The 72,089-nt window shown below is 40.0% G+C and overlaps 3 protein-coding genes and 2 long non-coding RNA genes across 6 annotated transcripts in view; 2 read left to right on the top strand and 3 right to left on the bottom strand.

The window, feature by feature from the left end:
* LOC311096819 (uncharacterized protein) overlaps positions 1 to 10,542 on the bottom strand; it is a 291,191-nt gene extending 280,649 nt beyond the window's left edge. Inside the window, exons 1-2 of one of the 2 annotated variants that reach the window (XM_084136221.1) lie at positions 10,423 to 10,542; positions 8,193 to 8,361 (exon numbers count right to left, since the gene is read on the bottom strand). In XM_084136221.1, coding sequence (XP_083992347.1) covers positions 8,193 to 8,361; positions 10,423 to 10,446 — 193 coding nt within the window. In that variant the 5' untranslated portion in view covers positions 10,447 to 10,542. Of the gene's footprint in view, positions 1 to 8,192; positions 8,362 to 9,255; positions 9,376 to 10,422 lie in introns of those variants that run through there. The other variant, XM_084136220.1, reaches the window with a different exon arrangement.
* Positions 10,543 to 24,719: 14,177 nt separating this feature from the next.
* LOC311097379 lies at positions 24,720 to 36,357 on the bottom strand. The gene is made up of 4 exons (XR_014609249.1): positions 36,219 to 36,357; positions 35,373 to 35,574; positions 25,045 to 25,093; positions 24,720 to 24,950 (listed from the first exon to the last, which is right to left on the bottom strand). It is a non-coding gene; the product is annotated as an uncharacterized lncRNA (long non-coding RNA).
* LOC311097380 lies at positions 29,058 to 33,570 on the top strand. The gene is made up of 4 exons (XR_014609250.1): positions 29,058 to 29,192; positions 30,944 to 31,019; positions 31,160 to 31,252; positions 33,227 to 33,570. It is a non-coding gene; the product is annotated as an uncharacterized lncRNA (long non-coding RNA).
* An 8,478-nt stretch (positions 36,358 to 44,835) lies between the features above and the next one.
* LOC311097432 (uncharacterized protein) lies at positions 44,836 to 61,412 on the bottom strand. The gene is made up of 4 exons (XM_084137091.1): positions 61,269 to 61,412; positions 59,871 to 60,060; positions 59,711 to 59,736; positions 44,836 to 45,667 (listed from the first exon to the last, which is right to left on the bottom strand). The coding sequence occupies exons 1-4, from the start codon at positions 61,377 to 61,379 to the stop codon at positions 45,611 to 45,613; spliced, it is 384 nt and encodes a 127-aa protein (XP_083993217.1). The 5' UTR covers positions 61,380 to 61,412; the 3' UTR covers positions 44,836 to 45,610.
* LOC311097431 (uncharacterized protein) lies at positions 50,419 to 56,482 on the top strand. The gene is made up of 3 exons (XM_084137090.1): positions 50,419 to 50,669; positions 50,923 to 51,093; positions 51,185 to 56,482. Exon 3 carries the CDS (start codon positions 53,434 to 53,436, stop codon positions 56,470 to 56,472), a length of 3,039 nt encoding a protein of 1,012 aa, XP_083993216.1. The 5' UTR covers positions 50,419 to 50,669; positions 50,923 to 51,093; positions 51,185 to 53,433; the 3' UTR covers positions 56,473 to 56,482.
* Positions 61,413 to 72,089: the final 10,677 nt, after the last annotated feature.

The following is a 72,089-nucleotide window of genomic DNA, read 5'->3' as shown; positions in this document are numbered from 1 at the left end:
ATGACACCACAGGAACCTCTTATGACCTCTAACCTGATAATAGAAACATGAAAATAAGTCTTTGCTGCAGAACAATTTTACATTTCATTGGAGTAATTGAACAAACTTAAGGATTAAAGTAAGTCTATGAACTTTGAACACCAACTTTACAGGTGCTGGTCATAAAATTAGAATATCATCAAAAAGTTGATTTATTTCAGTAATTCCGTTAAAAAAGTGAAACTTGTATATTATATAGACTCATTACATGCAAAGTGAGATATCTCAAGCCTTTATTTGTTATAATTTTGATGATTATGGCTTACAGCGTGAAAACCACAAAATCAAAATCTCAGAAAATTAGAATATTACATGAAATCACATAGTAATTACACAGTAATCCCATGGTCATTGAACCAGGTTTTGGTTCTTTTGGCAGTGTGGGCAGGTGCAAATCCTGCTGTTCTTTTCAAAGACGAATTGCTCACGTGAACCTGTTGAAATGCAAACAAAACAAAGATATATGGACATGTTTTCTACAGTTTACTTCAAACACAATGCGCACATAATGGATTGTTCAGGGCATGACTGGTTCTATTGATTGAGCTGATTGGATCTAGCTTACAGTTTTTCTAAATCCATTTGACATTTCTCCAAACTTATGTCACTGCTCTCAAAACAGTTAACACAGTGATCTCAACACTTTGTAATTGTCCTAAACAAATGTGTTTCATTCATTTTATACAATCACATCCATCATTTTCTTAAAACACTGCACAAAATTCTCAAATGTTTTCACAATAGTTCATACAGCCAACCAGAACGTTACTGTATTAGGAAAAGATAACTGCAACTATGCATTGGGTTTACACAAATAACACAATGTATGTACCATTTTTCCCAACACAGTCTTTCATATCTTAAATTATCAGTTGCATTTGTAAGTTTCTTAGCCCCAAATTGATAACTGCTGAGTTATCTGCTGAGATAAGACAAACAACACAGGAAATGCAGAAGTTTGAATTGTTTACACATTTTTCTCAATTACAACAATTATAAAAGGTGAAAAGAAAGCTGCGTAGGGCCCCGCAAATTACTCAAGGCCCCGCCTCCCCCTCATGTCATAGCACGTCAATTAATGACTTGACTTGACTTAGTCCATTTAGCACTTTAAAAGGAGATTGTTGCAATTAAAACCATTTATAATTCATATTCAGGTTTACTGCAGTACAATAAGGCAAGGTTATTACATTAGCCTAATGTAATAAAAACCTAAAAACTTGAGTTCACACTATTTACCAAAGCCAATTAGATTGTAAATGTGTATTCTCATGTGTTTATGGACATGTATAGCCTAATTTGCAGTGAGATATGTTTGTTGTTTCTAATGTTTGTTTGTATGTTTACTTTCATTTAGCTCTTACAGTGTTTTTGGGAATTCTTTACAAACATCAGTCCCTGAGAGTAAACTGCATCTGTACAGCCGGGAATGACACCTACTGCATTATATTGATATTCGCGTCATTAGAGCCCTTGCCAAAGAGTTCTGTGTGAAGCTCACATTCCAATCCCCAGTGCCCGTGTGCCAGCTGATACACACCTTTAAACATTCCATTGATTCTTGTTTGGACAATAGACTGTAAAAATACACGAGCTGCTATGACACGCCTAGGCTCAGGTGAAACACCGTCGCAGTCTCTGTAACTCTGCCAAGGTAAACTAGCCTTGTCTATACACACTCTAACTCCACCCACCCAGAGCTCGATGTGCTGTGGTGTGTGTGTGTGTGTGTGTGTGTGTGTGTGTGTGTGTGTGTGTGTGTGTGTGTGTGTGTGTGTGTGTGTGTGTGTGTGTGTGTGTGTGTGTGTGGTGAGTGTTTAATCTGTTGTTTTCAACCATGGACTGTAAAAAAAAAAAGGTAAATATGATTATCAGAGACAGAGATGCTTGCGATTACATTTAGGAATGGGCAAGCTTCGTTTCCAAAACAGAGATATCCTGTCAGTTTGTAACTCCAGCCAGTATAACTGTAGGCTAATCCAGTGTTCGAATTATCAAAGCTTGAGAAACCAAATCTTGTGGCGTTTTATATGCTGGTCTATTCTTTCCATCCTTTCTGTCAGTGTAATGAAGTATAGGTGTCATGGGATGTGGAGGAGATGAACCCAAAAGCAGACGAGGTGCAGACACTCAAGGTTTATTTAAACACAAAAACAGAAAACAAAACCCACGAGGGGGCAAAACAGGACTGAAGACAGGTAACTTTGACTAAGACTAGATAACAAATAAAGACTAAACTCTGACTTGACAATGACGGGAAACAAACTCACAATACTGATATAACAGGTCTCTGACAAAGTACTCACAGTGTAGAACAAGCAATGTACCACAGGGGATAACAGGCAATGTAAGACAACGTACCGACACAGGACAGAAAACATGAGGGGATTAAATAGGGAGCAAACTAATCAGGAACACAGGTGATGAAGGGTAAAGCAATCAAGACAAAACGAGGATAACAAGGGGGCGGGGCAGAGAACGAGACAACACAAGCACATGGCCCAAACAAATGGCCATGTGCTTGTACACAAAACATGGGTCTGTCATGATCCTGCCTCAAAACAAGAAAGATCTAGGACATGAAGGCAGAATCATGACAGAACCCTCCCCCCAAGGAGCGGCAGACGCTCCCTAGAGGGAACATGAAACACGGGACAAGACCGACTGAGACATAGACACAAACCAACAATACATGACAAAAACTAATAAAGGCAGACATGAATACACAATGACAGGATTGGGGTGACATAATAAAAATAAAAAACAAGGAAGAGGAGGCGGAGACAACAAAGAGTTCATGGGGGAATGTCCAGGGTGGGGGGGTGGGACTGTGGTCTTGGGTGGACAGGACGATGGCTGAGGGCGAGGGGTCCGGGCAGCCTTGGATGGGGACACACGAGGAACAGTCTTGGGGGAAACAGTCCGGGGTGAAGTGGTGACAGAGGGAACAGCTACAGCCGGCAGCGGAGCGAAGACAATGGGTGAGGCAGGTGGTAAGGGAGTGGAGAAAGATGTAGACTGTGATGCTGGGACAGGGCTGGACACAAAATTAGGGACAGGGCTGAACACATCAGCTGGGACAGGACTGGACACATTAGCTGGGACAGGGCTGGACACATCAGCTGGGACAGGGCTGGACACAATAGCTGGGACAGGGCTGGACACAATAGCTGGGACAGGGCTGGACACACCAGCTGGGACAGGGCTGGACACACCAGCTGGGACAGGGCTGGACACACCAGCTGGGACAGGGCTGGACACATCAGCTGGGACAGGCATCTCCAGAATCTTGGCTAGACTGGACAGATACTCGGACAAGGCTCTTGCAACGGTGACAATCGGCATCTCGTGGCTCGCCGAAACCGACCGCAAAACAGCCTTAGCAGCTGAATCGGCCGCTGCTGGCTCTGGAACAGCGCCTGCAGAAGCTGGCTCTGGAACAGCGCCTGCAGAAGCTGGCTCTGGAACAGCGCCTGCAGAAGCTGGCTCTGGAACAGCGCCTGCAGAAGCTGGCTCTGGAACAGCGCCTGCAGAAGCTGGCTCTGGAACAGCGCCTGCAGAAGCTGGCTCTGGAACAGCGCCTGCAGAAGCTGGCTCTGGAACAGCGCCTGCAGAAGCTGGCTCTGGAACAGCGCCTGCAGAAGCTGGCTCTGGAACAGCGCCTGCAGAAGCTGGCTCTGGAACAGCGCCTGCAGAAGCTGGCTCTGGAACAGCGCCTGCAGAAGCTGGCTCTGGAACAGCGCCTGCAGAAGCTGGCTCTGGAACAGCGCCTGCAGAAGCTGGCTCTGGAACAGCGCCTGCAGAAGCTGGCTCTGGAACAGCGCCTGCAGAAGCTGGCTCTGGAACAGCGCCTGCAGAAGCTGGCTCTGGAACAGCGCCTGCAGAAGCTGGCTCTGGAACAGCGCCTGCAGAAGCTGGCTCTGGAACAGCGCCTGCAGAGGCTGGCTCTGGAACAGCGCCTGCAGAGGCTGGCTCTGGAACAGCGCCTGCAGAGGCTGGCTCTGGAACAGCGCCTGCAGAGGCGGGCTCTGGAACAGCGCCTGCAGAGGCGGGCTCTGGAACAGCGCCTGCAGAGGCGGGCTCTGGAACAGCGCCTGCAGAGGCGGGCTCTGGAACAGCGCCTGCAGAGGCGGGCTCTGGAACAGCGCCTGCAGAGGCGGGCTCAGGAACAGCGCCTGCAGAGGCGGGCTCAGGAACAGCGCTTGCCGCGGCGGGCTCAGGAACAGCGCTTGCCGCCGCGGGCTCAGGAACAGCGCTTGCCGCCGCGGGCTCAGGAACAGCGCTTGCCGCCGCGGGCTCAGGAACAGCGCTTGGGACAGCGCTTGCAGTAGCGGGCTCTGGAACAGCGCTAGCAGTGGCGGGCTCTGGAACAGCGCTTGGGACAGCGCTTGCAGTAGCGGGCTCTGGAACAGCGCTTGCAGTAGCGGGCTCTGGAACAGCGCTAGCAGTGGCGGGCTCTGAGACTGCGCCTGGGACAGCCTGAGATGAAGAGCGGGAGGCTCCCTTTCTCCTCTTCTTTCTCCTTGGTCGCGAAGCCGAATCCGTAGCTGGACTAGCGACCAGTTGGAGATGTTCTGCGGAGACAGTAACTGGTGCTGGTAGGGAAGTCTCAGGCAGCGTTGACTCGGTGGAGGAAGACTCAGACGGGGAATCCCAAGAAACCCGTCTCCCTCGTTTACCACGGAGCTCAAAAGGTGGAGAAGAGACCTCTGGAGAAGTGGAACCAGCCGGATCACCATGGGCAACAACGGCCAGGACGCGATCCTCCGGGACCACTGGCAGCGAGGCGGGTGGAGAGAAGATGGAGCCCCGCAACTCCCTTCGCGACAGGCAGTCCACCATATCAGCAAACGGGCGGTCTACCAACCTCTCCCGTTCAGCAAGAGGCGGAGGAGCGTTGAGACCCGCAGTGAAGTAGCGGTTGAGAAGGATGTCAGGGAGGAAAAAACGCTTCTCATGAGCGACCCGAGCGTACTGCTTTATGGACCTCTCTCCCTGAGGCGGAATCGGCAGCTTGCCGATCCTGATGTCTGAACTTGTCTTCTGCCACCATTCAACAAAAAGGTCCGCTTGGGACTCGACAGGCGAGGACCTACTGTCTGCTGGGTTCTCTTTTGGTCGGTACATTCTGTCATGGGATGTGGAGGAGATGAACCCAAAAGCAGACGAGGTGCAGACACTCAAGGTTTATTTAAACACAAAAACAGAAAACAAAACCCACGAGGGGGCAAAACAGGACTGAAGACAGGTAACTTTGACTAAGACTAGATAACAAATAAAGACTAAACACTGACTTGACAATGACGGAAAACAAACTCACAATACTGATATAACAGGTCTCTGACAAAGTACTCACAGTGTAGAACAAGCAATGTACCACAGGGGATAACAGGCAATATAAGACAATGTACCGACACAGGACAGAAAACATGAGGGGATTAAATAGGGAGCAAACTAATCAGGAACACAGGTGATGAAGGGTAAAGCAATCAAGACAAAACGAGGATAACAAGGGGGCGGGGCAGAGAACGAGACAACACAAGCACATGGCCCAAACAAATGGCCATGTGCTTGTACACAAAACATGGGTCTGTCATGATCCTGCCTCAAAACAAGAAAGATCTAGGACATGAAGGCAGAATCATGACAATAGGCCTATTAACAGAACAAAAACGATGATCACAGCATTTCTTTAAAAGAGAGTGGCTGCATTGCTTCATTCTCTGCAGTTTACAATAACCCACAGTGGCCCCTAAACAATAGAGAGAATTTGATACGATTACGATGCCGATGACCATTAAACACGTCATCACAGTCTGTGAAAATTCGCCATCTGAACAGCCTAAGCTAGATCTTACGCGGGACAAACTCTCTTTTTTTTGTGGTCATATTTTTATCAGTTTGTTTTGGTAAATACTGTGTAATCATTGTCATCTTTGTTATCGCTGATAAAAAAAAGCCTTCGCCTAATGAACATTTTCATCAGTAATAATGTCCTTAATGAAATGAACACTGTTACTGAGTGGTTAAGGTCAGAGCCGATCAGCTCTATATGCTCAATACGCAAGCTGCATAGGGCCCCGCAAATTACTCAAGGCCCCGCCTCCCCCTCATGTCATAGCGCGTCAATTAACGTTTACAACATCCATGACAAAATGAAGCGAAACTATCCTTAGTGCAGGGTTCACCAATCTCGGTCCTTGAGGACCGCTGTCCTGCAGAGTTTAGCTCCAACCAGCTCCAGCACACCTGTTTGAAAGTTTCTAGTATGCCTAGAGACACCTTGATTAGCTGGTTCAGGTGTGTTTAATTGGGGTTGGAGCTGAACTCTGCAGGACAGCGGCCCTCCAGGACCGAGATTGGTGAACCCTGATTTAGTGCTTTGTAAGTGATCAGCAATATTTTAAAATGTATACAATGTTTAATAGGCAGCCAGTGCAGTGTTGACAGAACCGGGCTAATATTGTCATACTTCCTGGTTCTGGTAAGAACTCGAGCTGCTTTAATGTATACTATGATGTGTTTGTGAACAGTAGATATTGAGTATTGAGTAAGTGTTGATCTGTTGTTGTTCTGAACAGCTTCAGTTCGTCTGTTAAAGTCACTAATGTTCTGCTGATGGAAATCAGTGTTAATAAATCAGAGATGATTAAATGAGCAGCTGATGGAGTTTATCAGATCTGAGTTTTACATTTAACATTCAGACTCTTGAAACTCTTCAGGAAACAATACGGCTGCGTCTCACATCAGATATTCAGAGGAGATATTGATCTGAAGAAGTTATTACTTCACAACTGTTAAAAAGGTACGTTCTATATACAGTGAACGTGTTGATTTATTTTCATCAAGCATCTTCTACATAAATTATATCTTTCAGTAGCTTTTAAATTAGGAAAACATATAATGAGAATCATGCATTTATGAGTGATCTGTGAATTTATTAATATTGTTGAATCAGGAGCTGATGGAGATTTGCCTGATATGAAACATCATCATCAGCTTCTGCTAACAGAAGAACCCAGAAACACAGTCTCTGGGAAGAACATCAATTATTCCCTGTTTCTAATCAGCATTAATTATCTTACATGGCACTTCATTTATAATACTGTACACACTTATAACTAATCCACATTTTCATACTTGTTTTTCATCATCTCAAAATCATCAAACTCTTTCCTTCTCTCTAAAACCAGTTTATCATAATAAAGCTGAATATATTTAATTAATTCCTCTCTTGTGTTTCAGTGTCAAACATCTAGAAAGGTCATTAACAGGTTAAAAACGGAAACGTTTTTCAGACACACTTTGTCAAATTTAAGCAAGAGCATTCACAGGCAATATAAAGTATTACGTATCTATTTAATCTGAAACTCAAAGAGAAACCAAAATATTTGTCATTTGTAAGTTTTTATTTTCATCTCTGAAATCTTCCATACAGAAATAAATATCATCTTTCAGTTGCTTTTTATAAAGGAAGAAGTATTGTGTGTATTATTTGTTATGGATTTATGACCAATGATGACATATTTCACATATTCTTGAATGAGGAGATTATGGAGATTTGCTTGATATGAAAAGAAAAGATCCAGAAAGAATGTATATTATATTATTATACATAAAATTTTCTTAAAGGCCAACTGATCCTTTAGATTCAGTCAGTCTCTGAAATACAGTATTAATGCCATGTGACTAAAGCCAGAAAAATATACACAACATTTGGCCAAACACTGTACAATTTAATGCAATTTAATTCAATATGAAGTGAATATTATTTGCTTCTTAATTGTATACATTTATAAATATGAAAATTTAACAAAATATGTAAACTGTCCAGATAAAATATACTTAAATATTCAAAATACAACGACTGTCTAGCTTTGTCGTACAAAATTTTGATACAAAAATATATACAGAAATATAGGCTATACAAAATATACATAAATCCTAAACACAACACTACTGTTCTTGTAAACATGATGAAGGGTTTGATGAGAATCTCTCCTCAGTTTTGACATCAGAATCAAACTTTACAGGCTCGTCTGGATCATTAGACTAGAAATCACAAATATATATTAGATTATCATCATATGGATTATAGTCTCAATTTAAAACAGACTAAAATGTGATGAAAGATATAATGATCAAACACTCACAGTGTGGCTTTATTCTCTCCATACTGTCACGTCTAACACGTCTCTGTCCTCTTTCCTCTGGTGATCCACTGGTTTGTGTCTCATTTCTGTCCTCCATTTTTCTCTCAGTCTTCTTGTTTTCTGCTGATCTGTGATTTCTGCTGATTTTCTTTCTCCTCTTCATTTGAATCTGTTCAATCACACAGACAGAGTTTCATTAAAGCGATATAACATCATATCACGAGACATCAGATCAACTCCTGATCAACATCTGCATGAGCTCAGTGTTATTACAGCATCTCAGATTAACTCTACAATATTCACAATAATCAATGATGATGACAAATGACAAATATAGAAATGTGAGTTTATGTGTGAGTCTGCGTCAGGAATCTGTGTATTATCATCATAAGGAAACCAGTCTTGGGCTACATGATATGAGTTATAGTTTATGGAGTGAATAATGTAAATGATTTATATAATGTAAATAATGATCTTCCAATAGAGTGAATGAAAAGTTAGAGTTTAGAACTGATTTTGCCTCCTCTGGTGCTATACTATAGGCTGATGCAGGATCAGTTTCATAAACTCATACAGTCACAGTTTTTCAAGCTAACACTCTTTACTGAACAACACAACATTAAACCAAAAAAGCACTTAAATCAACAAATAAATCTCTCTATATTTCTGCTCTGCTCTTGCTTGTCTTCTAATCTCGCTTTCTAATAAACCTGATATTATATTCTATAAATATTGTGGCTTTGTGGCAAATTACTTGTGATATTCCTCATTTGTAAGTGGATAAAAGCACCCGGCTAAATTAATAAATGTACAGTACAGTATATTTGCAGTATTTTGTGCTGTATTTTTATTTAGTATTTCGTTGTTTAATTTATTCATATCTGTGCTTTGTATTTACTCAGTTGTTCATCTTTAGTGTGTTTGTTTTGTGTATCTACAGTAAACATTGATTTATTTGTTCTGTTTTTCATGAAATTATGTTTCATTAAACAAAGTTCGGGAGGAGCACGTTGGAATCATTGTATATACACTTTTTAAGACCAATGATATTGGACCCACTCACTTTTACCGTCTCTAATTCAACAAATGCGTCTGTTCGCTTTTCAGAGCCGCCGTCAGTCAAATCCATTCCACTTGAGGAATTCCCTAATAGATTAAACTCCATTTCCGCTGAATCGCTACATTATATTTCTCAACGAGCCGCAACTGACGAAAGTAACCGCTCGTTGTACCCATCCAGTCAAATATTGCGTTGCAAACATCAATAACAACTTTAAGTTGTCAATGCTGGCAAATGACCATGGTATTAGCGGGATAATTCACGGATAGCTGTATTTAATGCACGACATGGAGGCAAAGAACCGCCCGACGTGAAGAGGAGCTACTTACTTTAATTAAAAGGCACCAGAATAGCCTACATAAAATGGTATTTACTCCAGTTACATTTTTCTGGGGGAGGACCCACCCACTTTTTTTTTCTTCCGACGCCCATGCATGAGAGGAAGCATGTAAAGACTAGGCTATGTGTTTGATGGATGTCGATGTATGTAGGATGTGTACACTATACAAAACTCAAACACAACCAAACATCTAAAAAAAGGATTCTTTATTTCCGACCGTGTATGAGAAAGATGCGGCATTGATGTCTGGGATTTCCATTTGTGGGCAGGTATAAACTAAATTTATACAGCAAGTAGCCTAACAGCAGGAAAAGATCAAAATGGAACACTTTTTCAAACACGTAGGCTACGGTGTGAATCACAATGTTCCACAAATGTACAAAGAAACAAACCAAAATAAAAGATAGTCACACTTCCATATCTTCCCCTCAGTAAGTTCTCTTTCACAATACTCAATTTGTGTTCATTTTCCCTTTTCAGCTTTATGCAAATAATTGTAACGTTCTCTAAAATAAAACAGAATACCCAAAACTGTTTATGTGAGCACTTATACCCCAAATAAACAACGGTAGTGGCTTTTTATGCTTTCTGGATAAAGAACAAAACAGAAACATGATTAAAGACACATTCTCATAAGCCACTCACACACTTGTAAGACAGAAATAAACACACTTAACACTCTTCAATTAACATTACTATACTCATCTCTTACAACAGATCATCAATAAACTTGGATAAACGTTGACATTACAAACAGTGCACAGCTAGCCAATACCTTCTTTGAGTGAATAAGCATTTAAAATAAAAAAATGAAATAAAATGACACTCACTCTGTAAGGCGCTAGAAAGCTCATGCAGCGGTCATCTCACGTGAACTCACGACTCTTCGTTCTTCCCTCTGCAGAGAACCATGATAATGCTTAATAATAAACCATGATAATGGTTATTATCATGATAATAAGCCATGGCTCTGATAATATTTTATCACAGAGACAGAAGTATTGTTTACATTCTCCTCAATAATAACATGAGCTTTTTGAGATCCCGAAGCGCAGATGTTTCGAAACACTGATCCAAAGCGTGATTCAAAACACCCATGTCACGTGACTATGGCTAAATGAAGCTTCGGAGTGTTTCACAAGTGTCTCGACAGGTGTATGTAGGTGTAGTGTCATGGTCCGCCGAATCAGCGTTTGATTGACAGGGTCGGGAACAGACCACACAATCGCACATCTGTATAAAAGTGAAGTCAACGCATCTTGACCTTGTGGGTTTTTGTGAGAGGAGTTTGATTTTGAGAGAGCGGATTTTTGGTGATATGCAATTTGTTTGGTTATATTTTGGCTTACATTTAAATTTACACATTAACTGATAGGCTAGAGACAGACAGAGTATACATATAGTGACACATTAATAGACACATAGATAGATAAATAAAAATGGAGGCTCCACAGAAGAGATGCCATACATCTGTGGTGTGGGAGCATTTCCATTTAGAAACCCCAGATAAAGTGAGATGTATTGTGATCGGCAGCTAGCCTACTGCAACACATCATCCATGATGCGCCATTTGAGGAGCACTCATCCTGCCATTTTGCAGAGTGCAGAGGATGGTAGCATTCCCCCTGTACCTAGGCCTGCTACTGACACTGCTGGGCCACCTAAGGTATGCATTGTTTGAAATATAATTATTTGTATGTCCTTGCTAAAAAAATATCTTTGCATGCCAGCAACAAGTGCCCCTTGTGAGAGGATTTTTTCAAAGGCTGGAGAAATTATCTGTAAAAAAAGAAGTAGGCTAAGTCCTTCCACAGCAGAGAAATTCATATTTTTGAATAAAAATCTTTAAAAAAGTGAGACATTGTGGCTTGATTTCTTTTATTAATATTAATTTTTCATGACCAAAATAACATTATGCACAGTGAGGAGCCTACAGGTTACAAGCTTCACATATTAGAAAAAAACAATAATAAAAAAAACAACACATTTTTTAATGGCTCCTTGTCAAGGTTGTTTCAGATCAACACCTGCAAGTGACCACTAGGTGTCACCGTTGAGACGAGTGTCTCGACACAATATTATGGCACATTTGCTTTAACTGTTTCACGAAGCCTCGATCTGCCCATCACTACTGATCCATAGTTTTCTTCTGACACCATGTGATTTTTATTGGATGCAAGTTTGAATAATTCACAGAGACACTGGTTTCATGCGACTTGGTGCTATACTGAACTTTCTTATTCTTGCCTTTTACAGGTTCCAACTCAACACATATTTAGACTGAGAGAGCGCCATCCTCAGGTAAGGAATAATACAATTACCATACATCACAACTGTAATTTGTCCTTTACATTCGACCCATTCTAGTTGCATTAAAGGGATAGTTCACTTTGAAATTAAATTTTGGTATGTTTTAGCTTACGTCAAGGGCATCCAAGATGTAGGTGTCTTTGTTTCCGCAGTAGTTTCAATTTTGATATTTTTAGGTCAAACCGTTCTGGTCTGTCAGTCATATAATGCAGGTTCGACGGTCACTGGCTCAAAACACAAGCACAGAGTCCAAATTAAAACAATTCCCCATCGTCCAAATGAAACAATTCCCCATCATAAGTACACATTGATGGCCTAAGACACGAAACGAGCGGTTTTTGTGAGAAAACGAACAGTATTTATATCGTTGTTATCTCTTGAAAACAGCACACGTCCAAATGATCTGACGGCGCGGGCGGGTATAGATGTCGCCTTGGCTACGGTTTCGTTCCAATGAACTGCAGTAGCGAAGGCGACATCTAGTGTATACATCTATACCCGCCCGCGGGTGGGTATAGATATATACACTAGATGTCGCTTGGCTACGGTTTCGTTCCAATGAACTGCAGTAGCCAATAGAGGTGGGCGATACTCCAAATTTTGGTATCGATCCGATACCAAGTAAATACAGGGCCAGTATCGCCGATATCGATACCGATACCAATACTTTTTAATTTTAAAAGCATGCACTTGAACTTGTATGCACTTTCCTGTGCTAGAGCAGTGTGTCATGATTTATGAGGTGAATGCATCATTAATATGCTAAATCTGAAAACGTTTTCATGACTACTAAATATTTTGTGATTTGTGCTCTCAACTCGCCTGTAATTATTAGTCAGTGACTTTTAAAAAACTACCCTAATTATAGTAAAAGTACTATTGTACACTAGCCTACTGTTCAAAAGTTTGGGGTCTGTAAGATTTTTAATTCTCTTCTGCATTTATTTGATCAAAAATACAGTAAAAACTGTAATATTACAATTTAACATGGGCTATCTGTTTTCTATGTCATACTAAACTGTAATTTATTCAATTGATCAAAGCGTAATTTTCGGCATCATTACTCCAGTTATGATGATACTTAATTTTAATATGCTGATTTACAGCTCAGAAAACATTTCTTATTATTATCAATGTTGAAAACAGTTTCATATTTTTTTGTGGAAACCATGATGCAGAATTATTTGATGAACAAAGTTGAAAGAACAGCATTTATATGAAGTAGATTTTTTTAACAGTGAAAAACCCTTGACTGTCACTTTTGATCAATTTAATGCATCGATCCTTGTTGAATAAAAATATTAATTTCATTAAAAAAAATCTTACTGTCCTCAACATTTTGAACCGTTATATACACTTTTGCTTTGTTTATTGCAAAATAACTCCCGATTATTTCTCTGTCATCTAAGCAAGGCTTCGTTTCCCAAACGTGCCTGTGAGCTCAGTGAAGCACCAGCATCGAACGCTCTCTGTGATTGATTGCTTTCGTCTTGTATCCAGATGACTAGGAGAAAAAGTTCTATCCTACACAATTATCCGCTAACATTCGCTTATTTTTCCACTTAGAAGCTTATTTTACGCACTGAATTGCGTGCTAAATTAATAAAAATTACTGGTAAAAAACACACACATTTGGATCGATATTTTTATGTGAGGATCGATCCTTTTCGATACCACGTCAGTATTGAAGTATCGATATTTTAGGATCGATCTGCCCACCTCTAGTAGCCAAGGCGACATCTAGTGTATATATCTATACCCGCCCGCGCCGTCAGATCATTTGGACGTGTGCTGTTTTCAAGAGATAACAACGATATAAATACTGTTCGTTTTCTCACACAAACCGCTCGTTTCGTGTCTTAGGCCATCAATGTGTACTTATGATGGGGAATTGTTTCATTTGGACGATGGGGAATTGTTTTAATTTGGACTCTGTGCTTGTGTTTTGAGCCAGTGACCATCGACCTGCATTATATGACTGACAGACCAGAACGGTTTGACCTAAAAATATCAAAATTGAAACTACTGCGGAAACAAAGACACCTACATCTTGGATGCCCTTGAGGTAAGCTAAAACATATCAAAAATTAATTTCAAAGTGAACTATCCCTTTAATAACTCTGGGATTAGAAACTGAAGTGTCTTAATTTGTCCCAACCTGATGGCTTTTTCTTCTCTGTTATACAGAATAATAAAGAACAGCTGTTATAGTAAACTTTGTGTAGGACAAAATCAACATGGCTCATGTTTCATACAGTACAGTATAGTTTTATAGTGTACAGTGTACAGCTCAATAGTATGACAAAAAAATAAATAATAATAAGTTGGTCAAGTACTAGGCTTAGGCGTAATTTATGTCTATTTATTTTTATGAAATGATTTGACCAACTGGGCTCTCTCCTTTTCAAGAAACACATAATTCAGGAAGGGAGATTCTGCAGTTCTGCTCGGTTTCACCTAACAAAGTTGAGCAAAGTGAAATCCCATTTGGAGAGCCATTTCATATATGCGCAGTTCTCCGTGAAGGTGATGTTTGCAAACATACTTTTGGGAAATGCAAATTGAGTTACGTATGTAATATAATAAGCAACAAGCATGAAAAGCAAATTATAATGTTATGATTAAATCAATTTGAGCAATGAATCCAGAAAACTGCTTTTTTTTTATTTTTTTTTTAGATTTTTAATTCAGATTTTGGGTATTCATAATTTACACTGATGATCATCATAGTAATACTACAGTTTATATTCACATTCACACATCACATTTATTATTCACAGAAATGGATTAAATTGCAAATGCAAACTGGCATTTCCACTGCCATTCAATTCAATGGCCAGCAGTCATATCACCCTGTAGCCCAAGACTGGTCGCCCACTGAAGCTAAGCAGGGTTGAGCTGGTCAGTTCCTGGATGGGAGACTCCTGGGAAACCCATGTTTGTGCTGGAGGAGGTGTGAGTGAGGCCAGTAGGAGGCGCTTTTCACCCTGTGCTCTGTGTGTGACCCTGTGCTCTGTGAGTGAGGCCAGTAGGAGGCACTGTTCACCCTGTGCTCTGTGTGTGAGGCCAGTAGGGGGCGCTGTTCACCCTGTGCTCTGTGTGTGAGGCCAGTAGGGGGCGCTGTTCACCCTGTGCTCTGTGAGTGAGGCCAGTAGGGGGCGCTGTTCACCCTGTGCTCTGTGTGTGAGGCCAGTAGGGGGCGCTGTTCACCCTGTGCTCTGTGTGTGAGGCCAGTAGGGGGCGCTGTTCACCCTGTGCTCTGTGAGTGAGGCCAGTAGGGGGCGCTGTTCACCCTGTGCTCTGTGAGTGAGGCCAGCAGGGGGTGCTGTTCACCCTGTGCTCTGTGAGTGAGGCCAGTAGGGGGCGCTGTTCACGCTGTGCTCTGTGTGTGAGGCCAGTAGGGGGCGCTGTTCACCCTGTGCTCTGTGAGTGAGGCCAGTAGGGGGCGCTGTTCACCCTGTGCTCTGTGTGTGAGGCCAGTAGGGGGCGCTGTTCACCCTGTGCTCTGTGAGTGAGGCCAGCAGGGGGCGCTGTTCACCCTGTGCTCTGTGTGTGAGGCCAGTAGGGGGCGCTGTTCACCCTGTGCCTGTGCTCTGTGAGTGAGGCCAGTAGGGGGCGCTGTTCACCCTGTGCTCTGTGAGTGAGGCCAGCAGGGGGCGCTGTTCACCCTGTGCTCTGTGTGTGAGGCCAGTAGGGGGCGCTGTTCACCCTGTGCCTGTGCTCTGTGAGTGAGGCCAGTAGGGGGCGCTGTTCACCCTGTGCTCTGTGTGTGAGGCCAGTAGGGGTTGCTGTTCACCCTGTGCTCTGTGTGTGAGGCCAGTAGGGGGCGCTGTTCACCCTGTGCTCTGTGAGTGAGGCCAGTAGGAGGCGCTGTTGACCCTGTGCTCTGTGAGTGAGGCCAGTAGGAGGCGCTGTTCACCCTGTGCTCTGTGTGTGAGGCCAGTAGGGGGCGCTGTTCACCCTGTGCTCTGTGAGTGAGGCCAGTAGGAGGCGCTGTTCACCCTGTGCTCTGTGTGTGAGGCCAGTAGGGGGCGCTGTTCACCCTGTGCTCTGTGAGTGAGGCCAGCAGGGGTTGCTGTTCACCCTGTGCTCTGTGTGTGAGGCCAGTAGGGGGCGCTGTTCACCCTGTGCTCTGTGAGTGAGGCCAGTAGGAGGCGCTGTTGACCCTGTGCTCTGTGAGTGAGGCCAGTAGGGGGCGCTGTTCACCCTGTGCTCTGTGAGTGAGGCCAGTAGGGGGCGCTGTTCTCCCTGTGCTCTGTGTGTGAGGCCAGTAGGGGGCGCTGTTCACCCTGTGCTCTGTGAGTGAGGCCAGTAGGGGGCGCTGTTCTCCCTGTGCTCTGTGAGTGAGGCCAGTAGGGGGCGCTGTTCACCCTGTGCTCTGTGTGGGTCTTAACCATAGACAGTATATAAACTGGACACAGCGACCCCATAGGATTCAATGGAGAGAAGTGAAGCAAATTAGAAGCCCTCACTTCCTGATGGCTGAGCGACTGCACAGACTCAAACAGAGCTTGACGACGTAGATGTGACGTGAGCAGCCTGCCTGACAGTTGTTAGTTTTCTAGTAGCTGTGCCAAGCGAAATCTGAACCATTCCCTTCCGAATCTCGCAGAGACGGAGAGCGTGAGTAGGAGCTGTCCATGAGTTAGGAGCAGGAGCAACGTCATGATTCTCTATGGGCTTCTCCCTTGACTTTATCAGACTTTATGCCTCCACGTCCCCCCGATTGACTGCGAGCTTCTCCTCCTGTCTATACGGTAATTTCCAGAGAGTCGCGTGGTTATGACGCAATCGTTAGCCTACTTTTACAAAAACTGATTCTACGGGGCCATAACGTAAGATACAAGGTAACGGAGCCTTTTATACATTGTCGTGTTTCTTTAGAAATAAATAATGGACAAATGGAGTCTTTAAACGCCTCAGATGTAAAGTTATTCGCTGTCAAAGTGACACCAAAATGAATGGGAGTCAATGGGATGCTAACAGCAGGTGATGGCTTGTTAGCCAATGGCGGCCGCCGGGGGTGGTACGGAAATCTAGCGCTCGATTACCCCCCTGGTCTTAACACCCCAGTGTAGTGATGAGGACATTTATCACACACTCTTCCTCCTCTTACACACACTCTTCCTCCTCTTACACACTCTTCCTCCTCTTACACACACTTTTCCTCTTCTTACACACTCTTCCTCCTCTTACACACTCTTCCTCCTCTTACACACACTTTTCCTCTTCTTACACACACTCTTCCAACTCTTACTCACACTCTTCCTCCTTTTACTCACACTCTTCCTCCTCTTACTCACACTCTTCCTCCTCTTACACACACTCTTCCTCATCATCCTCTTCCTCCTCTTACACACACTCTTCCTCATCATCCTCTTCCTCCTCTTACACACACTCCTCCTCCTCTTACTCACACTCTTCCTCCTCTTACTCACTCTTCCTCCTCTTACACTCACTCTTCCTCATCATCCTCTTCCTCCTCTTACACACACTCTTCCTCATCATCCTCTTCTTCTTACACACACTCTTCCTCTTCTTACACACACTCTTCCTCCTCTTACACACACTATTCCTCCTCTTACACATACTATTCCTCATCATCCTCTTCCTCCTCTTACACACACTCTTCCTCTTACACACCTTCTGCCTCCTTTTACACACACTCTCCCTCTTTTCCCTCTCAGATTGTTGGTATCATCATTCAATGTAAACTCTTCTGAACTCGCTCATATTCTGTACAGTTGGTTTGATCACATCATTATAAACAAGTGTGAATAATTTTGAGCCGTTGTGTGTAAATGATGACGCTTGTTGTAGTTGTGTTTAACTCTAGTTGTGTTGTAGTTGTGTTTAACTCTAGTTGTGTTGCAGTTGTGTTGGTTGTGTTGCAGTTGTGTTTAACTCTAGTTGTGTTGCAGTTGTGTTTAACTCTAGTTGTGTTGCAGATGTGTTTAACTCTAGTTGTGTTGCAGTTGTGTTGGTTGTGTTGCAGTTGTGTTTAACTCTAGTTGTGTTGCAGTTGTGTTTAACTCTAGTTGTGTTTAACTCTAGTTGTGTTGTAGTAGTGTTTAACTCTAGTTGTGTTGCAGTTGTGTTTAACTCTAGTTGTGTTGCAGATGTGTTTAACTCTAGTTGTGTTGCAGTTGTGTTGCAGTTGTGTTTAACTCTAGTTGTGTTGCAGTTGTGTTTAACTCTAGTTGTGTTGCAGTTGTGTTTAACTCTAGTTGTGTTGCAGTTGTGTTGGTTGTGTTGCAGTTGTGTTTAACTCTAGTTGTGTTGTAGTTGTGTTTAACTCTAGTTGTGTTGCAGTTGTGTTTAACTCTAGTTGTGTTGCAGTTGTGTTTAACTCTAGTTGTGTTGCAGTTGTGTTTAACTCTAGTTGTGTTGCAGTTGTGTTTAACTCTAGTTGTGTTGCAGTTGTGTTTAACTCTAGTTGTGTTGCAGTTGTGTTGGTTGTGTTGCAGTTGTTTAACTCTAGTTGTGTTGCAGTTGTGTTTAACTCTAGCTGTGTTGCAGTTGTGTTTAACTCTAGTTGTGTTGCAGTTGTGTTTAACTCTAGTTGTGTTGCAGTTGTGTTTAAGTCTAGTTGTGTTGCAGTTGTGTTTAACTCTAGTTGTGTTGCAGTTGTGTTGGTTGTGTTGCAGTTGTGTTGGTTGTGTTGCAGTTGTGTTTAACTCTAGTTGTGTTGCAGTTGTGTTTAACCCTAGTTGTGTTGCAGCTTGTGTTTAACTCTAGGGGCCCTATTTAACGATCTGAAACGCAAGTATCAAGCGCAAAACGCAAGTAACTTTGTGGGCGGGTCTTGGGCGCTGTTGCTATTACACCGGCGGGATAAATGACTCTTGCGCCCGACGCAAATCTAAAATGTGTTGGTCTGAAGTCGCTTCATTATTCATAGGTGTGGTTTGGGCGTAACGTGAAAAAAAACAATCAGAGCGTCATCTCACATTCCCTTTAAGAGCAGGTGCGCTTGTTCCATGGTGGATTGCTATTATAACAGCGGATTTGCCAGGAGCGGTTCACAGCCGAGGAGACCGACGTTCTCGTCAGGGCCGTAAAACACAGAGAAGTGACATTGGGGATGGAGAAACACACACAGATTAGCTTCGGTTAAACAGGCGTATGATAATTTGGGTAAATGTGTAAGCTAGATTTATGCCTATTTTTTCACATCTTCATGGACACAACAATGATTTCCCTCATGTTAATATTTTTCCTTGTAATAATGTATGGTTTTCTAAAAATGAGAACTGCTGCGTCTGTGTAGATGAGATAAGCAAAGTGTATGCGCATTGTGCACACGCTATATTATGGCCAAGCATGCGCCCTTAAAATAGCATATGAATAACGCCCCACTGACTTTAGACTAGGTTTTTCCTGGTCTGTGGTGGAATTGTTTTCTAAACCTGCAAAATACATCTGAGCCGGAACATGCCTCCTCTTTTCGCTGAACTGTCCCCGGGAGTGCAAATGCATTTGCTAGTTTACTGACATGCGTCTGTGGAGGGAAAAGTCCGCTGTGCGCGGGTGCAAAATAGGAATGACACATTGTACACATGGTGTACAAAGTCAATTGCGCTGGGTGCAAGATAGGGCCCTTTTTTGTGTTGCAGTTGTGTTTAACTCTAGATGTGTTGTAGTTGTGTTTAACTCTAGTTGTGTTACAGCTTGTGTTTACTGTTTTGTAGCTCAAGTGCATTGCAGTGCAAAATGTGAGTGAATGTGTGTAGAGTTTTGCAAAAAGCGAGCTGGAGCATATATACAGAAACCACACAGGAAAATCTTTAAGGAGGTGTTTTTGTTTCATCTCTTGTTGTCAGCTGTGTTTGCAGTGTGATAGTGAGGTCACATCCTGTGGTTTAAACACTTCAGTGCTGAATATGTTCATGTTATGTTATGTTTAAAACTCTAAGTCTACATTTAAAAATGCAACTTTTTCTACATACACTAACTCTATGAAAACACGGCAAAACACTAGCACTAGTTTTCTATCCAACATGAACATATGGTCATAACGCAATGACTGGTTAGTATTTTAACAGTCATTGCTCTATGAATATATGTTTATGTGGGATAGAAAACGTCTCAGGTTACCATTGTAACCCTGGTTCCCTGAGAGGGAACTCGAGCTGCGTCGAGATGCTGTGGGAACGTCCCTGCGTGATTGCGTCGTGAAGCACGTATATAATCAGTCCAATGGAGAAACGAGGCGTCGTAGGCGGATGACGTCACCGACCAGGAAACTACAAAGCACCCCTGAAAACAGACCGCGCTAGCTTCTGATAGGCCGAAGCAAGTCGTTGCATGCAGGGAGTATGGCAGGGCGACGCAGTGTCTCGTTCCCTAGTATCTTGGTCTGACGCCTCACAGTGCCGCGAAGGAAACGTTACTAAAGGGTGTCTCCCCAAGGATACACCACTTAAAGGGATGTGGTAAGCAGCTACGGCCGCCATGTACACCTTTAGTGTGGAGGGGGATAGACCTGCAGAGAAACGCTCCTGCAGAAACTCCAGCACTGCAACGACAGGGCAGATAACTGGGTCCAGCTGGTGCTCTCCGCACCAGGAAGTGAACAATATCCTACTTCAAGGTGTAGAGTTTCCTCGTGGAGGGAGCTCTGGAGTGGAGGATGATCTCAACAACCTCAGTCGAGAGACCTGAACTTATGAGCTGGGCCCCCTCAGAGGCCAAGCCCAAAGTTTCCACAATTCTGGGCGGGGGTGAAGGATCAATCCGCTCGCAGCGCACTGCTCGTTCTGTGTGATGGGGCAGTGCTGTGTGCCTCGCATTTTCGAACCTGAAAAATGCGTTAGGTGTGATCGGGGCCTAATATAGCAAAGCACCTGAAAGACCGACACCCGGATCTATATAAATAATTTCAAGAGGTTGGTAATTCTTCTCATTTTAACATTTCTGAAACATTAACCAAGATGGCCTAGTATTGTTGTTGATATGAGTGTGTGTTGTCTCGTTTTTTCACCGTAACTTTTTTAACCGTAAAGTTAATATAATCTGACTGAGGAATCTTAGACAAGTAAATATTTTAACTGTGGTTAATATTTTAAATGTAAATTAACTTGTGCTTATTTAACTTTATTAAAAAAAAATATTTAATTCTGCAATTTGCCTTCATTAGCGATTATCATCAATTTGATTACACAGATACTAATTAAACTAAACTGAGCTAGACAATGACATCTCTGAATTCAAAAATGAAATGCCTATAACTGAAAAGTGAATGTTTAATCTTATTATTATACATTACTGAAACTCTATCATCCAATTTGATACTGTTAAGAGCTTTGACACAATCTGTGTTAAAAGCACTATAAATAAAGGTGACTTGACTTCATGTCGATCCAGTGAGCACTGTGGCGCGTGTGATGCACGCACGTTTGCGTTTAAATCTGTTCATCAAATAACATTAATGTATTAACCAGCATTTATGCTTTTGAACAAGTGCACTACCTCAGGACATTTTTGTTCATGTAAAATATACCTCATTGTCATGTTCTAGACTTGTTATATTTAGCTTTAAATAAAAAAATACTCCCTTAATATTGTTATTTTTTTCTCAGTGATATCGAAAATGTTATTGAATATCGATATTTTTCAATGTATCGTATCGAAGTTAGAAATTCTAGTATCGTGACAACACTAGACGGATGGCTACATGGAAGGACGCGTCCTTCAAATCTATCGTGACAAACCAGTCCTCGGACTGAATCTGTGCACAATCTGTTTTAATGTAAGCCTCCATCCTTCTTTGGAACAATGAATTACCCCTAGAAATCTGGGTGGAAGAACCGAACTGAATTCTGTAACCCTTTCTATAGTGAGCAGGTCCCAATGAGATATATTTGGCAGTAGCTTCCGCGCTGCCAGAAAATCTACTAATGGGAGCAGTCTCTCGAGACTGGCCTCTGGTAATGGTCGAACAGCCACCTCGGTGCCCTGTAACGGCGAACCGGCAGGGAACAAACGAACTTGCTTCCCACAGGGCACCGGGGAGAAACGGGCACCGCATTTTGATGAGGTGGAAACTGTTTCTCCCCGGTGGAGACTTCCCTCAGAAGTCTGATGGCCTCAGCGTCAGGACTTCTTGTTAGTCGAAGCCTTCTTAGAGATAACTACTGTCCTCAGATCAGTCTTTTAAAGCAGCTTCTCAATGCATTTTACACAATAAAAAATAAATAAAAATAAAACAATACACAGATAGAAATGCAAAGCGTATAAAAAAACAAAAGAATACACTGGAATACAAAATAATTAAAACCATTAGAAAAAAGCTAACCTAAAAAGTGAGTTTTTAGATTGATTTAAAAATACTTCGATTTTCCGCATGTTTATTATGATAAGGAAGTGTGTTCCAGTAAGACAGAGCCAATCTCAGATCTGACACACTCATAAAAACAAACTCAGCAGTCAGAGAGACAAGATCTAAACCAGATTAAATCAGTCTCAGAAACACCAAAGACAGTTTCCAGTTGGTTGAGTAAGAGGTTTCAAATTGACTGTGTCAAAAGATCAAGAAGGATAAAGATGGAGAGAGAACCAGAATCTGAAGCTATTAGCAGATCAACTGTGGAGTTAATGAAAACCAGACTGAAGCGGCTCGAAAAGATTATTAACAGTAAGAAGATTGTGTAGCTGCAAAGCCACAACTCGTTCTAGTGTTTTTGCCAGAAAGGGGAGGTTTGATATGGGGCGATAATTATTTAAATTGTCCAAATCAACATCATGCTTTTTTTGAAAGGGTCAAACTCGCACTCTGTCGATGACGCAATGGGGAACTTCTCCACATGAACCGGTGTCTGAAAAGCTATCCCATCACAACAATTTATATTGACCGGCGACAGTCTATGACATCATCATTAGTGCGACCCGGAAGAATATAAGGGGAGTCTGGAGAACACGTCAACAGCTTTTCATCTCCAGGGACTGTTTTGTTTGCTTCAACCTGAAACTTCAGAAGGTAATCATGGCTTGTGAAAAACTCTTCAAGGAAGTGTGTGGATCTGTGTCTAAGATATTTGACACCTGATGACACACACAGCTTGTGCGTTTACTGTTTGGGCTCAGAGCACGTACAATCAGATCTCGGGGAGCTGATGTGCCACTGTGGGTTTTTCCCTTGAAAAACTCCGCTCTCGTCTGCTCTCTTCTCGAGGGAACAGGGACAAGCATCTGTACCAGTCGATTCCCACTCGCGCTGAGCAGAGACTGGAGCTGTGGGTTTCAGAGGGTTGTTAATCTTACGAGTTGGAGCTGCTGGATGAGCATGTGTTGTCACTAACATCCTCTGATCTGACAGAGAGTGCTCTGCTGGATATAAACACAACCAGCCCAAGAGAACAGGAGATGCTGATGAGGGTGAAGAGGATTTATAACCCGAACTCCCACAGCCTCCCTGCCCTGCGGATGATGAGTTGTGAGTGTTATGTAACGCGCTCAGCGAGGCTTCAGCTGCTGTAGGAGTGTGTGAGGGAAGAGACCACTCATGGCAGACTTGACAATCGGTTTATTTTCAGCCTTAACGCTCCAGCTCCCGTGAGTCTTCCATTTGTAACCAGACACTAAAGCGATTACCCATAAAATGTGCTTGAACCAATCAGACTGCTTGGGTCCTAAACTGGGACTCGCCTCTTCACCACAACGGCATGATTTCTCGTAAATCAGCCTGGTCTATTTTCAGAGCGCATGCGTGCTGAGCCGAACACACATCTGCAACAACAACAGGCTTTTACAGACTCATCTGAGCTCAAAGAGCTAGACTACAGAACGGGTTCTTCCTCAGATGTGTGTCTCAATCCTGTACAATACATGAGCTCATACTCAATGAAAAGCTGCCATTCTGCGCATTAAAAATAAATATTTGTGCACATTTGTGCGAGTTGATTCTGGTCTGCTTATAAATCAATGACAATTTTACGATTATGATTACAGCTACATGCTAAAAAAGAGTTATTTTTTTTGTGGCCACGATCATTTCTGCATAAACAGATTAATTAATTGTAATATTAATTCAGATACACAAAGTTACACAAAGTTAATTTGATTAACTGATTCAAATATTTATAATTAATTATAACAAGTTATCTTTCACGTGTCTCCTTTTTTTATAATTTATAAATTTGCTTTTGCTACATTGTTCAGTTGAAAAACATTGATCTAACTTTTTTATTTATTTATTATTTTTTTATTTTTTTTTATTGCAAATTAACCATACAGAAGCTTGGTAAAAAATCAAAGTGAAAAACAAAAGCAAAGCAAAAACAAAAACAAAGAAAGAGAAAACAGCTGAATATAGATGTCGATATAGTGGTGTATGCAGGTACATTGGTAAGTAATGGGATATTTTAGTGAAATAGATATAGATGGAGGCAATTTAAGACAATCATAGTAATAGTAATAGAGTTGTAGTGGAAGTAGTAAACACTACTAATAATAACAATAATAATAGTGGTAGTAGTAACAATAATAATATTTTTTAAATTTATCGGATTAGCATTAGTAATTTATAATAATAATAATAATAATAATAATAATAATATTAGTAATAATACATTTAGATCAGTCAATAAAATTATTGTAGATGTACACTATTATATATATATATATATATATATATATATATATATATATATATATATATGGTTGATATAAGACAGATATCCATAGATAATTGTAGAATGATGTATTCAGTAATACTCAGAGATCATTTATTATAAGTTTGTGAACATGTTAACATTGATCTCGCTGATTTTTATCAAGGATCAAGTGCAACAAAAATATTAACACACAAAACAAACAGTTTAGGTAATTTTTGTATTTATTATTTTTTTACAAGAAGCTTGGAACATGTTTACAAATCTGTACAACTCAGGAGAGAATAAAGTAAATCCGAACATGTAATATTTACATATAAAATCAGTTCATTCACATTCATTTTATATACAGTAAAGTGCATGTCTTATGAACTTATTATTCGTTGAAAAAGGAACATGGAGAATTTAGCAGGTTAGATGAATCACACTGCTGCTTTCTGAAAGGAGAAACAGAAATATAACACAAAGATCAATATAACGTCAGATTTCTGCTTCAGTTTCTCTCTATTTCTCTGTATTTGTGTGTCTCACCATTTCTGTGTCTCTAAAACATCACAATGAATCGGTGAAACATGAGAAACTGTGAATGAAGAACACAAACATAAGATTATAGCAATTCCTGCTCAAACAGCGACAATTAATAAATCAGTGTCACTGATGGAAAGATCTGCCAAAAGCTTACAGTTGTGGATATACATCTACTTACAAGTTGTAGAATCTCAAAATGTGGGTATTTTTAACCAAATTAATAAGAATAGCTAAGCATAAGAGACTTGAACAAAATTTCACGTAGCCTGATATGTTTTCATATACGGTGAAAAAGTTAAAGTGGACCGGAACGGTCGGGAACTGTGTTCCGGCATCATTCTCAGATAAATAATTATGATAAAAAATAGATTAATTAATATCAATGATAGCGCGATGGTAGGTTATTGTTAAAAAAAATGTCGCGTGCAGCGTTAAATTGCAGCCAGCCTGGTGTTCTTGAAGGAGTCCTTCCACATTAAATCAAAACGTAATATCACAAACGCATTCACAAACACGCTTACCGTCGTTATGTTCTCAGTCACGGTTATCCTGTCTGATTTGAGTGCATCTACGCCGGTTCACGCATGCAGACTTCCCAGCAAACACGCGACGTCAGATAGACGTTCAGATCATGTCTGTATAACGTCTGTCAGTTCAGAACCACTTTTGTACGTCCTGTGGACGTGCAAAACAGGTTCAAAATTTGAACGTCTGACTAGGACCCCCTATGGACGTCTGTGGACGTGCAAAACAGGTTCAAAATCTGAACGTCTGAATAGGGACTTTTTTTGACGTCTGTGGACGTGCAAAACAGGTTCAAAATCTGAACGTCTGACTAGGACCCCCTATGGACGTCTGTGGACGTGCAAAACTGGTTCAAAATCTGAATGTCTGACTAGGGACTCTTTTTGACGTCCTGTGGACGTGCAAAACAGGTTCAAAATCTGAACGTCTGACTAGGACCCCCTATGGACGTCTGTGGACGTGCAAAACAGGTTCAAAATCTGAACGTCTGAATAGGGACTTTTTTTGACGTCTGTGGACGTGCAAAACAGGTTCAAAATCTGAACGTCTGACTAGGACCCCCTATGGACGTCTGTGGACGTGCAAAACTGGTTCAAAATCTGAATGTCTGACTAGGGACTCTTTTTGACGTCCTGTGGACGTGCAAAACAGGTTCAAAATCTGAACGTCTGACTAGGACCCCCTATGGACGTCTGTGGACGTGCAAAACTGGTTCAAAATCTGAATGTCTGACTAGGGACTCTTTTTGACGTCTGTGGACGTGCAAAACACACTGAAAAAAATTTGCTGTAGTTTTGCAGCTGTTTGCCAGTAACTTACTGTAGATTTAAATCGATGTTATTTACTGGCAACAGTTTGCTCAAAGTTAAATGAACATTAAACATTAACAAGTCTTTGTCTTTACAGAATAAAACTATAAAATAACAACCTAATGCAAAGCATTCTGGGAACCAGAAATCTTCATCAACCTTTTTCTGTTTTTTTCCTTCAGATTTTGGTTCCCAGAATGCTTTGCATGAGGCTGTTATTTTAGTTTTATTCTGTAAAGATAAAGACTTGTTAATGTTTAATGTTCATTTAACTTTGAACAAACTGTTGCCAGTAAATAACATCAATTTAAATCTACAGTAAGTTACTGGCAAGTAGCTGCCAATAATACTGTAATTTCTACAGATTTTTTTAACAGTGCAGGTTCAAAATCTGAACGTCTAACTAGGACCCTCTATGGACGTCTGTGGACGTGCAAAACTGGTTAAATATCTGAACGTCTGAATAGGGACTTTTTTTGACGTCTGTGGACGTGCAAAACAGGTTCAAAATCTGAACGTCTGACTAGGACCCCCTATGGACGTCTGTGGACGTGCAAAACTGGTTCAAAATCTGAATGTCTGACTAGGGACTCTTTTTGACGTCTGTGGACGTGCAAAACAGGTTCAAAATCTGAACGTCTAACTAGGACCCTCTATGGACGTCTGTGGACGTGCAAAACTGGTTAAATATCTGAACGTCTGAATAGGGACTTTTTTTGACGTCTGTGGACGTGCAAAACAGGTTAAAAATCTGAACGTCTGACTAGGGACTCTTTTGGACGTCTGTGGACGTGCAAAACTGGTTCAAAATCTGAACGTCTGACTAGGACCCCCTATGGACGTCTGTGGACATGCAAAACAGGTTCGAAATTTAAACGTCTGACTAGGGACTCTTTTGGACGTCTGTGGACGTGCAAAACAGGTTCAATATCTGAACGTCTGACTAGGGACCCCCTATGGACGTCTGTGGACGTGCAAAACAGGTTCGAAATTTAAACGTCTGACTAGGGACACTTTTGGACGTCTGTGGACGTGCAAAACTGGTTCAAAATCTGAACGTCTGACTAGGGACTCTTTTTTACGTCTATGGACGTGCAAAACTGGTTCAAAATCTGAACGTCTGACTAGGGACTCTTTTGGACGTCTGTGGACGTGCAAAACTGGTTCAAAATCTGAACGTCTGACTGGTCTCTTTTGGACGTCTGTGGACGTGCAAAACTGGTTCAAAATTTAAACGTCTGACTAGGGACTCTTTTGGACGTCTGTGGACGTGCAAAACTGGTTCAATATCTGAACGTCTGACTAGGGACTTTTTGGACGTCTGTGGACGTGCAAAACTGGTTCAATATCTGAACGTCTGACTGGGGACTCTTTTTGACGTCTGTGGATGTGCAAAACTGGTTCAAAATCTGAACGTCTGACTAGGGAACCCTTTGGACATCTGTGGAAGTGCAAATTTGGTTTAATATCGAACATCTGAATAGGGACCCTTACTGTGGATGTGTGTGGATGTGCAAGAAAGCCAGGACTCCTTTTGGACAGAAGACTATTTCAGTATCTGAACCAATCTGAAATGTGTCATTGTGAAATGGAAGAAGTTTTTTGACAAATAGTCATACGAAATACTGGTAAATAAAAAAATAAAAATAATCACATTATTATGAAAATGGCAAATGATATTGCATAATAAGTTGATATTATGCAATCATTCTAAAATGAATCAATTATTTACAATTTATTTAATATATGGATTAAGTAAAAGAAACTGTGAAATTTCTGAAAAAATTGTATTTTGGATGTGAATGTGTGCTCAAACTTGCACATTCAGTGCATGCACATTTCCAGCATTAAAAGCAATTCAGTAGAATTACAACCCACTATCAAGTGGTGCAGACCACACTTCATGATTCTCTGGATCTTCCACATAGGGTTGAGCCCACAAAGGGCCTAAAATGTTACAGATTTATATTAAAAATGTTGGAGTGGGATCATATGTGTATTTTTGTTTTTGTAAAGACTCCTAATTCAATGCTGATTTAGCACATATATCTCATCACAAAATGTCCTGATGTCATTGGAGGACACAGAATCCTGTACTGATGAACAAATATAGCAAATACGTATGTGTGAGATTAGGGTTAGGGTTAGGGTTACCCTAACCCTAGCACAAAATATTTCAATATACAGCAAAGAAGGAAAATCAGAAGAAAATCATAATCATAATAAAGAAAGAAGTTATGAGAATGTGGCAGGAACAATAGAATAGAGGAAACAAGGGAGGGGAACTATGTTTATAAACCCTTAGGTTGGGGTACGAAGGGGGAAATCATTGCAAGGTTACAGTTAGGGCACACTAGACTAAACAAAACTCTGCATCTAATAGGGAAGCATGATATTGGTTTAATTGCAATGTACCTGATCAGCAGAGTATTGTTATGATGTGTAATAAATATGATAGCAGTAGTGAAGAGGAAAATTTAGGGCATGGGAGAGATTTTAAAAGAAATATTAAATAAATCATCAGGCCATAAAATAATGTAATATTTATTTTTAGTTTCTAAGAGCTACCAAGCTGGATAAAATCATTTGTTTTATTTATTTATTTCGTATAATGACATAGCATGTAAGCCAGAGATCATTTATAACCTGAGGGTGGCGGTAATGCACTAAAACAGTTTGCGACCGCCATTAAAAAATCAAAGAAGAAGAATCGCACGTCACACTGCAAAGTCACCAGGAAAAGTATCCTGCCGATGAAAGAGGCTGCTGACACGTGGAGAGAGACACTGCCTTAATTGGACTAAAACCCTAAAACAGGTAAGTAAACATTTAAAAAAAAATAATTTAATATGTTATTCAGTTGAGAGATGATATCAGATGAATTGGAAGTCACACATGTCCCCTAATACCTTGAAAAACTTGCGCGGGCACATTAACCGAAAAGTCGACAAATGCGCCCGCGCGTTTTGCTGTTTTTTTTCTTTTTTTCACATAGCAGCAAAATAGACTTAAAATACTCCGTCATTTATGGTCATACAGACTTGAAATATGGAAAAAATAAACTGTAAAATGTCTTTTTTATGTGTCCATTTACAATCGAAACAAAACATTATGCTTTTGTGTGCTTTCTGCCTCTCCTTCTCCATGAACTTTTTTTCTGGAGCAGGTCTCTAAACGTAAGCAAAACTCAGCAAATACACACTGGCAAGAGTAATCTTTATAATAATTTAAGTGTTTACTTTTTAATGATCTAATTCAAAACGAAAGAGAATATTCTGTTTATGTAATCTATATAAAAAGAGAGACGTTAGTCGTTCTCATGGCAACTCATTATCTGTTAATCACCCGCTGAAAGCGCGCGCTATTCAAACGCAAATATCTTTGTTCTAATATGAATCGCGTTTGTATGCGTGAATGAACGGCTCAGATGCTCGTTTACTACAATTACAACATGCTATTTTTACATGAACATAACCCTATTATAGTTTAGCTTTTCCTTAACTATATTGCAATACTGAGATGAGTAAAAATCTGCTGAAATATGTTCATTATGTTGTTTAAATAAAATGCAATGTTTTAAACGTATGCTATTACACTGCAAATTAAAATGTATACGCCCTATATTAATGTATCATAAAATATATATTTTGAGACGAAATATGATTTCTTTTAGACAATACTAATGAATCCTTAACTTTGAAATACGTATGATAAAATGTATGCTTTTTACAAAGGAAAAATTACACTTAGAATAGTTAAAATTGTAATTGTTGTTGACTTTCATATTATTGTGTTTCATTAATCACAAATTTGGGGAGAGGATAAATATTCCAAACCTGTCTGAAAATACAATATGATGATTAACTGCACAATTACTAGAAATGTTTACCTTGGATATTATAAAATTTGCTTGCATAAAAATTTGTTTAACTTTAAACCAATTCTGTAGAATGGCCCATATAGCCTATTTGAACAGGATTTGTTTCCAGGTATGACTGTGGGCTTTTGACTTTCATTTATATTAGTATTATTGTTAACTATATGCTAAATAAATTAAAAGCAATATACTGTGTCTGTGTGTGTGTATATGTATACATTTCTTGTCAGCCGTCTTCTTAGGTGTGTCTTCTTAGCTACAATGAAGTTTTAAGAGTTTTTATCCAGTCATCAATGGCTTATTGATCATTATAGGTGTTATCAATAATTAAGTTGTTGTTGCTAGTTTGAGTCGAGAAATACACATTTCGGCATTATCATCACTAATCTGTGTGTGCATTTTCCTTGAGAACCAAGCAAGTTGACTCATGAAACCATTTGTTTATTATATCGTGATTGCATATCTCAATCACAATATTGACCTCAATAATTACAATATGACATTTTCCCCAAATCGTGCAGCCCTTGCCAGAAGTATATAGCCTAGATATCTTTACACTGTCCGCTCAGTACAACAGAGGCAGGAGCTCTGCACTGGGGTTGCTCGAGTTATATGGGCACACAACTTGCTACAAGAGCTATATCCACTATTACGAAAAATAAAGTAATATTTGACAAATTTTGTCTTTCAGATTATGAAAATGTTCAAAGGCCAATCTCAAGATACTCTGGGAGGTCTTTCTCAGAGCAAATGGTCACTTCTAAGAGGTTTGTTTAATCGATTCCAGAAAACAACAGTGTCCCATGCCCCCATTTCTTTAATCCACTCTTGGCACTCTCACCCATGCTACAGTTCCTGTAGATTACCACACACATGTAATTTCTAAATGGTGAATTTGTTTCTTCAGGCTCTTTACCAACCGGCTGATGGCAAAATTCAATATGAAGGGGAAGGTGAAGAAGCAGAAACTGCCTCTGGAGACGACTAAAACTTTTGAAAGGTAAAGGTACACAGCAGTATTATTATAATAAAATTATACCCAATTGTACTTTTTAAACTGGTAACCTACTGAAGAAACTTTAAAAAAAATTGCAAATTGAAAAGCACATGCTACATGCATAAAGTTTAAAAACACAATGAACTAATTTCTTTTTTTTTTTACTTTTTTTTTTTTACATTGTTCTATTTTAATAAATTAAAAGCACTCAGATAGACAAAAGTGAGGGTAAGCATTAAGACAAATCATCAAGACAAAGTTAATCATTCAAGGGCTGTGAGTATTTTCTCTTTGCCTTTTGTTTGATTCACATTAATGGTGCAATCATCAGAAGGTTTATTAGACTGAATGCAGATCAAATAATACCAATCTCCCCTTTTCTCCAAACTATTTACACCAATTTAAGATATGAACTGTGTTTAAGTGAATACTCTCCAATCCGGTCATTTTGACATATTTTGTTGTGTATTTGATGGTTAAATGCGCACACAAAGCCTAAAGTATAATTTGCTTGCCTAGTTGCGGTCGTTTTCGGTGCGCACACACATAAGCCACCTTGAAGATGGAAACATCCCTTGCTCGGATTATTGTTCATTATTACATGGCTTGGTTGAACTCTAATGTAGAAAGCGGTGTGTTATTTCTTGATAACAGAACTCTGCTAAGTATAACACACCGTTGCCATGAAAAACAGGTTTGCTATGGACGCAGGATTCTAACCGTAGAGACGGAACGGAGTATTTTCTTTAGCAGAAGCAATACAATCCTTTTTAAATGAATAAACTCCTTTTTAAATCAATTTTTTATGTCAAATTATTAATTTATTTGGTGGGTAGCCATGTAATAAGCGGGATAATGTAGAGCGAGTCGGTTGTTATAGCGAATACAACCCCTTCAGGCAGATTCAAGACCCCTCCGCATCAGCCTGTCGGGGTTATATTCGCTATAACATCCGCCTTGCTTTACATTATCCATTACTTAAATAGCTCTTTTTTATTATCAAACAAGTAACCGCAGTGCAACAGTAGAGACTGCATTTTACAACAACTCTCTTCTGCATTGCAAATATAAAAAATGCATCATAGACAGATGATTTAATATTATCTCGTATAGAAACGGCTGGCAAAGATAGAATTTGCAAGATAACATCTATTTATCATTAATAAATAGTAAGTGCATTTTCTCAATTTCTCCAGTACTGACAGCAGAACTGATAACGTTGGAGCTGGATACTTCACTGGCTTACCTCTTTCTAAACTCATCTACAAGTAATCTAGTATTTGCTAAAATGGAAGTTATAGTATCCAAAAGCATTACATTTGGGCTGTGCTTGAGAAATTTTATTATATGCAGTCTCTCTCAATTCATGATTGCTATCTTAAATATCTTGTCACCCAAGGCCACTGTCTATTGCAGTCTTACACCTTCCTAACATACAGCGACGCGAGTTTACAGAACCCATTTTCAGTCATTTGTTTGCTGCCATATACCACACCAGTCACCATTGGTCACTGTAGTATTGCCACTTCAAGGATTAGTTCACCTCAAAATGAAAATTTCCTGATAATTTACTCACCCCAATGCCATCCAAGATATTCATGTCTTTCTTTCTTCAGAGGAAAAGAAATTAAGTTTTTGAGGAAAACATTCCAGGATTTTTCTCCACACAATGGACTTCAACGGTAACCAAATTGTTGAAGTCCAAATCAATGCAGTTTCACGCTGGACGTAGGCAGAAGTACCGCCCCGTTGTTTACAAAGTGAACTTGCGAAGACTAATACAAACCATTTTAAATAAACTGACAAAAATCCATAAATATGTCATTCAACATACAATAAATTTGAACAATCCTCCTCCTCCACGCTTGTAAACAATGAGCCGGTATAAAAATATTGTATGTTAACTTGCAATGTTAACAATGTAACTGGTTTTCTTTACATACTTATGGATTTTTTGTTTTTGTTCAACTCTTGCAGCTGCAGTCATAAAATTGGATAAAGAAGCTACAGAGGCTACAATCAAGCATCATGCAGCAGAACATCTTAAACGTGCCGTGGAGGGCATACAGGGGTGGAAATAATGAGGAATTTTACATGAGTACTGTAAGGCGCGTGTGTTTATTTCTAGTTTAGGGGACTTTGTCTCTCTCCCCCTTTCCAACCACCCACCCCCAATCTTGGTCTGGAGTAATTTGTTTTTTGTTCACTTGGCAGTTCAGTGTAACCATTAGAGTTGTTTTATTTATCAGCCTGTTCATAATTTGCTGAAAACCTCATTAAAGATGGAAAAAAAATGTCATTTCAAACTATTTTTGCTTTTTCTTTTAATCAATAATCAGATGTCACTTATTTCCAATTGCAAAAATATAAGGCTACTAAAACGAATTTGCATGTTTTAGACAGGTGCATCAAAGGGATATGTATTAATTTATTATTTACAATTTTAAAGCAGTAGTTCTGCACACTGCTTTTACTATGACTAGATTGAGTTTTATTGAATACCATGTTGTCATCCAACCTTGGAACAAAAGCCTGTTTGATGACCAAAACATGGTTTAATAAAGCTAATAGTAAAGCTAATTTCGTTTGTGCATCTTAAAAACTTTTATGAATGTTCTTTAGACGTCTGTAAGTGACGTTGAAATGACGTTGTGAAAACTTTCATTTACAACATTGTAAAGATGTCACTTGGACATCAAAAATTAACATTTAAAAGAGATGTCTAATGAACGTTCACTATGTACGTCAATAGTGAACGCTAAAAAGACGTCAAAAACTTTCATTCTGGCTCTTCAGCAGACGTCTTCTGAACGTTCACTTTTTATCTCAGTTGGACGTCAACAGTGAACGTCAAAAAGACGTTCAAGCCGACTCTTCATTGGACGTCTTTTGAACGTTCACTTTTTATGTCAGTTGGACGTCAACATTGAACGTCAAAAAGACGTCTAAAAAAGACGTCATAAAAACTTTCATTCTGGCTCCTCAGCGGACGTCTTCTGAACGTTCACTTTTTATGTCAGTTGGACGTCAACAGTGAACGTCAAAAAGACGTCTAAAAAAGACGTCATAAAAACTTTAATTCTGGCTTCTCAGTGGACGTCTTCTGAACGTTCACTTTTTATGTCAGTTGGACGTCAACAGTGAACGTCAAAAAGACGTCTAAAAAAGACGTCATAAAAACTTTCATTCTGGCTACTCAGTGGACGTCTTCTGAACGTTCGACAAAGACGTTGTAATGATGTCGTTTGGACGTGTCTGTGCTCAGTGGGTTAAGTCCTCCCTCTCCTCCGCTGAACGCCAGCGATTACTAGTGCGTGAAATGCATTCACGGTGGTTGAGCGCGGAAAAGTTAGTTTTAGGTTTGATATTCACCGGACGTTTGTTTTCCCTTGCCATTGTTCTAGGGTCGGCAGTCTTACAAAGATATCAATAGCAGGATTAGTTTTAACATTATGTAACCATTGTATATCGACATGAAATATTCATTCAAAATCGCCTATACGTGCGTTATAGCTGCATATTTAAACCTGCAGTGCTTTGACGCGTTTCTTTCCACAGCGCATGATGTCTAAAGCCTGGAACACACCAAGCCGACGCCGACGAACTAGCGCTGATGAAAGTCGACTGTGTTGTCGCCTCGCGGCGTCGGGGTTAAAAGCTGCACTTGAACACACTATAAGGGAACGTCTGCCAGTTTTACACCAACTGGGGAAAACATCCTATAATTTGTAGCCTATTATTTAAAATCACTTTTAACTTTTAAAAAAGCAGACTTTTTCAAATTCCAAAGCTTGTAGAAGGTTCCTATTGGCAATATTGACTAAGCTACAGCTTTCAAGCCTTGAGTAAATTAAATTGTCTAAGGAAAACATAAATATCAGTTGAGCCTCAGACTGTGGGTGGGGCTGTGGGGGGTAATGTGGGCTGGTGGGGGTGGGGGTGGGGGTATGGGGGTATGGGGGTCAATTCAACTACAAAGTTTCTTGTTGCTTTATATAGCCTACTGTATAGTGAATGAAAAGTTATAGTTTAGAATTGATGTGACACATTCAGACACCAGAGAAGATGAAAACTGTTGATGATGAAATATGACAGTTTGATATTAAACATCATAAATACTCACAGTTTGGTTTTCCGCTATTAATGCTGTTTCGTCTGACTAGACTCGGCGTGTTTTTCTGTTTTGGTTCATTAGATTGTAACATTTTGTCCTTTTGGTTCCCCATTCTTCTCTCTCTCTCTTGTCCACATGTTTCATTATCCTGTAGTTTGTGAAGCTCAATACATGTCCTCCCATTTCTCATATATTCTGACTTTGGTAATTTCTGTTCAAGAGAATACAGTAGTTCAGTTCAGAGTGAAGTTTGACATCAGTTAATAATTGTTGAGCAATACAGGTTTACATTTCAGTTTCACTATAATAGAGACATTAATGTCTGGATATCTTTGTCTATGGAAAAATCGGTAACACTTTATTTTACAGTGTCCTTGTTACATATATGACGTACTTACCATAGTAATAACAGTAAATTATGCGTAATTACATGCAACTAACCCTCAACCAAACCCTAATCCTACCCTAACCCTATTGTAGATCTACATGTAGCCTAGTTGCTTAATATTACTCAGCGCTTAAAAAGATCTAAAACTACAGATTGGTGTCTATTGGTGAATTTAAAGGCATCATAAAGACAGTGGTAATGAAGGCTTGTAATTGTTTTTGTTGAGAGGATACTATGTTCTAATATAGTATTATTATTATTATTATTATTATTATTAATAATGTTGTCTTCCTGTATGGCTGCTACCTTGGCCAGGTCTCTCTTGTAAAATATTACTATATTACTTCCTGGTAAAATAAAGGTAAATAAAACAATAAATATATAATTACACTGTAACAATGACACCTTAAAATATAGAGTAACCGAAAAATCTCTTTGAAACAATTAAATATAAGTGTTTTAATCACCTTGTGATGAGCAGAAGAGAGTAAGCATCCAGTGCAGATCTGAGAGATCAGATGTTCAGAAAGTTCAGCTTTTATAGTGTGAAGGTTAAACTCTTCCTCTGGCTTCTGATATAGGCTGATTCGGTTTTAGAATTATACACACACAGTTTCTGAAACCACAAACACCTCAATACTTCCTGTTACCCTTCACAGACTCTCACAGTGAAATGAACTTCTCGCCACATCTCTCCTGAGATCATCATCACAACTTTTGAATTCCTGTAAATGCTGAAGACACTCTTTACTGAACAACACAACATTAAAACAACAAGGCACTCACAACAACAACAAATAAATCTCTATATTTCTCCTCTGCTCTTGCTGGTCTCCTAATCTAGCTTTCTAATAAACCTGATATTATATTCTATTAATATTGTGGCTTTGTGGCAAATTACTTGTGATATTCCTCATTTGTAAGTGGATAAAAGCACCTGCTAAATTAATAAATGTAAGTCTTACAGTACAGTGTATTTGCAGTATTTTGTCTGTGCTGTGTTCTTATTAAGTATTTTGTTGTATTTGTTGTTGTATTGTTGTATTATTCATATAAATACAGTGTGTTTTTAGTTGTGTGTATCATGACTAACTGATCTACTGTAAATATTAATTTATTTCTCCTGTTTTAATGGATATAGCAACAGAATGTCGAGTCCCATTTGCTTATAGAGTCAATAATGTGACACGAACTCTCAAGTTATTTTATTCCATGATTTCATAGTTCAGGGCCCGGTTTCCCAATAACGCTCACTCTTAGCGCGCTAAGAAAGCTCGAAAGATATATCTTACCAAAGTTGTTTATGTTCCTAAGTGTGTTCCCCGAACCATTCCTTAGGAAGCTGCTTAAGATATACCTTCTTACGTGCGACGTTACCCGGCGCTGTCCGTGGCGATGCTGCTGAATTGTTTGATATCGATGGCTCGAGAATCAATTATTCTCTCGTGCAGGGGCTGTTTATCTGAGAAAGCGGTGATCTTTATAAAAGAAGCACTTCAGAAATAGTTGAAATTGCAATTTATTATGATTATTGGATATTATAAAAAATAATCCAAACTATAATAGCCTATAATAGCCTAGCCTACATATTTTAAAATTGTAACATATATTGCTGCCATAATAACCATTTCAAAAATTTACGTGCCTTCTCTTTCCCATTTTTGTTCGCTGAGGTGGAGCTGCGATGAAATATTGTTCTTGTAAATACTTTCCAGCATTACAGTAATAAAAGTTTACATCTTGCGTACGGTGCTCGGCAGTGATCAAAAAGGATTTAAACCGTGAATTTTGAATCTCTTGTAAACTCAGAGATGTGGATTCAGACGGCAATTAAATTACCACACGACCTGTTTGTCAAAAAACAGTAGGAACTAATTTAGCCAGGGGTTTTTACGCGGATTGGGTGAGAAAAACACTGATATTATGGATTCGGACGGCACTAAAATCACCGACTTACCCTGTAAATGTTTAAAATACCGGACGAGCCCATGAGAAACAATATTAGCGTCCGAATAGGACTTAACTGACAGTAGCCTATGCTTTCACTGGCCTTTAAAAGAGCGTTTTAATTCAATTAATAATATTGTATAATAATATAATTAAAAATCTAACAACAACAGTGATAAGGTAAAGCTAAGATTTGTCCAGACCAACCTTACGAAAGTGTGACTTACAGAAGATATACTTAGCGAACAAACGTTTCGGGAATCGTGCCATAAGGTTAAGAGAGAGGTTAAGGAATAGGTTAAGAACTACTTAGAGATAAGAACGCTTTGGGAAACCAGGCCCTGATCATTATCATGTCATACATTCAGTTATCAACTGCAAATAGAATAAAAAATAATGCTTATAAATGTTGAAATTTGAGGTATTCAGATCTGATCAAATGAAACAAATGTCCATTGTTTTGAAATTGTCCATTTTTTAAATGATCAGGGCCCGGTTTCCCAAAGCGTTCTTATCTCTAAGTAGTTCTTAACCTATTCCTTAACCTCTCTCTTAACCTTATGGCACGATTCCCGAAACGTTCGTTCGCTAAGTATATCTTCTGTAAGTCATACTTTCGTAAGGTTGGTCTGGACCACTCTTAGCTTTACCTTATCACTGTTGCAGGTCTATACGAATATAATTATATATATAAATATATATATATATATTATATAAAAAGTTTTAATACACCCAGACAGTGTTCAATTAGGCTAATTTCAGTGTTTTCATGCAAAGAATAAAATTGTCATTACACTGATTGTTGTTAGATTTTTAATTATATTATTATACAATATTATTAATTTAATTAAAACGCTCTTTTAAAGGCCAGTGAAAGCATAGGCTACTGTCAGTTAAGTCCTATTCGGACGCTAATATTGTTTCTCATGGGCTCGTCCGGTATTTTAAACATTTACAGGGTAAGTCGGTGATTTTATTGCCGTCCGAATCCATAATATCAGTGTTTTTTCTCACCCAACCCGCGTAAAAACCCCTGGCTAAATTAGTACCTTCTGTTTTTTGACAAACAGGTCGTGTGGTAATTTAATTGCCGTCTGAATCCACATCTCTGAGTTTACAAGAGATTCAAAATTCACGGTTTAAATCCTTTTTGATCACTGCCGAGCACCGTACGCAAGATGTACACTTTTATTACTGAAATGCTGGAAAGTATTTACAAGAACAATATTTCATCGCAGCTCCACCTCAGCGAACAAAAATGGGAAAGAGAAGGCACGTAAATTTTTGAAATGGTTATTATGGCAGCAATATATGATACAATTTTAAAATATGTAGGCTAGGCTATTATAGGTTATTATAGTTTGGATTATTTTTTATAATATCCAATAATCATAATAAATTGCAATTTCAACTATTTCTGAAGTGCTTCATTTATAAAGATCACCACTTTCTCACATAAACAGCCCCTGCACGAGAGAATAATTGATTCTCGAGTCGTTGATATCAGCAGATTCAGCAGCATCACCCCGGACAGCGCCGGGTAACGTCGCACGTAAGAAGGTATATCTTAAGCAGCTTCCTAAGGAATGGTTCGGGGAACACACTTAGGAACATAAACAACTTTGGTAAGATATATCTTTCGAGCTTTCTTAGCGCTCTAAGAGTGAGTGTTATCGGGAAACCGGGCCCAGTTTAGATTCAATCTAAATTTTATCTATAGCTCATCAAGTCTTTTATGGCTTATTTGAAAACGGCAGCTGAGTTTAACAATCCTAGGATGTTCTGAAACGAGGAGGCAAAATTCTCAGTTTTTTTTAAATAGATAAAATGTAAATTGTCCCAGTTATACCTACATTTAAGTCACAGTTTTCTGGTTTGATAAACATTGACTTTACATTACATAAACATAACTAAAAATAAAAATACAATTTAGTATTTTTACATTAACTGTTAAATGCAATTAATGTTCTATTTATTAAAATCAAGTATAAATCTAATCAGGTTAGTGTTTGTAAGCTTTTTTACATTTATTCCAAAATAATAACTAAACGCAGCAACAATTTAAAACTTTTTTTTTTTTTTTGTGAATTGATATAGCCTACAGCAGTTATTTTTAATAGTCAACTTATTTATCTTCAGATAATCAGTCATAAAGCTGAGTAATCTCTGATCACAGACACAAAGATGAACCTTTAATTTCCCCGAGCTGATTGTGAAATGCCCACAGTCATCCTGTTCTCAGGCCAGTTCAAGCTTGACGTGACATACAGAAGTGATATAAGTGGCTGAGATGTTTATTTATTTTTAATTAGTCTTCCCATTAAATGCATAATTTTCTTAATTCACGAACGCACATGAAAACAAAAGTGGGATTTATCACATTGAGGTTAGACTAAAACTAGTGCTTAAAACATTTTTGTAAACTGAAATAAAATTTCAACATAAATAATAATACATTTTATTTATAATGCACTTTTCTCACACCCAAAGCGTAAAAAGTAATAGAAAAAAAACAAAAAACACAAACACATAATATAATAGGTAGCTAATTGTAAGTGCTGAAAATGTTTTTGTCTTTTATTTTGTATTTTGCGTGTACATTTCCAGGTGGTTTGGTCACACGGGTATAAGTGGACCTGGTAGTGTTTCATGCTTTGTTAGCCTCTCAGCCTTATGTGTGTGTGTGTGTGTCCATTGATCCACTTCACAATGCGCATCCACGACAACATGCGGTGTGCAGAAACAGCCGTTTCCACATTGCATCTATAGTCCCAAAGCTGTGGCACTTTCTGTCTAATGGCTAATTACACCAGGGGCCTGTACCATGAAGCCGGTTTAGGATAGCCAGGTGTGTTTCAGTTTAGTTTGCGCAACCCTGGGTTATAAGCACCATGAAAGTGGTTTGGCTTTTAGCAGTGTTCATCGCCATAGTAACTAACGTCCGCGACTAACCTGGTCCGGGTCAGGTGATGTTCCAGGTGAGAGATCTCAAACCGAACTTGGACCAATCAGCTGTGAGCACAGTGTCACATGTCTGATGCGATTAAGTCACTCCACTTGTTTCTACTGCAAATTACAGTAAAGGTCAGTACATAGCAAATGATTTTTAAAGGCTTTTGTGATGCTTATTTAGAATAATTTTGTATGATTTAGATATTATGTAATTATTATACCCTTAATTGATCACACATGTACAGTTTTAGTTTATCAATTATTATTACGCACAGTTTAATTGAATAAATATATAAAGGTAATATAAATACACTTTAGAATCAATAGATAAAGCTATAAAATGACTACATGTGAGCTTAATTGTTCAATTCTCTCTATACCTTTATCAACTGTATAAATTAACTTCACAACTTTTACTTGCACTGATATATCAAGACCTTTTCTTTTATTTGTCCTCTTTCATAGACAGCTATTTTCTTTTTTCTGTGTAAATTTGTTTAAATTCATAATATTTTTCTATCTCGTAATATTCAGCAGAAGAGAGAAGTGAATCGCGCTGCTTCTCTCGCTAGAATCATGGTACCAACAAAGCCTGGTTGGATTGGTTTGGTTTTGTCAACTCAAACTAATTCTGTAACCCTGAGTGTGTTCAACTTCCATCATGGTACAGGCCCCAGGTGTAAATGCCCGATGGGGATTATCCGCCGAGATGGATTTAAAATGACTAAAATGACTACATTTTCAAGTCAATCTGTGTTCATTTTGACCACGAAACATGCGCTGTCACTTAATTCAGCGTTTGCAGCACAGCAGAAATAGACTCGTGTGGAAACGATCTCTGCACTGCTGTATACGCAACATGGGCATGGAAAAAAATACACAGCGCATATGGAGTATGTGGACTCAAAATGTTTAGACTGGACCGCATGTATTTTTAAAGGGAACTGTGAACATTGTTCGCCTCAGAGCTAGAAAATGTGCGAAACTAGTGAAAGGTCAAAAGGGTATTTTGAATATATTTTTTTCTGTAAGTTTATGCTAATAAAGGACGAGGATACGTCCAAAGTTTGACCTTAGCTATTAGAATGACAGCCCATAGTCATAGGGCGGGTGAATTTCGGCTGAAGACTTTTACGTGTTTATGTTATTTTTGCCTTTGGACTTACTGTATGTTGTATCAGTTTGGTTATTTAAGAAATTCATAATAAATAATAATAAAGCAAGATACCCTATTGAAATATGTGTGATGTGTGGTTTATTTAAACTGCAATTTAAAGTATAAATTAAAATGATTGTGACCGATGTGAAGGGGGAGTGCGTCACGTTTAGTCGATAAAACTCTTCTGCATAGGATACACCCGTGTATCCTCCTCATGACTCCTCTGGAAGCCTCCTCGATCTTCGACTCCTCGCGGTGCAATTAGAGAATTGCAGTAATGGAGATAGCGTGGGTGCGGCCGCCCCAGGGCCCCGTGCCAATTAGGGGCCCCTCAAACGCCGCCGATCTTGTGTCACTGGACAGGAACGGGGCCCTCGCCAGGTGACACATTGCACGGGGCCCTGGCAAAGTAACATATTGCAGATTATTAGCTGAAAAAAGCTAATTACTGCATTAGCTAATGTTCAGATAATCCTTGTTATGAAACGTAACAGTCAGGCATGAGGTGCGAATGTATAATGTAGAGAATAGTTACGAATAGTTACGAAAATAGAGAGAAAATATAAATCTGGTGCATTAAAAAGAAAAGAACGAGAAGAACTAGATAGTAGGAAAAGTGTGGTAGCATCGTGTGCTCCTCTCACATCGTACTTATCATCATCATCATCATCCACAACTCAACACTCTTAGATTTATTTGTTCTGGAGGATCGTTAAGCAGACAACAAAATGGTAAGAAAAAAAATAATCTTTAAACATCTATATTTTAGTTATGAATAAGTCACTCAGTCAGAATGTTATAAATCAGTTGTTTTTCTCAAAGTTTTCATCCCAGTTAAGTTTTCATGTAGCACTGTACCTACCTATGGAGTTGTAAACAAACTTTGTGTTCAATATATATAATAGTGCCATGTCAATCAAATAATGTGGCACTGATTGAGCGCACTTGGCCTGTTCATGAAACATTTTTACTTGACTGGCAAACTGTTTTCTTTGTTCGTCAATACAAACTTGTCAAAAAATGAAAAAAACTTTTCTTTGTGTTTTATTTAGCATATAAGCTTACTTGGCTCAACAAGTGACCCATTATTACATATGCATTCATCAGATATTTTACTTTTTTTTACGGTTTTAATTTTAAAATGACTTGGTAGCAGAGGGCCCCGTGATGTCCTTCAAGATGGCTGAGCTCCATCGGTTTCCGGGTCATAGGATGGAGGACGGAGGAGCGAGGAGACGAAGGCTGCGTCCCAGTCCACTTTTAGACACGCTCTTGCGAACTTCCCTAAGCACTTCCCCTCGGGGGAATCCCTGCCGCCATTTTGAAGTGCGTTCCACTTCGTGAAGTGGACGAGGGAAGTTTATATGGACAGACCCTCGTTCCCTCGATTTTGACCGAGGGAGCAAGTCTACTTCAAATGTACACTTCAGGCACCTATATGTCCCACAATGCAGTACGATTGTGACGTCACCACATATCTCGTCTAATCACCACCACAGCAAACAAATCTATGATATATTCATTCTAATTTTTTTTATTTAAAACAACCCAAACACACCTATAAACATTTGGATGCTGCATTAAATTCTTAAAAGGTAAAAAATAAATAAATAATAAATCAACTCCACAGCTGATTCCAAGTGATCAAGGGCTTAGGACGTTCAGTTCAGTCCGCCACAGTTTCCGCCAGTAGTGGGCACTCGTGCAACGTAAGCAATGACCAGGGGGGCAGGGTTTCATATTATTTTAAAGTTTCCCCGGGCGCCGCCATTGATTAGCAGACCATCACCTGCTGTTAGCATCCCATTGACTCCCATTCATTTTGGCATCACTTTGACAGCGAATAACTTTACATCTGAGGCGTTTAAAGACTCCATTTGTCCATTATTTATTTCTAAAGAAACACGAAAATGTATAAAAGGCTCCGTTACCTTGTAGCTTATGTTATGGCCCCATAGATGCAGTTTTTGTAAAAATAGGCTAACGATTGTGTCATAACCACACGACTCTCTGTCGCACAGTAGAGAGATTACCGTATGGACAGAAGGAGAAGCTCGAGGGCGATCGGGGGGACGTGGAGGCAAAATGACAAAATAATTAATCAGAATGCTTAGCAAAAGATTCTCCTGCTCCAGCTCATGGACAGCTCCTACTCACGCTCTCCGTCTCTGTGAGATTCGGAAGGGAATGATTCAGATTTCTCTCGGCACAGCTACTAGAAGACAGACGGGTTGCTCACGTCACATCTACATCATCAAGCTCAGTGTGAGTCTGCGCAGTCGCTCAGCCATCAGGAAGTGAGAGCTTCTAACTGACTTCACTTTTCTCCGTTGAATCCAATGGGGTCGCTGTGTCCAGTTTATATACTGTCTATGGCAATGACGTACATCCGAGTGAACGAGACAGAGGGAAGTTAGCGAGTGAAGGGCAGGACAATTCTGGACTGGAACGCAGCAGAGGAGGGATATTGAGAAGCACCCAAAGTTTCTTCGCACTGCAGATGTCACGTGGTTTTGTGTCGTGTTCATAGGCTTGTCTTGAACCGGCGCTGCACAGACCGATCGGCTTATGATATCAAGGTCCGCGAGTGCGATTCAAAAGCATTCAAAGCATCTGCTCTCTAATCACTCTCGCCGTACTTTGATGTCATAAACCGATCGGTCTGTGCAGCGCCGGGCTCCTGTCCAGAATTATCATGCCCTTCACTCGCTAACTTCCCTCTGTCTCGTTCACTCGGATAACGTCTCCTTCAATTGAAATTTGAAATGATTTTTTCGCTGAACACATCATCTCTTGCTTATTGTAAACATGTTTCTTTTACTTTGTGTATGAAGTGCTGGGACTGAGAAAGGTTCAAATCTTCTGTCTTGTTACTCTTATTTTATTTAAAAATGTCTCTTCTATGAAAGAAGGAAATCCCTAGAAATCTTATGGAAATAAAGATCATAAAACTGGCCAGGTAATTTCCTGAGTCATGACAGATACACACAGTAGCCTATTGTTCAGTCAAAAAAGTACAATAAGCTACAATAAAAAGTAAAACAAAGTTTAGAATAGGTTTATTCAGTTGTACAGATTTGTTACAGTAAAGTTATTTTCATTCCAAAACATTTTATTAAGTAGCTATTCTGTATATAAAGCAAAAACACATGATTACGTCAGTGATTACTGTAAAACACAGATTCAGATTAGATTCATTCACTGTATTCATGAAATCCAAATGTGTACTATATAAATACTGCCGTGATGAATCCGATTTTCAACCAGATGGAACTGAATTAAATAATTTTAATGTTCTGAATCTGATTTCTGACCTGTGATGCCTGAATCATAATCATAATCATACACTGTTGGTTCATTGGCCAGAGGAGAATTGAGAGACTGGTTTCTCACGAGGTTTATTTCTCCATTCTGTCACTGACGGAGATTCGGTTCCTGTCGCCTTTGGCTTTTGTCTTGTTTAGTTGGAGACATTTAATTTAATATTCAACAATATTATTGATCTCCTGCATTAACAGCATTATATGAGAACTGAACTGAGCTGGACGATGACATCACAGTTTACTCCAGAGCGGATATATATATATATATTTACTTAATAAGTAATTAAATAAACCATCACTGAACTTACTTCAGCTGGACTATGACACTATTTTCTTCTAGATCTGCTGTACAGCAGAAACAAACTTTGTTGCATTATTTTCCTATTATCACTGAAAAGCAAGAAAGAGGAAATCCTCCCCTGTCTGGGCTCAACAAAAGCATCAGTGTCCTCATTTACACCAGCTGGCACTGGCATGTTTATGTTCCCCTGCATCCTCTGTGGCTGGAGAGGCTTTGTCCAAGAAGAGGAATCGTCTAAACCGCAATACACTTGAAAGAATTACCCAGTCGCATTAGTACAACACTGCACTAAAACTAGTAACAGTTTTAGTACAACACTGCACTAAAACTAGTAACAGTTCATTGCACAATAACCCCCAGAAACAATTCTTAACTTTTTCCACCCCCGACTATTCTGTTGCAGTTTACTTTATTACACTCCCTCTAACATAAGCACTGCACTCAACAGTGTTACTGTTGTTGTTCATACTGTCACTATCCAAACAATTTATGAATAATTAATTAACTGTGTGTGTGACAGTTGTCTCTGCACAAGTAAATTCAGACAGAGAAAGATACATATTTTATTTTATACCCAGGCAATGGACAAATGTCTGCTCAGGTCATTGGTTCAAAATAATTAATTTGTCTGCTATTTCTTGGCACAGTAGCTAGGTGTCACTAGTGAGCATGCTGAATGAAGCTTCGAGTAATGAACCTTTGTCTGAAGCAATGGGCTGCGAGGTCTCAGTGGTTCAGGAAGCCTCATTTTGCCATCACTAAGTGACTAACAGCACTCTGAGAAATCACAGTCTAACACAGTTGTTCCCAAACCTGTCCTGGAGTACCCCCAACACTGCACGTTTTCTTTGTCTCCCTAATCAAACACACCTGATTAAACTCATCAGCTCATTAACCCATGTGATAATGAGCTGATGAGTTGAATCAGGTGTGTTTGATTAGGGAGCATAGGCGCCGATACCATGGGTGCTCCGGGGCTCGAGCATCCACGGAAAATACCGAGCACCCACGTGTGCCAGACTGCCAGTAGGCTAACGCTCTGGCTATATTCATTTAAAATTAATCATTGCAGTTGGTGATATGTGAAGCGCCTGTCACACTGTGATTGGTTATGTCGCTGTCAGTCGAGTAGTATCGCCCATAGATATCTATGGTATCGCCTGCTCCATATCCTACCCACCAATCATAGCGTTTCTCGGATGAAAACGCCTCTTTAGTGACCCTGCTCTGTACGCGAGCTTCTGTTCCTTCTGAAGAATTAACCGCAATGGTGAGTCAACAAATGTAATTTTTACTGTGTGGACTTGTGTGACAGAGTCCTGCGCAGGTTCGGGTAGCCTACCTGCAAATTTTGCTCAAACGGGTGCGGTGCGGGTCGGGTCGGGTCGGGTCGGACACGGGGGAAACACGGGTCTAAACACAGGTTTAAAATAATCACGTGCAAACGTAAAAATATATGCACATTTTTAGGAACACATCTACAAAAATATGCCCGTATTTCAAAATCCACATCAGTTTATTTGTGCCCACGCCCTCCCAGGAGACTCTAGTCTATACCTAGCCTAGAAATCTAGACGCACCCTAGCGGCAGCAAAATGTATTTTGCAGCCAGGGTAGTCTAGCAACTCTCCATTGACTTTCGAGCTGCAAAAACCTAAATTGGGTCAGGCCAATCACGTTGTGTATAGAGTAGGCGGGGCGGGCTTAACATAATGACGACAGAGTTGCGACGGTTCCCTGCTACTTGAAAACAAAGAATGGCGGCTGCTGGAGAACTGTCTTTCGAATCGGCTTTGGCCGCGACTCTGGAGGACTTGGAGTTAGGTTTTTCTTTGAGAAAAGAGCATAGAACGGCACTTAAGTCAAAAAAAGGAAGCAACATAGACGCACTGCGCAAAAACACTACGTGAAAAGACTCGAGGCCAAGAGAGAAGTAAATGTAAAGTGGAATAAAGTTGTTATTTTTGTTTGTTTTTTTGCGCACAAAAAGTATTCTCGTCGCTTTATAAACTTAAGATTGAGCCACTGGAGTCACTTGGACTATATTAACGATCTCTTTAATACATTTTCTGGGCCAGCAAGTTATAATGTCCATAAGCCTATGGAGGAGTGATCCAGCACTCAGATTTAATCAAAAATATCTTAATTTGTGTTCCGAAGATGAACGAAGGTCTTACGGGGTTGGAACAACATGAGGGTGAGTAATTACTGACAGAATCTTCATTTTTGGGTGAACTAACCCTTTCATTCTCACCTGAAAAACTCTTAAAACTACATTTCGTGACACAATTACAGCAGTATTTTTAAATTACGCGGGGTTTCTCCTCTGCTATTGACGCTTGCTGGTTGGTGTGAGATGCATTCTGGGATACCTGGCTGTCTCAAGTCCGCACAAGTCACCTCTCGATGCATCCTCGGTAAAAGCGGCGGATCAAGAACACATCTGGGGATTTGAACTGGACTTGGCTAGATGTGAACTTTGAATTGGAACAGTACTTGGGCAGCGACTGATGACGTTTCACAAGTCCACAAGAACACAAGTACTGACAAGAATGCATATTGAGAAACGGTGAAAGAGTCAGAGAGCTGAAGGAATTCTGGGACATTTATGGTCTGGATCTCTTCTTTGGTCCAATCACCAACAGCCTCTTGTTACAAGCAGGACCAATCATACAGGAGGAAAAGGAGACAGCAGAAACAACAACAGAAACAACACAGCTCAATATCTGCCGTAACTTAAACTAAAAGCAGAAACAAAATTCAAAAAGATGAAGAACTGTTTTGAAAGGGAAACAAGTTCACGTTCACAAGATTGCGTGACATGATGGCTCAAAATGGAAACATTTTTAGGTGCGTCAACGGAAAAGAGATTAAGGCTGGTAACACCAGATAAGATAAAGAAACACAGAACAGATCTGTGTGTGATTGACCAGAAACACAGAACAGTGCTTTCGGGGAATGTGAAAAATAGCAATAAAAATAATCACAGTTATTGGAGAATACTGAAAATTGTGTGTAAGTGAGTGAGTGAAGAGGTTTGCTTGTGTCATGTAAACATTTTACTGCGATGAAGTCCTGGTTATAACTTTATAATGAAAATGTTCCCTATTTCAGCTGTGGCTTCACTAAGTTCAAGAATTACAGGAAATACTGGAGACTCCACAACTGTATAAAACTGTGAATATTGTGGCTCTGTGACAAATTGCTGGTCATATTCCTCATTTGTAAGTGGATGAAAGCATCTGCTAAATTATTGTAAATGTAAATCTTTTAGATTTATATTTTATGTGCTATATGTTTTATATAGTGTTTCATTGTTTTACTGTTATTAATATCCATGTTTACTATTTACTCAGTTGTTAAAGTTAGTTTTGTGTATTATGTCTAGCTCAAGTAATAACTGATCTACAGGAAATATTGATCTAGTTCTTCTGGGGCCGGTTTCACAAAGCTATTTTAGACCGGTCTATAGTGTTAGACAAGTCTAAAATTTTCTCATAGACTAGTCTAATGCAAGTTAGACTGTTTCACAAAAATAAAGACTGACTTAATTTAGACCAAAAAAAATAGACACCTTACCCCCAGGCTAACTTAGGTCTAAGACTCTGTTACCTTGGCAACCAGCAGTAACAATCAGTTACAAACTGCCAAAAGAAAAGGGAAAATGGCTCATAATTTAAACATTTCTTCCAGTTATTACATTCCGTTACATAGTCAACGCGAGCAACGATCGACGCGCTCCCTTTCATAGTCTGAGCAGTGGACGCAAGCGTCACGGGCGATGCGTGAAATGCAATACACCGCTCACGCAACTGGGGGTAGCTGCTAGTAGAGTCATAGCTCTGAACGCCCGTCTATTTCGCTTCAAACGCTCGCTTTATTATAATACGCGCGTCCTATTCGCCTTGGACGCGCGAATGGATTCAAAATGTTCAAGCGTCGAACTAGACGCGAATTTGACGCTCTATTCGCGTTTGGTGTGAATGCTGCATAATAACAGGCTGCGATGTCAAGATTGCAATGCTGAAGTGTGTGTGTGTGTGTGTCAGAGAGAGAGAGGCACGGGCGCGATCGAACAATGGAAACATAAAAACATACGCCGTCATTTATACTCCTCCAACAAACACATATTTTCCGCTGCGGTAAACAGCACTGAGCGGTTGAATGCGCTTACTCGATCTGCCATGTTTTTTGTTTTGAAAAGTGTCTTATTTTACCCAGAATGCATTGCAGTGTAGTCCTACTTAAGATAGTCAGAGTCTTAAGTGCTTTGTGCAACGGTCTGATTTAGATGTCTATCTGAAGTCTGACTATCTATATCTAAGCCATAGTCAAAGTCTATCTTTGTGAAACCGGCCCCTGTTTTAAGACACAATCAGATGCCAGATCAACAGAGGATGTCGAGTCATTTGCTCACAGTCAGTAATGTGACAAAAACTGTCGTCATTTTATTCCATCTGATTTAAAGCTGCTTCATAGATCATTTCAAGGACGTTGCATTCAGTTATCAATTCACAAATAAAAAAATATTTTGCATTTTTAATCTAATTTTGTTTATAGACTTCTGCATTCTGATCAAACAACCAGAGTCAGAAGGTGTTATATAAGTTGTAAAGATAATATTTAGATCAAGTTCGAAGACAGAAAGAGTTCTGAAATATTGTGTTTAGATCAAGAATGTCAAACCATATAGTGTTTAATTACTGTTTTTATTATTTAAGAATGATTTTTTCACTAACGTATCTTCTGATCAGGATTACAAATCTGCCTGTTTGTTATTGAAATTGAACTTTTGAAAGTGAAATTGTATTTTATTTCGAGCAATGTAGTGACATAACAAAGGCAATAAAGAAGCATTTGATTCGATCTATACAACAATAATTTGTTCGTTACATTTATATAGCGCTTTATCTGAGACCTCAAAGCGCTTTACATAGAAGGGGGAATCTCCTCAACCACCACCAATGTGCAGCTCCACTTGGATGATGCGACGGCAGCCATATTGCGCCAGAACGCCCACCACACACCAGCTTACTGGTGGAGAGGAGACAGTGATGAAGCCAATCAGTATGGGGATGATTAGGAGGCCATGATGGACAGAGGCCAAGGGGCAAATTTGGCCAGGATGCCGGGGTTACACCCCTACTCTTTTTCGAAGGACATCCTGGGATTTTTAATGACCACAGAGAGTCAGCCTCGGTTTAACGTCTCATCCGAAGGACGGGGTAAATTCAAGGTAAATTCACCTCACTTTAACAACATAAATCAATCAATTGCTTGAAACGGAGTGGGAAGAAGTCAGACTTATTTTGATGAAGAGAGACTGCAGATAAACACACATCTGCTCATATTCATCGTTCAAAGAAGATCAAGAATTGTTTTAAATGGCACTCATAATAGTACCATCAAAATCATTTTAATAAAAGTTATAAAATATGTTCTCACTTTTGGACAAAAAATGTCTCTCTGTGTGAAACTGTGTTTTTCAGATTATCTCTTTGAATCACATGATGCTTTACAGACAAACAGTCTTTCAGTTTCTGTAGAACAATAGCCATGCAGGAAACTGGAAACAAAACAGGAAACTGGAAACATTTAAACAGGAAACAGGAAACTGTGTGTGACAGGACACACAGGAAAAGTGTGTGGCCAAATAAATGGTATGTCAACAGTTCCTTGACCTCTCTGAACTATAAACCAGTGATTATGGAGACACAGATTTGCTCTCATATTCTTCATATTTCTCTTTAGGTTTCTGTGGTGAACGCTTCTCCAGAGCGTAAAGTGTGTGTGTGTGTGTGTGTGTGTGTGTGTGTCAGTCAATGGCTCAGTATATTTCAGTTCCTCAAATAGCATCGTTCCAACATGCCTGAACACACACTTGGCTGGTTCTCAGACCAGCAGCCCATGGAGAACAGATGGCGCAAATGCATTCGCTATTTAATGCATACTTCATACTCTATAATTTAGTATTTATTAAAGTGCTCTTCTCCCAGTTGAACTAATATTTTTATACATTTTCAAACTGTTTAAATTAATATTCTATGTTGCTGTGAAATAATTTGATTGACTTATTCCCAGTAACTTAATCAATTACTTAAAACTTTTCACAAACTGATACCCAGTCAGAAAGCAAGCTGATGGTAGAAGCATAACAACCTCAGTCAATGTTCATCCAAACATTTCTCTTTTTTCTGTGAAATGTAATTCGATGTAAATGCAATTCTAATGTAAGTTTTGACATTTGTACATAATTGGATGATTTGTTAACTGTAACAGTATACTTATTCTGATCTGTTGATCTGTAAATGCATGCATCGGATGCTGTTTTCCATTTTTCTATCCATGCAGATGTGAAAATGTGTGTATGATCTGATTTTGAGCACAGATAAAATGATTTTGAGGCAATTGTTTGACTTTGCCAGAAGAGTCAGAGGTTCTCTGAATGTAGTTTGAAGATTTGGTTTTGTGTTTACGGTTTTGAGAAAGTGGGTGATGGTTTTGAGATGCTTCATCAATTCAGAAAACTGTAAAATAATAAATATACAATACATCATAGTGCCCTAACTTTATTTCATACAATTGATATTCTAAACCATATTGACCAAAATCTACTGTGTGTGCGCGTGAGAACATCATTTACAGAAATAATTAGATTATTTATTGTCAATGTACAAACATCCAAAAATCACAATAAAAAAACACAATTTAATTTTTTTTTATAATAATACAGAACAGAAATGAAAGGGAAAAAATGTGTAGTTCTCTTACGAGAGGTTCTCTCGTACTGCGTAATATCTTACGCTATGGGGAAATGTCTTTTCTGCGAGATACTGAAGCCAGAAATTATCCTTAATTCTGGAATAATGTAAAATATCGTGGATATCGACCAAGAAGCTGCATCTATGGGGGATGATACCTGCTCTCCCTCTGTTCAAGAGAGGGAGGTCAGGAGCGGACGGTCCCGGGGCTAGTTTTCTTTACGTTACAAGAAAGCTACCCCGCCCCTGTACCCCATTCACGCGTCACTCACCGGTGAAAGGAGAAAAGAGAGTGTTTTAGTCCCGCCGAGGCCGGACTAACCTCCATTTCTCACACATTTCTCAGTCCCCTCTGAAGTCCAGGCCACTGGAAATAACAATATTGCAGCGAACGAGCCTGTTATAATACATGCACGCACGCATTCGTTCGTTCGTTCGTTTATTTATTTATATAGCACCTTACAGACTACCACCGTAGTTCCAAAGTGCTGTACATTGCGATAAAACCAACAGGACAGGAAAACAAGACATACAACATCCATGTACAAAAGTGCTAAAAAGCCAAAGATTACAGATAAGGTTTTAAACGGTCCTTAAAACATTAAGATTCAAGGAGGATCTAACATCCAGTGGTAGATTATTCCACAATCTAGGACCAGCAACAGCGAAAGCACGATCACCTTTCATTTTAAGACGCACACGGGGAATCGTTAAGAGAAACTTGTTTGCTGATCTTAGTCTTACACCTGCGCTATAGGGCTTGATGAGCTCAGCCAAGTATTCTGGCACCATTCCATGTAGTGATTTAAAAACATATATCAGGATCTTATACTGTATCCTAAATTGTATTGGTAGCCAACCTAACACAGATAGAAGAGGAGTAACATGGTCTGTTTTCCCAGCATTCATCAACAGCCTTGCAGCAGCATTTTGTACTAGCTGCAAGCGGGCAATGTGCGTTTGACAGGTACCAACATAAAGTGCACTACAATAATCTAGACGTGAAAAAATATACGAAAAAATACACGCCTGCAAACAAACGCCGAAGCAAAATATGATGACGCTTGTAATGTATTGTGTTGCCACTAGAGCGTGCTGTTACGTTGTCTGCGCCAGTGCTTTTTGTATACATATCAGCATTAGCTGCTCTTCCGTTCTGTTCAGTAAAATCAGCTATCGTGCAGTTTCACTCGCTGTCTTTATTGTCTCCAGTATCTTACATGGTGTCAGAAGTGTAACATGGCTTCCGCACAATTTGAGCACCCAAAGATTGACTGGGAGGCTGCAGATTTATACCAGGAATTCGACCGTTTTCGGAGCCATGTCACGTTTGTTTTTGATGGACCACTATCCGAACTAACTGCAAAGCAGCAAGCCGGCTGGCTGGGTACGTGGATAGGCGGTCAAGGCAGAGAAATTTACAAAACGCTCAACTGGGCTGAAGGTGAGAAAGAGGATCCCAAAAAGGTGTTAGACAAATTTGAGAAATATATCAGACCAAGGAAGAATAAGAGGATAGCTCGCCATCGTTTTAAACAGAGGAAACAAGACGTAAGTGAGAGTTTCGACCATTTCGTTAAAGATTTACGCCTACTGTTAATGGATTGCGCATATGCAGACCCTGACGACATGTTGATTGACGCAATTATCGCGGGTGTGTGTGAAAAACGAGTGCAAGAGAGACTATTAGACAAAGGAGAGGAATTGACACTAGCCAAGGCTATTGAAATCCCTCAGCAATATGAGATGTCTCAGAAACAATTGAAAATAGTCAGAGATGATGTCACATGCTCTCAAGTGTCCACTGTTGCAGAACGTGTTCAACCTAAACCTTCTGGCCAAAGCAGAAAAACACGCTATCCAGATCGCAAGTTCACTCAGTCAAAACCATCAGCTCTCTGTGCTAGCTGCGGTAAACATCCCGATCACAAATGGAACGAGGGCAAATGCCCAGCCAAGGGCTCAACGTGCTCTTACTGCCACAAGCCCAACCACTGGATGGCAGTGTGCCGTAAACGTGCTGTTCACACACTGAATGTTGAAGCGCTGGAGGAGTCTGATGATGAAATACTGAACATTAGCCTAACAGACGTTGTCCATCCAGCAGCTGCATTAACTGTGGACAAATGGTCCGTGCATTTGATGATACTTTCACAGAGAGTCCAGTTCAAGATAGATACTGGTGCCAAGTGTAACACTTTGACTCTTGACAGCTACCAGCAACTTGTGCACACGGGTGAATTAAAGCGTTCTAACAAGCTGTTGCGCTCCTACTCTAATCATAAGCTCAAACCAGTCGCTGCTGTAGATTTATCAGTGCACTATAAACAGTGTGTCACTGATGCAGAGTTTGAAATTGTGGATATTGCACAGGAAAGTGTGCTCAGTGGGGCCACGGCTGAAGCTTTGGGTTTGATAGCAAGGCTGAACTCTGTACAAAATGTTGCTGAAGCTGAGGCGGACTCGCCATTGGAGGGCATTCTCGAACAAGACATTGTTCCTCAAGGCCTTCGTGACTTTCCTGAGCTAATACGGACCACAGGGACTCTGCCAGGGAAGTACACAATCAAAATGGAGCCCAATGCTAAAGGTGTTGTCCACCCTGTGCGCAGACAGCCAGCTGCACTCAAGGGACAGATTGTCAAAAAACTGCATGAAATGGAGGAAAATGGCTATATAAAAAAGGTCGAGCAGCCCACTGAGTGGGTCAGTTCAATGGTGGCGGTCTCTCGGGGAGACAAGTTAAGAATTTGCATAGACCCCAGCGATTTAAATAAGGTAATTAAAAGAGAACATTACCCCATGCGCACCGTTGAAGAAGTTGTGTCATCTATGCCTGGAGCACGTATATTCTCAGTCCTCGATGCCAAGTCGGGTTTCCTCCAGATCGAGTTAGATGAGGAATCATCATTCCTAACAACCTTCAACACACCCATTGGTAGGTTTAGGTGGTTGAGGCTACCGTTTGGAATTAAATGTGCTCCTGAGATCTATCAGAGGATCATGGATGGCATGCTAGAGGGCATTATGGGAGCAGTAGCCATTATGGACGACATCTTGATTGCGGCCCCTACTGTGAAGATGCACGATGAAATCCTATGCAAAGTCATCGAGAGAGCAACAAGCTACAACCTGAAGCTTAATTTCAATAAGTGTCGCATTCGCCAGAGCCAAGTCCCATATATTGGCCATTTACTCACTGCAGAAGGTCTGAAGCCTGACCCAGCCAAGGTCCAAGCAGTTAGGGGCATGCCAGAACCTGTTGACAAGGAAGGGGTTCGCCGATTTTTGGGGTTTGTGACTTATTTGTCAAAATTCATACCAAATCTCAGCGAAGAAGATGCACCGCTGCGTCAGCTCCTGAAAAGTAATGTGGAGTTTGCGTGGCAACCTGCTCAGAAAAGAGCTTTTGCAAGGCTCAAAGAACTGTGTTCACACCCCCCCGTACTGAAGTACTTTGACCCATCAGAGCCAGTTGAAATTTTCTGTGATGCAAGCAGCAGTGGATTAGGTGCTGTGCTTTTGCAGGACAATCACCCTGTTGCGTTCTCTTCCAGGTCTCTGACCGACGCCGAGACCCGCTATGCACAAATAGAAAAGGAAATGCTTTCTATCGTCCATGCATGCACAAAATTTCATCACTACATCTTTGGAAAGTCAGTCACTGTGTATAATGACCACAAACCATTGGAGGACATTTTTAAGAAATCACTGCTTGCCACCCCCATGCGCATACAGAGGATGCGCCTGCGCATCCAATGGTATGATTTGACTGTCAGGTACAGGAAAGGAAAAGATATGGAGCTGCCCGACACACTTTCCAGGGCGCAACTGTCACACAGTACTCCAGAATTGGAACATTTGGAGTGTGTATCCATGCTGAACTATGTGGCTATAAGTGAAGAGAAGTATGCTGAGCTACAGGAATGCACAAAAAAAGAGCTGAGCACTTTACAACACATCATCCAGCAAGGTTGGCCAGAGCACAGGAGAGACGCCCCAACTACTGTTCAGCCATATTGGGACTCAAAAAGCCAACTGACCGTATGTGATGGAGTGGTGTACAAAGGGCTGCGTATAGTAATACCACCCACCATGAGACCCACCATTAAAACTCATACACCAGTCTCATTTAGGGATTGTGAAAAGCAAGCAGAGAGCGCGGGAAGTGCTCTACTGGCCGGGCATGAGCGCAGAGATAGAGGAGGTGGTGAAGAATTGCAGCAAATGTGCAGAGTTCCAAAACAAACTACCAAGATTGCCTCTAAAGCCAACTGAAACCCCAGAACTGCCATTTGAGCTAGTGGCCTCAGACATCTTTGAATTTGATGGCAAACATTTCATTCTTCTCGTGGATTATTTTTCAAAATACATTGAAGTGGACGAGCTTAAAGATCAGAGAAGTCGTACTGCCATTGAAATGTTGAAATCACAGTTCAGTCGTCATGGGATTCCTACTGTCCTACGAACAGACAATGGGCCCCAGTATGTGTCAGAGGAATTCAGAGATTTTTGTGAGAGCTATGGCATATCACATCTCACATCATCACCTCACACACCTCACTCAAATGGAGAGGCCGAGCGTGCAGTACAAACGGTGAAAAGGCTTTGGAACAAAGCACCAGACAGACATTTGGCATTGTTGGACTACAGAACAACCCCCCTAGAGACAGTAGAGTTGTCCCCAGCGCAGCTGCTCATGGGCAGAAGACCCAGAAACAAACTCCCTGCAGCTCAACAACTGCTTATCCCAAAGGCCTACAACTCTTTGAAAATCAGACACCTGCTCAATAGGTCCAAAGCTTCCCAGAAGTACTACTATGACAAAGGCAGGACGATGCACACTCGCCCTGCGCTGGTGCCAGGCGAAGAAGTCAGAATGCAGCCCTACCCCGGCCATGCCAAATGGTCTCCAGCTGTTGTCATCCAGCGTTACAGCAGCACACCCAGGTCTTACATCGTCAACTCTGGTGGTGTGGAGTTCCGCCGGAACTGTCAGCACCTTCGCAAAAGCACTGCAAGAGCGAATCAGTCCCGTCACCTCATGCAAAATGAGCCTTGGGAGGAGTTGCCTGATGCTCTTCCAGAACAAGAGGAACTGATTCCTCCCCTAGTGGGGACTTCAGCATCACCTGCTAAGGAACCCCTGAATGTGGATAAACCTCAGCCCTGTCTGCCCTACATCACTAAGCATGGCAGAGTGGTTAAGCCCCCTGAAAGACTGAATTTGTAGCCCATTAGTCCATGAGTGAAATAATCCAGTAGGCCTAACTGTTTTGTTGATAGCATTCAATTGTTGGTAATTAACAAGTTGCTCCTGAATAGTTAAAGAAGTATGTCAAGTGTGGTACCTTTGTTTAATGTCATTTATTTTACAATTTAAATTGGCTTAGAAACTTTCAGTTATTTAGTCTGCTATCTATCCATGGTGTCTCCCCAACTAAGCTGAAGAAGGGGAGATGTAATGTATTGTGTTGCCACTAGAGCGTGCTGTTACGTTGTCTGCGCCAGTGCTTTTTGTATACATATCAGCATTAGCTGCTCTTCCGTTCTGTTCAGTAAAATCAGCTATCGTGCAGTTTCACTCGCTGTCTTTATTGTCTCCAGTATCTTACAACGCTCTCTCTCCCTTTGCTCGTGCCGCACAAACTGCGCCGTTCGCAAGGGATGTCAGAACGGACGGTCACTGGGCTAGTTTTCTTTACGTTACAAGAAAGCTACCTCGCCCTCGCGCCCCATTCGCTTGCGTCGCCGGCGAAAGGAGGAAAGAGAGTTTTTAGTACCGCCGAGGCCAAACACCGTTTCTAAAAAAACAAAAAGAAACGAGGCCTCAAAGTTTTCCTAGCCCGCCTAGGAAGGCGACAGTGTTCAAGTCCCGCTGCGGCCAGACTTCCACCAAAACTTCTCGCTCGTTCAGTTCCAGGAAAGGTGACTGTTCCAGTGTATTTTGCAGTAAACAAGCCGGAACCACAGCCCGCTTGCCTGCACACAAACGCCGCTTCTACGGCGACCCAGATAAATCACATAAAGGGTGTATTTCCTGGTATTCCGGCCACAGCCGATGGTGTTATGAATGTAGTAAAAATGCCCACAGCCCAGTGCTCATTCCTACACACAAGCACAGCCCGCCACGCAGGGCTCGCGCTCATAAAATTGACCCATGTCGATTGTGCATTAAATGTAGTAAATGTGCCCACGACCCAGTGCCCACAAACACTACATTCTGCATCTCACGGTTTCTGTAAAAGCAAAACCAGCACACATTCAATCTGCCCAGGCAGACGGTGTTTTCAGTGTAGTAAATGTGCCCGATGTCCCTCGCCCACATTCACTCACAGACATGACAAGCCCCACGAAGCTCGCCCCGCTCGCTCTCTCTCAGCAAGCCGCCATAAGAGAGTTGAGCGCGGACAGACTGCCCGCTGTGATATGTTACAGCACACCGAAGCTCTCCGGCCGCCACTATGTCACGGCCAGAGCCCAGATCTCATTTAACCCCTAGCTATTCATGCACATGCGTGGGCAGCGCTTCCCGGGGTATCAGAGTGGGTGCTGAACATTATAAAAAGAGGCTATTCGCTACAGTTCGCTCGAGGCCCCGCTGTTGTGTGGCGGCGCGTATCGAAAGTACGGTAGAAAAGGAAGTAGCACATCTACTTTGAACCGAAATTGCGAAACTGTTGAGCAAAGGGGCCATAGAGCTTTTATCTCAAGCTCAGAGCAAAGGGGGGCTGTACAGCAGACATTTTCTGGTACCGGAAAAAGACAGGGGTCTCAGACCCATACTAGATCTAAGACAGCTGAACAAAGCGCTTGTGAAACGCCAGTTCAGAATGCTCACAACCAGAAAAATCCTCACGCAGATTCGCAGAGGAGACTGGTTTATGTCGATAGATCTGAAGGACGCTATTTCCAAATACAAATAGTGTCACGTCACAGGTGACATTTGAGATTCGCCTTCGAGGGCCAGGCTTATCAATACACAGTCCTGCCGTTCGGCTTGTCCCTGGCACCCCGTACATTCACGATGTGCATGGACGCAGCGCTCGCACCCCTGTAACTTCAGTATCTCGCGGAAAAGAGATTTCCCAATAGCGTAAGTAAGATATTACGCAGTACTCGTTCCCTCTCTAGAGAGAACAGAGGTTTTGTTAGTAACCGAGTATGTTTTCTTATGTCTCATTAGAACTACAGAAACGCGACCCGATCTGGCAAACTTGCATAGTGTGGTTATAGCCGATATTGAGCTGCAAAGTGAATCCAGAAGTGCCTTTCACCCTGTTACAACTTGATGAACCACTGATACGATTTTGGAAACATTATTTTAAGGTAAAAAATGTTCCTTAGTGTTGCTTTAAGAGATATAATACATTCATTGTATAGTCAAGAAATGAAGAATATGTTGCTAGTTTGATGAAATGAACGGCTGCGTTCTAAAAAGAAAAAGAAAAGACATGAGATTTGTGCATCATTTCTACACAGTTTCTATTTAATCTCTTTATAGACCATCTCTTACCTCAAATCTGCCCTCATTATCAGAAACTGAGAAAGACAAACACAAATATCTGATTAAAGTCATATGAAATGAGTTTTAAATTAACTTTACACATTCACACAGAATATGAACTCTGCAATATAAAATACATATTTGATATTGAACATCATAATATACTCACAGTTGGGTTTTCCACTGTTAATGCTTTTCCGTCTCACTAGTGTCTCTTTAATCTTTGGTTGATTCGGTTGTATCATATTCTCTTTGCTTAACATTTTTCTCTTTCTTTCTTGTTTTGTCCTTCTTTTGCAGTTTGTGATGGTCTGGATATATTCCTGCCATGCATTAAATGTGTTTGTTTTTCCAAACATCTATTGAAAACAATATAGATAATCTGAGTGAAATGTTACATTTGTTAGTGATCATTCTTATACAATAGAGATTTATCTTTCAGTTTCACTATAATTCTTAATACTGTATAGACCCCTTCAATGTTTGTAAACATCGAACGCCTAGGTTGAGTGCGAACGCAGCATGGGGTCAGAAAAATGGTGCGGCTAATAGACTGGCATATTGTGTCAAAGGTATGCACTGTTGCCATCACAGGAACGGGAACAGAACCATAATAAACTTGTTTTAGCTAATGGCGATTGTCTGCCTGATTAGAGTCCTGCACGGGTTTGGTTCAAATTCACTCAAACGGGTGAAAAATATCCAACTGTGTCGGGTCGGCCACGGGGGAAACACGGGTCTAAACACGGGTTTAAAACAATCACATGCAAACGTAAAAATATATTCATATTTTTAGGAACACGTCTACAAAAATATGCCTGTATTTCAAGTTGATAAAATAATTTAAAATCCACATCAGTTTATTTGCCCACGCGCCACGCCCTCCCATGATCTTTCACTTTTAAAAATGCATCATATAACCGCGCGCGCGATCTGCTTGCAGTCGTCGAGATGGATGCTGAGGAGTTGAAGAATAGCTAGTGGAGATTTTAAAGTTGTCGACAGTCATCAAAAATCAAGTCCAGTGTGTTTTTTTATATAATAAACGGGCAGACTGGGACAATGCTACGATCAAAGATGCTCGTGTTTAGTGTTATTGACAGTTATTGTGACAACAACGGTATAGTTAAGCCCTGGTAAGTAAACAAATGTTTTCTGTAAACTGTAGACTGGTTTAATAGTTAGGTGAAGTTCGATATCTGGCATTAATTGTGACCTGTGTCATGCTACTTAGCAGATAGCAGTATCTATCTGAACCATAGACTGTAAAAAAATAGATCTGAACAGATGTCGTCTATTTTTTTTTTTAAACGGATGAGATCCTGCAGGAACCCTGAAAAACTTGACTCCACAACTGGTGTGATTTTCACAGTCCACGACGCAACAAGTAGGCATTTTTTCTTGACGAGAAATTCTCTGGTTAACACGCAATTCAATGGGATGGAATGAACTTTCTGACTCCGACATGCGCACTGCGAACTTAGAATTTTCCAGTGACGTCGACCGTGAAGGGGTCTATACAGTCACTAACATCACAGCTCAAAATTAGATAGACGTGTGCAATTACCTTGAGATGAGCTGAAAGAGAGAATCTCCACTGCTTACTGTGACTCTGGAGGTTGAGATATGTGATATTTATAGTCCACACTTCACTGTTGGCGCTGAATATGACCAACATGCTTTACATTCATAACCTTTTAAACAAACTGACATGCAGAAGCTCACGCCTCTTTTGGCACGGAGTGTGAGGTTGGACAGACTGGTGCCTGTTTGCACAATGGTTTTATAAAAAATAAAAAAATTCACAAAAATGTGTATTGTTCCCTAAGTACATACTGACATTGTCTATATTGTGAATGGCCAAATTTCATAAATTGCTTCTTATACAGTCACTATTTACACTACAATCACCTTCTGCTTCTCGTTTTTATATTGTCTCTGCAGTATTTTATTATTTGGATTCAGCTCCTGAATCTGTGCCGCTGCGCCCTCAATCCACTGCTCGTTTTTCTCTTATCAGCTCGCGCACCACCACAGCTGTTTCTATATTTCATTTAATATTCCACTAATAAGATACATTTACTTCATAGACAGCCTTCTTTTTTATCCAAATTATACTTTCTGTATAATTTTCCATGTTTCTTTGTCTGGACACAAGTGTAAACGCTGCCTGGTGTCAGTTGTTGGTATCAGAGCATTTTTACGAGTATGAGTACGAGTACATGAGCTCGGTATCGGTGCATCCCTAACTATAGTTGTTGCGTATCCTCAGGCTTTTTTAAGTGGGTATGCAGAAATCCTTGGCCTTTCCTAGTGGGTATACAGCATATACCTGCGTATCACGTAGACTACACCACTGCTAACCATCATTATTGCTCTAGAAAGTTTCCTTTTTATTGTTCATGGATGGATGTGTTTGAGATATAAAATGCAGAATAAAAACAACACTGTCTGTTGGATATCAGATGTTAAATATAGCCAAAGTTCATCGGAGTTGTAGAAACTTGATGGCGTGTCTGATTAAAACACGGGACAAATACCAGTCCTTTGCTCTCTTTTATTTTCAGTTCAAGATGATTAAGTCTTGGGTAATTCACATGAAGTTCATGGATTCACATGGAGCAGATTCACACGTTGTAAATGGACAGATGTTAACAGATGGACAGGATGGATTGGATGTACAAGATGGTTTTAAGTCATTAACGCATCTTAAGGAAAGGACTCAAAGGACATGGTCGGGTCTCCATTCCAACACCCACACCTCACCAATGCAAAAGAAACAAAGGAAGGAAGTGACCTTAACCAGGGGGTGTATGGGTAATGTAGGGTACTAGATTTAGTTGTGTAGTTTACTTGGAATTGTGGGATATGTAGTACATATATATATGGGGGGAAAAAAGAAATAAAATTAAAGAAAATGGCCAAATTCACAACACTGTCTGGAAGCCGAGTCCTGTTTATGAGTAAATGTCACGCACTCCTCTGGTTATTTCTATAGCACTTTATTTGTACAGCAACAACATTTTCCACGAACAATGAACAGATGCAGAGAACAGGCCATGACATGCTGCATATTTCATGGTAAGGAAAACACGATTCATGGAACATAAAGTCATAAATGCAAGTATCTATTTTCTTAGGAGATCGTGGAAATTTGCTTCATATGAGACATCCGCTTACTTTTCAACTAACCGAAGAAACATGACAGATTTCTGGGCCTCTGGTAAGAACTTATGCACTTCAAATTTGACAGTTTTGTTTCTAAATGTATCAAACACAATGAAATGCATTAGAAACTTGAAAGAAAAGCAGGGTTTACAAAGTTGAATTGACTTGCAATAAAAGCTACACACCCATGAGTACACAAAACCAAAACTAGGATGTTCAAACCTTTAATAAAATATTAAAATCTTTCATAAATATGAAAGCAGCTGCTGGGCTGAAGCAGCAGGACTTGACTTTCATAATGCTTTCTAAAAAATAATAGCAAAATATTTTTGGATGATTACTATGAAACACTCAGATAATGTTATGGATCTTGAGCTCATATATTTTTGTCATAATACAGACAGACAACAATATGAAATTGAATATGATTAATGTAATGAAAAAATATGCACGTTGCCACTGTCTGCACTATTTCTGTCACACAGGTTGAAGCAGAGAGGATGCAGGATCTACTTGCAGCAGCTAAACTTTATTTTCAAAGAACATAAAAGAAACCAAACACTCAGAAAATACACTCTTGACATGAAACAGAACAGCCTAACATAGCGCAACGACGACAGACACCAGACAGGACAAAACAAAGGGCTAACAGAGACTTAAAGAAACAAGACTAACAAGAAAATGAATTAACACAGCTGAACTGAAACAGACACAATCAGAAACCATAACAAAGGAGTGGCGGGAAACACAACAAATGAAATCAGGAGCCAATCAAAATACAAACTGAAGCCATAACAAACAAACTCAAATCGTGACAGGTTTGCCTATTATAGTCTCAGCCAAACAATTGTTGAAAGGTCAGAAATGTTTTGATCTGTTATGTTTTTCATGCTTAAAGACACGCCTACTGTAATTGTGCTCAGCAGTTTCATAATGGTTATACAATAGGCTACTCTCTTGATTTTCCAGTTCCTGTTATTCATGCTTTATTTCCTGTTATAAGATACACTGTAACTGAGATTTACATGCAAAAGAGTTTTGTGTGAACTGAACTAAAAATAAATGTTTTTGTAATATCTGTTGAGTAACAAATGAACTCAAACCACACTAAAACCATAATAACTCTTTGTGTTTCATAATCGTTTTGCTTTAGAAACTTCATTGAAAAACTTTTGAAACCCTAATACAAATTAAATACAAACATTATGAGAAGGATATTTTTGGACAGTATTTCATAAATCAGGGTCAATGAACAGGCGGTTTCAGCATCAATTATTTCAAAACTAAATTGAATGCAAATACTATCGACGATTAACAACCTCGTAGCTCACAGTAGGATTGTGTTTCTAAGTTATCATTAAAGTGGAGAATATTCAGTTACTGACGTCACCGTGACGTGAGCAGCAGATCCTCAGATCCTACAGAGCTTCAGGAGCTTCAGGTTGTGAGGTGGAGCTGTGGATCAAACCTGATGTCCAGCACTTCTTACAGATGCTCAGTTAGACTGAGATCTGAGGTATTCAGAGGCCAGAGCAACAGCATTGTGTGAAGTGGATCTTTCAGCATAGAGATAAACATAGAGACATCTGATAAAGCACCACACACACACACACACACACACACACACACACACACACACTGATCAGCAACATGATGAAGAGTTCAAAGTGTTTCCCCGGCCTCCTAAATTCACTAGATTCCTCATCTTCATGTCAGGTCTATATTTCTCCTCTGTCTCTGATCTGAACTGAAGCTTTTGAGTTTGCAGTGAAAATCTAGTTGCAGCATCTAGTGGTCAAACACAGTAACACACTTTCATCTTCCATGTCTCGAATTACAGTTTTTAGTTACTTTTTATACAATCGCTTGAACACATTTCTCAGTACTTTGGTCAGTCAGTCTCTGTGAGCTAAACTGAGGATCATTTATTATCGCTTTGGCACAAAATCATTTAAATTACATTCTTAATATAATGGATAAGACAAATTCGCCATGTTTTCACAGTAAAAAAAAAGCATGTTTTTTTTCTAAATATAGTACAGTAAATATCAGTATAATGCAAAAATGTTTTAAAATGTAAAAATAAATTATTATGTTTTATATATTGTGATGAGTGTTCAAAAAAAAGTAAATGCAAGAAAAACCCTTTATCCTTACAGGCTTCATTTTATAATGCAACATATTAATCTTTTTTATTATTTATTTCTTTAGGGGTAAATTATAACTTGGACATGGTCTTAAGAGGTTTTTTTTTATTATTATTCATTCACAAACTAGTCATTGTTTCAGTTCCAAACTTGCATTTCTTGTTTTTCATAACATAAATCTATTTGATATATGATGCTACATTAATATTAACCAGTATACGCAGTCATTGACTATCTATATGAACAAAAAAAAACGTATGTTTATGCTTTAGTTAATAATGTGTGAAATCAGTTTCTCTGATAAAAACCACATCTCTTCATCTCTTTATAGGCGCTAATAATTAATCTAAGGAAATTTTTAGTAATGTTTTAATTTCATCACAATATTGAGGCTGATCAGAATGTAAATTTGCTCCGGGAACTCACTATATGTAAAAGTTGCAGTGAAGTAAAGTGTAAAGCAGACATGTCTAAAGTGTGATATGATGATCATATGTTGCTGTAATACTGAATATCTCCAGTAGAGAGAGACACTGATCCACTGAACTGTGTGTCTCTAAACCTCTAAAGCTCCACTTCTCCTGTCTTCATGTGTTTGTTCAGTCAGAGCTCAGATGCTCATCTCTCATAATATCTCAGATATCATCCTCTTCTTCTGGACAGGACATTTGTGGAAGAGAGTTTGTCTGAGATCATACATGCACAGGTTTAAGACTAGAGAGACACGCTGGACTTTAGTGCAAATGCTTGGGAGTTTCAGAGTGAAATTTTCTTATTGTTCCATAAATAAACACCTATTTCATTAAAATGTCAATGAATATGGGTAATGAAACACTAATCTTTACTGACTGGTGATTTTTCAGAACAACCCAGTAAAATGTCTTCTATAATCGTTCTCGATATCATCAGAGAGCTTGTGTCAGTCATAACAGATTCATACAGGAGTGTGTTTGTGTGTTATGTGCTGCTGAAATTTAGCCTGAACATGTTCCTCTTTTCACTCTTTACTCACTCTGACTCATCTTTGTCCATCAAGAGTGAGTGCAACATGAAAATAAACTCAAACAAGCGTTTGTCACGAAACTGCTCCAAGACACGGACGTGAGATCCAAATGCAGCTTTATTTTAAGGCGTAATCCAGAATCGTAATCAAACACAAGCAGAGGGTCAAGCACAGGAAGGCAGTCCAAACAAACAAACAAATAAATAAGCAAACAAACAAAACAGGCAGGGGTCAGAGGCACAAGAGTAATCCGCGGAACAGGCGAGTAATCCACGGAACAGGCAAGAAATATTAATGCATTAATGCAATTATCTAATCAACCAATCACATGGCAGTTGCTTCAATGCATTTAGGGGTGTGGTCCTGGTCAAGACAATCTCCTGAACTCCAAACTGAATGTCAGAATGGGAAAGAAAGGTGATTTAAGCAATTTTGAGCGTGGCATGGTTGTTGGTGCCAGACGGGCCGGTCTGAGTATTTCACAATCTGCTCAGTTACTGGGATTTTCACACACAACCATTTTTAGGGTTTACAAAGAATGGTGTGAAAGGGAAAAACATCCAGTATGCGGCAGTCCTGTGGGCGAAAATGCCTTGACCTAGAGGTCAGAGGAGAATGGGCTGACTGATTCAAGCTGATAGAAGAGCAACTTTGACTGAAATAACCACTCGTTACAACCGAGGTATGCAGCAAAGCATTTGTGAAGCCACAACACACACAACCTTGAGGCGGATGGGCTACAACAGCAGAAGACCCCACCGGGTACCACTCATCTCCACTACAAATAGGAAAAAGAGGCTACAATTTGCACGAGCTCACCAAAATTGGACAGTTGAAGACTGGAAAAATGTTGCCTGGTCTGATGAGTCTCGATTTCTGTTGAGACATTCAGATGGTAGAGTCAGAATTTGGCGTAAACAGAATGAGAACATGGATCCATCATGCCTTGTTACTACTGTGCAGGCTGGTGGTGGTGGTGTAATGGTGTGGGGGATGTTTTCTTGGCACACTTTAGGCCCCTTAGTGCCAATTGGGCATCGTTTAAATGCCACGGCCTACCTGAGCATTGTTTCTGACCATGTCCATCCCTTTATGACCACCATGTACCCATCCTCTGATGGCTACTTCCAGCAGGATAATGCACCATGTCACAAAGCTCGAATCATTTCAAATTGGTTTCTTGAACATGACATTGAGTTCACTGTACTAAAATGGCCCCCATAGTCACCAGATCTCAACCCAATAGAGCATCTTTGGGATGTAGTGGAACGGGAGCTTCGTGCCCTGGATGTGCATCCCACAAATCTCCATCAACTGCAAGATGCTATCCTATCAATATGGGCCAACATTTCTAAAGAATGCTTTCAGCACCTTGTTGAATCAATGCCACGTAGAATTAAGGCAGTTCTGAAGGCGAAAGGGGGTCAAACACATTATTAGTATGGTGTTCCTAATAATCCTTTAGGTGAGTGTATATATATATATATATATATATATATATATATATATATATATATAATTTTTGAAATTCAAAATTCAAAAATTAATCTCTGAGAATTATTGTGAATGTGCAACACAGATTTTCAATACAGTTTCATTATAATCCAAACGTCAATGTTTGTCAATGTCAAAAAAAAAAAAAGTACAATACAAAATTGTATAATTGTATAGAGAAATAGGGATTTATATAGGCTACCTACTGTATTTATGAGATCAGGCTCATTTATGAGAAACAGCGCATGGGGAATTCCAGCCGTTTCAGTTTCATTACCAGCGTTTTGGCAGATTTGTCACAAAATCCGCTTGTCTTCCCAAACGTAGATAATAATAAAATGACTCAAATGTAGGGTGACCAAACGTCCTGTTTTCCCAGGACATGTCCTATTTTCACGTCCTGTCCTGGCCGTCCTGGCTGTTTTTTATAAAGTGATGAATGTCCTGGTTTTCATTATTTGGTTGAATAATTACTTGGTATTCATCATTGGTCTGTCACTGCTCGTCAATGTGAGAATATTTGAAATGACCAATCAAATAAAAGTAGGCGGACTTTACGTTCACAGAATTTTAGCAGCGTGACTCAACGCTTCAGGTTACGGTCAAGTGCGAGTTAAGATGTAAGTAGCTAACAGCGAAAAAAAAAGCTGAAATGTAAATTCACAGATGATTTACAGAGAAAATTCCCGTGTTTTCGTTTCGGTCGGGATCGTGTAAAGCAGAATGCATGAACGGCAAAGCTGGCACGTACGTGTCAGTGTCAAATAAAGGTGCTCGCGACCTAGAAGCCCACATAAAGAAAGTTTAGGCTACAAGAGAACATCAGGAGGATTGACATTGTTTTTTTTTTACTGAAATAATAGATTTTTTATTTTAGTAGTAGATTTTTAACCTATGGCCATGAAAAGAAATAGTGTCATGTAAAAGGTGTAACAAGCTAAACTTTTTTTTTTTAATAGTGTTACGTCTTCCCCTTAATCTAGGGGTAAATAGGGAACGACGAACAAAAAAAGTGGAGAGACTTTGAGAATCTCCTGCTCTCCAGTCCCAGAGTCACAGAAAAATGAATAAAACAAGTTTATTTTCTCATGGCGTGTCTGCCTTTTTATTTAACGTCAGCAGGCGTTATAAGAAGAAAAATATTAAGTAGAGAAACATATTACAAAATGAATCCAAACAAAAGTATTACCTCGGGAGGAGGGCCCAAGTCAAAAGTAAACAAAACAATACCTCTAACTAAAAAGGGGATAACATTAACTTACCTATTCAAAAAAAAAAAATCAAAACAAAACAACATATCTTCCCTCACAAAGTTAAGGGTATCCTCCACCCTACGTTACCCATAAAAACTTAACTAATCATAAATAACAAAAGCTACAGAGGCACGTTCTCACACACATTGTGAACATACACCAGAGAGCAAACAGCTCGTCTGGACTTGGAGAGCGGAACAATCTCAAACGCCGCGCTCTCTCTCTCCTTCCTCAGCGCTCTCTCTGCTGTTTTATATTAGACTCCTCAGGACATGCACCAATCAGAGCGCTCACAGGTAACGAGCACAGGTGGTAGCCCTTAATCCTATTAATCAGAGACTCATAAGAAGAGAGACAGAGAGAGAGAGAGAGAGAGAGAAGAAACATATGCACATAACACTCTTGACATAATAGTCACACAATGAATACGTCCTTGGACGTAACAATAGTATTCTATTGTTGCGGGCCAAACGTTGAATGGAAAAGATGTATTATTTTATGTATTAAAGTACAATAACATAGTTGCAAGGTTGTGAATGCATTTGTCAAGTATTTTTTGATGCACTCACCCCCCCTGCCCCCCCCCCCCCAAACCACGCACCCACCCCTTAACCGCGCCTCGCCAAACCACGCCCCCGTCCATCAACCACACCCCCATCCTCTTTTCTGAAAACTAAAATATGGTCACCCTACTCAAATGAGTGAGTAGTTACACTGTGTTTACAAGGTTGGCTATACAATGTAACGAGTGGAAATAAGGTTTGGCTCCTTTAAGAGCTGCACGCTCCCTGTTAAAGGAACACTCTACCGTTTTTTTGAAATAGGGCTTTCAGGTGTTGTGTGATATCTCTGCGCCCAAGTAGCAGTGCTTCACCTGTGCTTCCCCCTAATATAGTCCCAAGTCAATCTCTGCCTAGGAAATAACCTAGTGTTAATCTGCATCGCTATTTGTACTGGTTGTGAATACGCAGGCCACAAGAAGTAATTAGGTGGGTTTTTAAAAAAAATAAAATGTTTTATCCCTTTTACTCAGGACATGCTAGCTGGCAACAAAGGATTCCATTCATTGTGCTAAGCTAAGCTAGCGCCGACCCTGTCAAACTAAAACAATGCATGCACTGAGACAAAAATGCGTTTGCCCACCTATCTAAATGTAGGAAAGAAGGTGAATAAGCCCTATTTCAAAAAACGGTGGAGTGTTCCTTTAAACTGTGTGCGCGCCTCAAGCACACAATGTATGTGGGTTATTTCTGTTTGATGCTCAGTTTTTATTTATATTGTTGATTCAGTAACGCTGTGAACGGTAGAGTGTGTGACAGACAGTTCCTCGAGTTCCACTGGAGATTAAAGTGTGTGTTGTGAAAAGCCAATCGCCTCTGAGAGTTTGTCTGGCCTCTGATAACTCAAATACTGAGCTATCTTTCCATATTTCCCTCCAGACACAACGCGTTACAACAAGTTAACAGTTCATTCCTTTACAGTAACTTACATCTGAAAGTGTGTGTGTGTCTGTTTCAGCTGTTGCTCTACTGAAGTTACTTGTTTAACCTGCAGTGGCGGAGCCAGAGGGGGGTCCGGGGTGGCACTGGACACCCCTGACATGCGATTGGCCACCCCGGGTGCCACCCCAAAATTTTATTTGCTACTGGCAGTTGCTGATGCTGATTTAAAAAAATAAAATAAAATAAAAATTACGTTCGCCGGCAGCGCGGCGCGCGCGCAGTTTTCAAACGGACGAGCAGAGTTGCAAGATACTGAACTTCACTGAATAAGAAAACATCATATTTGAAGTAAGTTTTTAAGGTTTAGCATCAGGGGGGTTTGCTCCGAATACATTAGGCCTAATACACGCATACAGTAGGCTACCTTGCCGTGTGTACGTTACAGTATACAAATGTTCTAGCTAATGTGAGGATAGGAGATCAAAACGCAGGCAAAGAAGAGCAGAAACAAGCGATATCATAATGCGATAGGACTGAAGCTTTATGGGTGTAGGGTGTTGATGGACTCGATCTAACGTTACTGTGTTTTGATCATCATTAAATCTGATCTAGATGTAGTCTTTGATAAAAATGCGATTTTTTTTATAAAAAAGACGCACGAAGCTAGAATAAAACAGTTTTTTTTTTTTTTTTTAAAGCACTGTTCGTTCTTTTGGTATGTTCAGATATTCATACAACAAAATATTCTGGGGTGCCATGAAATTGTGAAAATTAACAAAAACACCTCTTTTTATATACTGGAAAGAGTTAAGATAAAAATATTTTTAATAAGCACAAACATAGTCCAGTCATTTTATGAAAAAAGGTTGAACAAATTGCAACAGAAGCAAACTCAAATAATTTTGTATCCTCAATATGTCCTGAGTAAGGAAAAAAAGTCCAGAAGAATCCCATTAGGGGAAAGTTTTGAAAACTGTTTCTGGGGGTTCACTTTTTATTTTACCTGCCTTTTGTCTTCTGCATTCTCCTTACCCTTGTCTCCTGTTCTTCCCTCAGACTCGTCCCCCAGAAACAGGCCCACAGACCCAGCCCCAAACCCAATCTCTTAATAATTAATAAAGGCTGGTTTCTAAAGTACTTCTTCCTGCCTCTATGTATTAATGTTCATGAGTAGCCTGTTCCATTCAGACCTTAACATTAAGTATTTTACTGTTATGTGTCAACAAGATTCAACAAGACATTTTCACCCGGCTAGACCCAATGTTTAGACCTGTTGTGGTATTTATGCAAATTAGCACATACATAATTAGATTATGCACCATTTGTCCATGTTAACAAACAATTAAAAAAAAACTTGTAATACATTTTTTGTTTGTCTTGATGTAAGTAATCAACTCAGTTATTTTCATGGTGATATCTAAAGGTTACAATTTTTACCCTATTCATGTGAGAGAAAGAATGAATAGGCGTATTAATAGGCTATATTTGGGTCTTTTTCGAAACTTTCCCCTAATGGGATTCTTCGGGACTTGTTTTTCCTTACTCAGGACATATTGAGGATACAAAATCAGTTGAGTTTGCTTCTGTTGCAATTTGTTCAAGGTTGACCCCCATTTTGGCTTAAAATGACTGGACTAACAGGCAGATCAGATGCAAACAGACCCCAGCCCTTGCATCACCACTGGCTAGTCAGAGTCAGTGTGGTCAGACTTCAGAACCAGCAACAGCTCAGAGCATCTACCAGACACAGGCAGTCAATCACATACCCAATTCAGGAATTTAAGTTGAGAAGATTTTGCCAGATTAAAAGGATGAAAAAATGAACACAAAAAAATAATTATAAATTAAATAATTATAATTAGAAAGATGTTCAACACTTAT

Source organism: Abramis brama (genome assembly GCF_963993115.1).
Source record: "Abramis brama genome assembly, chromosome: 15".
In the NCBI taxonomy this organism is placed as follows: domain Eukaryota; kingdom Metazoa; phylum Chordata; class Actinopteri; order Cypriniformes; family Leuciscidae; genus Abramis; species Abramis brama.
This window is presented reverse-complemented; position numbering and strand designations above follow the sequence as displayed.

Bases quoted from the DNA above. Each gene is read 5' to 3' on its own strand.
- LOC311097431 (XM_084137090.1), top strand. From the start codon at position 53,434: ATGGCTTCCGCACAATTTGAGCACCCAAAGATTGACTGGGAGGCTGCA.
- LOC311097432 (XM_084137091.1), bottom strand. From the start codon at position 61,379: ATGTTGGTCATATTCAGCGCCAACAGTGAAGTGTGGACTATAAATATC. The intron at 60,061-61,268 runs GTAATTGCACAC...TGTTTTCAATAG, and splicing joins CTCTTTCAGCTCATCTCAAG to ATGTTTGGAAAAACAAACAC. The intron at 59,737-59,870 runs GTGAGTATATTA...TGTCTTTCTCAG, and splicing joins TAACAGTGGAAAACCCAACT to TTTCTGATAATGAGGGCAGA.